Here is a 72089-nt window from a genome sequence, read left to right as displayed (position 1 = left end):
TTAAGGTGGCAGTAATTAAACCATTACTTAAAAAGCCATCACTTGACCCAGCTATCTTAGCTAATTATAGGCCAATCTCCAACCTTCCTTTTCTCTCAAAAATTCTTGAAAGGGTAGTTGTAAAACAGCTAACTGATCATCTGCAGAGGAATGGTCTATTTGAAGAGTTTCAGTCAGGTTTTAGAATTCATCATAGTACAGAAACAGCATTAGTGAAGGTTACAAATGATCTTCTTATGGCCTCGGACAGTGGACTCATCTCTGTGCTTGTTCTGTTAGACCTCAGTGCTGCTTTTGATACTGTTGACCATAAAATTTTATTACAGAGATTAGAGCATGCCATAGGTATTAAAGGCACTGTGCTGCGGTGGTTTGAATCATATTTGTCTAATAGATTACAATTTGTTCATGTAAATGGGGAATCTTCTTCACAGACTAAAGTTAATTATGGAGTTCCACAAGGTTCTGTGCTAGGACCAATTTTATTCACTTTATACATGCTTCCCTTAGGTAGTATTATTAGACGGTATTGCTTAAATTTTCATTGTTATGCAGATGATACCCAGCTTTATCTATCCATGAAGCCAGAGGACACACACCAATTAGCTAAACTGCAGGATTGTCTTACAGACATAAAGACATGGATGACCTCTAATTTCCTGCTTTTAAACTCAGATAAAACTGAAGTTATTGTACTTGGCCCCACAAATCTTAGAAACATGGTGTCTAACCAGATCCTTACTTTGGATGGCATTACCCTGACCTCTAGTAATACTGTGAGAAATCTTGGAGTCATTTTTGATCAGGATATGTCATTCAAAGCGCATATTAAACAAATATGTAGGACTGCTTTTTTGCATTTACGCAATATCTCTAAAATCAGAAAGGTCTTGTCTCAGGGTGATGCTGAAAAACTAATTCATGCATTTATTTCCTCTAGGCTGGACTATTGTAATTCATTATTATCAGGTTGTCCTAAAAGTTCCCTAAAAAGCCTTCAGTTAATTCAAAATGCTGCAGCTAGAGTACTGACAGGGACTAGAAGGAGAGAGCATATCTCACCCATATTGGCCTCTCTTCATTGGCTTCCTGTTAATTCTAGAATAGAATTTAAAATTCTTCTTCTTACTTATAAGGTTTTGAATAATCAGGTCCCATCTTATCTTAGGGACCTCGTAGTACCATATCACCCCAATAGAGCGCTTCGCTCTCAGACTGCAGGCTTACTTGTAGTTCCTAGGGTTTGTAAGAGTAGAATGGGAGGCAGAGCCTTCAGCTTTCAGGCTCCTCTCCTGTGGAACCAGCTCCCAATTCAGATCAGGGAGACAGACACCCTCTCTACTTTTAAGATTAGGCTTAAAACTTTCCTTTTTGCTAAAGCTTATAGTTAGGGCTGGATCAGGTGACCCTGAACCATCCCTTAGTTATGCAGCTATAGACGTAGACTGCTGGGGGGTTCCCATGATGCACTGTTTCTTTCTCTTTTTGCTCTGTATGCACCACTCTGCATTTAATCATTAGTGATCGATCTCTGCTCCCCTCCACAGCATGTCTTTTTCCTGGTTCTCTCCCTCAGCCCCAACCAGTCCCAGCAGAAGACTGCCCCTCCCTGAGCCTGGTTCTGCTGGAGGTTTCTTCCTGTTAAAAGGGAGTTTTTCCTTCCCACTGTAGCCAAGTGCTTGCTCACAGGGGGTCGTTTTGACCGTTGGGGTTTTACATAATTATTGTATGGTCTTGCCTTACAATATAAAGCGCCTTGGGGCAACTGTTTGTTGTGATTTGGCGCTATATAAAAAAGATTGATTGATTGACTTATGAGGTGGTAGGCCATAAATACAAGATGGTAGGCCATAATTATGAGATGGTATGCCATAACAATGAGGGTATGAGTTGAGTGTTCGTAATTAGGAGGTGGTAGGCCGTAATTATGAGATGGTATGCCATAACAATGAGGGTATGAGTTGAGAGGTCATAATTATGAGGTGGTAGACCATAAATACAAGATGGTAGGCCATAATCATGAGATGGTATGCCATAACAATGAGGGTATGAGTTGAGAGGTCATAATTATGAGGTGGTAGGCCATAATTAGAAGATAGTAGGCCATAATTATGAGATGGTATGCCATAACAATGAGGGTATGAGTTGGGAGGTCATAATTATGAGGTGGTAGGCCATAAATACAAGATGGTAGGCCATAAGTATGAGATGGTATGCCATAACAATGAGGTTATGAGTTGGGAGGTCGTAATTATGAGGTGGTAAGCCATAAATTCAAGATGGTAGGCCATAATTATGAGATGGTATGCCATAACAATGAGGTTATGAGTTGGGAGGTCGTAATTATGAGGTGGTAAGCCATAAATTCAAGATGGTAGGCCATAATTATGAAATGGTAGGCCATAACTATGAGGGTACGAGTTGGGAGGTCGTAATTATGAGGTGGTAGGCCATAAATACAAGATGGTAGGCCATAATTATGAGATGGTACGCCATAACATGAGGTTATGAGTTGGAAGGTCGTAATTACCAGGTGGTAGGCCATAAATTCAAGATGGTAGGCCATAATTATGAAATGGTATGCCATAACAATGAGGGTACGAGTTATGAGAATTATGAGGTGGCAGGTTATAATGGTGAGGTTACATGGTGATAAGTCAAAATTATACAATGGTAGCTCATAATTATGAAATGGTACCTTTATAATTAATAATTCTTTATAATTATGAGATGGTAGGTCATAATTACAACATAGTAGGTTATACTTACCAGGTAGTAGGTCATAATCAAGGTTATGAGTTGGTAGATAATAATTTCCAGATGGTAGCTCATAAATATGCAGTGGTAGGTCATAATTGTGACATATTATGACATAATTTAGACGTATATAAGAATTCTGACTTAATATATTCCAGCTCTGTTGTTCTAATGCCACTGCAGCCTAGTGACTCAGTGGTTTGCGCTCTTACCTCGCACCAAGATCTGGGGTTTGATTCCTCAGGGCACTCCGGTTTCCTTCCACCATCACAAACATACATGTTAGAGTCTGCTCCTTTCTCTGCCCTTGACTCAGGCAGTGTCACTCCATCTGTAGCTGGTCCCCTGGCACCAGACTGTGGTTGCCCACTGCTCCTAGTGGGTGGACTGTGTGGGAAACTGTAATTTGGATTGCTTAAATGCAGATGACACATTTCATTGTATGTTTCCATGTATGTACAATGACAGTACTTTGCCCCGTCTCTGTTCTTTACCCAGGCTAACAGGCTATGGGATCCATCATTGTTTTGCTCGCAGCATGATGGACCCTGAAGCCCAGGGAACGACCATGTTCCATAACTTCTATGCAGACTATTACACCATGGCAGGCATAGCCGTGGCGTCCTGTTTGGCGTTATGTCCAACTGTGGCCCTGATGGGCCGACGCGGTGGTCTTCTCATGTTTATGATCATCACTGCCCTGGCATCACTGCTGCAGTTGGGGCTGCTGAACTGTGAGTATTTAATTAGAAGTACAAGTCCACCCTTACATGTACATAATTATTCCATTCATACTTGACCGGTACAGATTTTTAAGGTTGACTGGATTCTCAGTGCTGCTAATCAGTTTTGGATTTGCTAATATGCTGTTGCAGTGTTTAGTCTGGAAATGGGCTGAAACAGGACTGTAACCATGTGGCACAACTTCTTGAATTTTGTTCAAAAGTCTACATCTTGTCTGTGGGTAATGTCGGTGTTCAGCGGGTCATGGCGGCTATATGCATCAGTTCTTCACATGCTGATTCCATTCAACACTTGAACTCAACACGATTTTGTGTGTTGAGTTCGGGGCACATTTTGAAGCACAACAGCAACTTCTTGATCCATCTTTGTCCATCTTGAACAAACTTGGTATATATAGTTATGGCCATCGTCGGCAACAGGTTTTTGATCTTTTTAAAAATTTCATCGCAATTCTCGAAATCGTTGATGGTACCTGGTAACTTTGAGGAATTCCTATTCTTAGTGGCTTCAATCATGTTTGAACCTCTTGAAACAAGGTATTTGTAGTGACGACAGCTTGAAACTTGTTTCATCATGCTCTGTCTGGGTAAAAATTGGAAGCCGAAGCAGCATTTGTTGTGGTTTTTGTTCAGAATTGAACCGCTCGCTCATATCTGGCCGAGGACGCAGTTCCTTTCTTTAGTTTTCAGGCGAGCACCCTGGTCTGCACATTATAAACCAGCCTGTTAGGAGGCAAGCTGGATTAAGTCATTTAATCCCATTTTTACACTTTTTTTTGGAACGTGGGTGAGCGTAGTAGAATGGCACCCTGTGGAATAGTGGTGGAATAGTGGTGTAATAATGGTATAATAGCCGGCGTGTACATCCCTGTTAATTGGTTAATCGTGACGGGTGAAACAAACCACCGATATGAATAGGAAATTAATGTCTACGCAACATGACTTCATCGCTTCGCAGACCACTAGGTGGATCTAAAAACAGTTTGAACCCATCTGCGGTCCATTTTTAACATTATGACTCAATGGACCTACTCTACTACTTCCGCATTTTTAAACTCATAAATGTTCAAAGGTCAGTGCGACATTCGCGGACACAAGAAAATCTCTAATCACTTGTTAAATCCTTGTTTTTCCTTCCACACACTGCTGCACGTCCACAGTATGTTGCTTCTGGCTGATGCACCACCACTTCTTCTCTGCTGCACAACAGGCTTGAATCGTAACAAAGAAGAAAACTGAGTAGTTCAAACATCAAAAACAAAACAAAAACCCCTGAAGAGTTTCAGCACATTGAAATGGATACAATGATAACATGCTAAAACCAGCTGGCTTCTTCTACAGAGAACTTTTTGCTGCTGTGTGCGATGCTGCCTCCAGTGGTGAACAAAAGGCAAGCAGAGGCAGTGCCAATGTGCAGCACCACAGTAGTATACACTAGGGATGGGGCGACAAGTCGTAATAGTCGACTATGACTAGCTAACATCTAACAAGTCATCTAATCTTTATTAGTCGGCTAGTCGAAAGTGATTTATGAAGTTCATTTAACCCTTAAAAGGATTGACCTGCTGGAGCTGTCACCACTCCCTTCAGTCAGCTCAAATGGGTCGTCGGTGCCTAGTAAATGTAGGTATTGTCTTCATGCTAATACTATATTTTGTATTTGTGATTTTGTGCATATATTTGTTGAAAAAAATGTCACATTTGAGTTCCACCATGAAGATTCTGAATTGGCTTAATTCATTCATGGTCAAATTTATTCGTCGGCTAGTCGATGACTAGTGGTACCCGACTACTTAAGTTATGATTTTCGTTAGTCGTCCAAACCCTACTTTACACTTAGTCGTTTCCGCTGAAATAGTCACACATGATTACAACCTGCTGGTGACGTCAGTGAGAGCTCTCCGGCTGATCCACACGGTCCACAAGTGACTGAATGTTTAACCTGAGTCAACAGAGCAAAGGCGATACTTCTGTTTCAAGTTTGCCTTTGGAACCCTTTGTGATGTAACACCATGTCCGCAAGCTTTTAATCTGCATACTCGCATGGTTAACTTTTTAATCTTTAACTCTGGAGTCCATTTAATGGCTGAGTGCATGTGACTGTTGCATTACTGTGTGTTTTTAATGTTTTCATCTCTAATTCTCCTCTAGTGCTGGGGAAGTATAGCGTCCAGCTGAATATAGGTAGGTTAATCTTTTTGGATTTCGAGAAATGTTAGTCAATGAATGGTCGTGTTGCTGAAGAGTGCATCGCTTGCAATTCAAATTATTTTATTTATACAGTACCACATCACAACAACGCTGCCTCAAGGCACTTCACACGAGCAAGGTCTAACCTTACCAACCCCTAGAGCAAGCACACAGGTGACAGTTGTAAGGAAAAACTCACTGTGACGATACTGAGGAAGAAACCTCAAGCAGACCAGACTCAGAGGGGTGACCCACTGCTTAGGCCATTCTAACAGCTTCAAAGTTTTAGCAAAGTTTTACCAAGATGAAGAAACAGAAAAACCAGAATAGCATAAAAAGAAAGTGCATTATTGAGGTGAGCACACAGTTATTGGTGCCACAGGCAGAGCGCTGTGACATAAGTCCAGCGCCCTGGGGTGCAGGGCCAGCATCCATCTATCATGTCATCAGTGGGCCACAGCACAAACTGTCCTTATGGAAGAGTACATTCCAAAAGCAGAGTGCAGTATGCTGCGTCAGTTTCAGTCAGGGCATCTCATGGTCTGTCCAGCGCCCTGTGGTGCACAGCCGTCAGCCTTGCACAATATCATCAGTGCCTCAGACAGAGAGAAAAAGAGCAGAATTAATCAGCCAGAAAAAACTGCACTTAAGGTATGAGTTCACCAGCAGTAAATTGACAGGGATGCAGACAGGTGCATGATAAGAGAAGACTCTGTGGCTTGCAGACTTTTTATTCACCCTAAGGACACAAAGTAGTCCTGCGATCTGAGAATGCAGAGCCAGGGCCGGTACGTAGGGCTTAATCAAGTCAGATACGCAGGGAAGTGCTAGCCCATGAATAATTTAATAGGTTAATAACAGAACTTTAAAATCCGACCTCACAGGGACAGGAAGCCAGTGAAGGGAAGCCAAAGTCTGTGTAATGTTGTCAAACTTTCTGCTTCTTGCCAAAACTCTAGCAGCAGCATTTTGAACCAGTTAGAGACCCCTAATGCTGAACTGTGGTAAACCAGTAGCCCCGTCTACAAGAGACAAATGCATGGATCAGAGTCTTTGCATCAGCCATAGACAGGATGGGTTGAATCTTCGCTATGTTTTGAAGGTGAAAGAAAGCAGTCCTTGTGATATCTGTAATGTGTAGGTCAAAGAACAGCTTGGGATGAAAGATCACCCCGAGATTCCTCACTTTGTCAGTGTATCACACACACAAGCCTAGGTTAAGCTTTAGCTGTTCAAACTGATGTCGATGTCTCACTGGACCTAGAACCTTCATTTTGGTCTTGTCCGAGTTTAAAAATAAGAAATTGCTGGGCATCCAGATTCTCACTGACGCAAGGCAATCCTCTAAGGACTTTATGTGTATGAAGTTACCATCAGTTATCAGCATGCACAACTGAGTGTCATCAGCGTAACAATGAAAAGTAATCCCATAGTACTGCAGTATGTGCCCAAGGGGAGCTATATAAAGGGTGAAAAGCAGGGGGCCTAAGACGGACCCTTGTCTGACTGCATATTTCATGTCAACAAGGTTAGAGGTAATGTTGCTGTATAAGACACAATGAGAACGACTAGTTAGGTAAGATGTCAACCATGCCCAGTAATCCCAAAATGATTCTCCAGCCGATCAAGAACACGAGGATCCACCGTATCAAACGCACCACTAACAGCAACAGAACCATAATGGTGTCTGAATCCATTGGAAGCAGAAGATCATTTACCACTTTAGTAAGAGCTGTCTCTGTAGAATATGTTCTAAATGCAGACTTCAGTGGCTCAAAGAGATTATTCTCAGTGAGGTGGTCCACGAGCTGCTGTGAAACCACTTTTTTCAAGAATTTTAGAATAAAATGATAAGTTTGATATCGGCCTTTAATTTTTCTGTAGACCAGGGTCAAGTTCAGCCACGTTTCACATAAACCGATCTCGGCGGTGTTCCATAATTAGATCATTTATCAACAGTGATAATGAGACTCAAACTAAAGACCTCATTGGGGTTGACGTTTTGACTATTGGTATTTGGGGGTGGACCCACAGTAATAATGGATAGACCCAAACGTTTTTATTTTAAATTATTGTAGTTTTTTTTTTATTTAATTTAGTGAATTAATTATTTGTTGTTGTTGTAATTTAATCTCGTTAACAAACCAGAAAACAGATGCAGGTGAAAACAGAACAAGTTTTAAATGATCCAGCACCAAATGTGATACAGTTTTACTTTTGTAAATAACTTCGACCTCCAAAAAGCATCAAAGAAAAAACAATTCTCCAGCTCTTATTGGTGACACTTTGTAGTTTCATGCACAGCAGCGTGCACAGATCACTCAGTCCAAATGTGACATGCACTGTTTGTTTCTTGATTTGTTTGCAGAGCGCTCAGACACCCTGAACAGGAACTTCTCCATTGCCTTCTCCATCATCGGCATGTTCTCCTCCCATGCAGTCAGCAACCTGAGCATCTTCTTCTGTGCTGAGATCACACCCACCGTGATCAGGTAGACCCACCGACACACTTGTTCTGTGTCCGGCACCCTCATCGTGTTCTGAGGAGGAGGAGTAAAACCAAGCAGGATTTTTCCCGCATAATTTGCAGTTGTGAAGTGTCAGAAATAAAAAAAAAAAAAAAAAAAAAAAGCCTGTCAGTTCAATGTCACATGTAATCTACTTCTTAAACAAATGATCCAGCCCCTTTGAGAATATGTGACACAGCTCTAGATGTTCATTATCTGGGGTTATGTAAGAGATTTTGCTCTGAAGACAGACTGAATGGCGCCATCTGATGGCTACCATTAGATATGACAGGAGTGGAATTGTCTCTGCACCACTCTCGATATCTCAGTGTTCATGGTTGCACCACTCTCTGCTTCACTTAATTTAGTGATAGTAATCATTATTTGTTCGGGTCAATTACACATGTCTATATATAAATATGTAATGAAGTGTCTACCTTTCACGTCTCCCTGTAGGGGGGGCGGCGTGGGTCTGGTCCTGGCCAGTGCTGGCTTCGGCATGCTGACTGCACCCATTATGGAGCTGCACAACCAGAAGGGCTATTTCCTTCATCACATCATCTTTGCCTGCTGCACTCTCATCTGCATCATTTGCATTCTTCTGCTGCCCGAGTCGCGCTATCAACCCCTCCCCGAAACCTTGGCAGACGGCGAAGCTTATTCTCGCCAGCCTTTTCTCCCGCCGAAGAAACCCGGAGAGCAACGCCTCCTCCTGGCCCAATCTGAGAGCAGCCGGGATTACACAAGGGTGCACGACACGCCACTTCACGAGGCTGCTGCTACCGTAGTGTCCACCATGTGTTCCACAGCGTCTTCAGCTGCGGATTTGACCGCTCAGTCAGTAGCGGATGTATGTGCTGCCGTATCTGTGGAGGCACATTCTGAAACTGCTGATCTTAAAGACGCCAATGACCAGTCGGTTTTGTCCTTATCCACTCCCCCAATCACAGCTCTGGATAAAGGTGACGTCGTACATTCCAGCAAAGACCACCTGCTGTCTTCCACTCCTCTACGTAAAGCTCCAAGTGTCACAGACCCACTTTTAGCCAGTGATGAAGACTCTCCAGCACTTGAAGTTGTCAAGCCACCTGTGGATTCCACCATTCCCGCGACGTGTGGCGATGGTTCTTCCCCTACTGAAGCGTCGCCCGCTGCTCCTGAATGTCCCCGTTCAGCTTCACTGGACTCTTCTGCTCGCAATCCACCATCGCTTCTACCCACCTCCCAATCAGTCTGCGCAATTCCCACCCCCATGCCCAAAGCTCCAGTGGAATCCCTGAAACTGCCCCCAGCACTACAGAATTCCAACAGTTCTGCTCCACCTTTACCGGATGCTGACTTCACCCCTTTAGCAGATGCTTCTTCTCCACCAGAGGATGATGGTGCCCCTCCATTCCCTCCTTCTCCGGTTACTGGAACACAGCACAATGTCTCTGCTGCGCTTCCGTCCTCTGTTAGCACAAAATCTGACATTCACGAACAAATAGAATTAGTAGAACTCACACCTTCACCTAATGTTTATGCAGCTCCTCTTTCAATTAGAGACTCTTCTGTAGTGACGGACTCCCAGCCTCCCCAGTTAGACTCCACTGTTCCCTGTATTAATGATATTGGTCCTGCTTCTCCTCCACCCCCAATCCAAGAGACTTCACCTCCCCCTTCCCCCCCCGTTGACTCAGGCCATCTGTCCTCAGTGGACTCACCCATCCCCCCGGTCACCGATGGGGTCGATGTCCCTGCACCATCTCCCGCCGTTCTCCCTGTCACAGACATTGTGCACTCTCCAACTCTAGAATCTACCACTGAGACTGTCGAGGACACGGACCAGGCTGCACCGGATCCAGCTGCACCACTTGATATAGATGTAGTACCGACTGATCTCTCAGAATCTGGCTTTAGAGATGAGGCTCCCCCCTCTTTAATGGACCACACCGTCTCTTCCCCCATAGATTCTGGTGTCCTTCTCTGTGGGGACACCGCCAGCACAGAAACCAACGCTGTTGATGGAGCATCATCGTAATGAGCCAATGTTACAGCCAGGAAGAAGCTACGGGGGTCACGACCTGGACCAGGAAACTGTTAATTCCACGGGAACAATGGGAGCCTGGCCTGCTCTGACTTCAGACGTTAAGACTGTCGGTACCTGAAGCTGAGTCAACTTGTGTCAAAGTCATCAAAGTGCTGCTGTATGTTTCTCAGTGTAACCCCCCCTGCCCCCCCATCTCAGTCCCGCGCCCCTGTGCTACATTTAGCCGGTAAATAACAGCACAAGTGAGAGTGTGCAAGTGGCTGGCCTGTGAAAATGTGACATTATCTTGTTGATATTATCTTGTTGAATGTCACTGGAAATCACCAGCCTATGATCTACTTTCAAGTCAATGAATGGGAATCACTGTCTGCCATGTAAAAAAAAAAGACTCTAACTACGCAAATACTCACTGAAATATGTCATTGTGACGAGTGAGAAATGCGTTTAATCTGAAGCCAAACAACAACAAAAAAAAACCCAAAACAAAACGAGTTTTGCTCCAATGAGACGACCATCGGGCATAATTGTGTTGAATCGCCACCTTGCTGTTACAGATGAAATAAAGAATTTTTCCTTTTTAGTTTTATAAATAAATTTATTTGTTTGCTATTTGATGTCAACAATCAAAATTGGAGGATGTTCTAAATTTAAGACGAAGACATTGTGCCAACAATTTTGTGGAGAAGCCCGTACGGACTTTTAAACATGGACAGTTCCTGTAATGTGTCGTTGAAACATTTGTGTCGCCCCCTTCTGGCTGGTTGCCGTTCAGGTCATTAACACCACCTGGCTGTGCACGCCAATAGGGAATGGGCCAAATTTCATCTCACTATTTATGTTTTTTTTTTTTAAGTTATTAACTCATTTTCAAATGGGTGTTGGCCAGTGTGACAGCTAAGTGCTAATTATTTTGTTTGCCAACCAGATAATTCTAACACAAAAACTGAGAAAAAAAAGTACTTGCAGCATCTATGTTTGTTTGTGAGTTCTTATGGCACTCTTTTTTTTCCCCTCCCCCTCTTTTTTAAGTTTAGGGTGCTCCGGCAAAGCAGGGTTTAATTAAAGATAAAAAGAAAATGGATTGTGTGACGCAGCTAGCTAATATGCTAGCTTTCTGTGCAGCTCAACAATCTTGCATCTACCACTCAGAATCTGGTTCAAAATATTGTCACTTGAGCAATATGGCAACACTTGTCCTCCTGGTTGGTTTTATTTTTGCACAATAAGCATGAATGCGGGCATGAAGTCCATCTTTATGGACGTTCTGTGTCCCTAAAAGTTTTAACCTCACTGGGGAACTAGTGCTGCCCCCTGCTGTTGATCTGTGTGTGGATTAAAGTGAATTCCATTTCAGATATGCTTGTGCTACTATTCTTGTGGTAAAAAAAAAAAATAAAAATAAAACAATAAGTGATCATTTCTAAAATCGGTGAAAGAATGAATTTGCTGTCACCATTTGATAAGTGTTAGCATTGACAGATGAGCTCACGATTGCTAATTTGCTTTCTTCGGACCCATGTTGTGTCAGAAGAAAATTTTTTTTTCACTTGATTGACCGAAATTTATAGTATACTTGTAACTGCTTATTTTTTAAAGGCGATGTTATAAGTAAATACCAAATTTAAGCTCTGTTCAGGTTGATATTGTATAATTTTTGCATCATTTCCCATGTGGTGCCTGTATTCTGCAAAGCTTTAATTCAGTTCTACAGTATTTGTGGCACCTTAGTGTAGCGGCACATTAGGCTTTGTTCACATTACAGGCTAAATGGCACAATTCAGATTTTTTTTTTCCACGTGTGATATGACTTTAAAAAAAAAAAAAAAAAACTTATCAAATGAGACTTTGGTTGCATTTAAATGTGTTTTTTCACTTGATACCTATCTGGCCTCTGGTAATATGAGCTGGGTGACAAGGACCAGATTGGATTTCTTTTTTCTCCACATTGTGCCTGTCGCTGCCCAGCAGCAGTCAGTCAGTTAAAGAAGTTGTAGTTTTATTTGGATATAAAGTTCTATGTAAAAGGTTTGTGTACCCCTAAGCGAATTTTTATGGCGTAAAAAGCTTTCTTTATACAAAATTTGTTAAATATAATGTTTCATCTAAAAACAAAAACAAATCTCTACAAGATGACAGAGGTATTCAATAAATTTTACTTTCTTTCTATCCATCCACAACCTTTTGCAAAAGCCTAGCTGGCTGTAAAAGTGATGGTTTAGATATATTAAATTGACATTGTGTATGTGTATGCAATGCCCACTATTTTCTGTTTTATATTTTTGTTTAATTTTGATGAAAATCCAAATGTTTTTTTGTTTTTTTATTTGACGCCATGAAATACAGTATTGTGCAGACATTTTACGTAATATAGTATTAAAAAATACATACAGTGCAACATGGGCATTGATTTACTTTATATATATATATATATATATATATATATATATATACACACACACAAATATCAAGGTTCTAGCCACGGCCCTGCCCGGTACTGCAAATTTCCACCCAGCTGTTGGGTTGAAATTGGCTGTGCTGCCCAGCACAAAATTTCTGCAAAATGAACTGAATTGTTTCTGAAAATGTACCAGTTCAATCATATTTCAAGCTTATAGAGTCATACTTTTGCCATTTTAAACCAATAATTAAAGATATAAGAAATATATTTCTCATTTTTTTCGGATCAAATCGCAAACAGCAGAGATCAGAGAGTCGGCGTGTTCTGTGGCCACACAGCTGTGAATGGGAGCAGCTGAAAACAGCATCTCTGCTCTGCTCTGAACTGACGAAAAAAAAAATCCCCACCATGAAAGTCCTCCAAAGGTCTTTCTGTATCCATATCTGAAGATACATTCACAAATGTCATTTAATTTATAGTTGAAAGGCTTCGTGTTTCCAAAAAGCTCCGAGTTAGAAAACAGCAGACGAGAGAGAGAAAGAAAGAGACAGACAGACAGAGATGCACAGCTGAAAGAGGAAAGTGAAAAACTGACTATGAAGTTTTTCATTTAAAAGAGCAGGTTTGACAATTAGCTGTTATATTGTTTAAAAAGAAAAAGTAATGCAGTCCCACTCAAATTGTTGAAAAAAAAAACTTGCCAGGATGACAGAAATCACTGGATTAAAAATTGTGTGTCATTTTTGAAGAAGAGAGTAAATGCTATGTCCATTAAATATGAATGTGTTTTTAACATTTTCTATGTTATTTAATTTATTAACTTAGACTTTGACAGAAACATGTCAAAAAAGAACTTTGATCTTATAAATATTACAACATAAATATAATTTTTTGTTTATTATTCTTGCCTTCAATGCGTCTAAAACCACCAAAAATTAGTTAAAATAAGGCTTGCCAAGAGTGTTTTAGTGGTATAAAACCCTATAGCTTCGGGGGGCCGCGGATCCAGCTATGAGCCGCGATCACATAATAGGCACTAAAATGGTCCTAGCTAGAACCCTGATATGTATGTATGTATGTATATATATATATATATATATATATATATATATATGCATGTGTGTGTGTGTGTGTGTGTGTGTGTTGCTTTTATTTAAAAAAAAAATGCACTGTGCAAAGATTTTAGGCATCTAACCCTGCCTAAAACTTTTTTATAATGCTGTTGATAAAGCAGGGGTACCCAAATTTAAAAGGGAACTCTTACTTTATTATCATCATTCCTAACTGCATGCAGATTGTGTTTCTATTGTCATGACAAAAAAATAAATAAATAAAAAATCAGATTTTGACAAAAGCTCCAAATGAAGTATTAAAGCCTGTAATGTGAAAGTAGCCATCGCGATAGAAGGGGACAAACCATGAAATTCATCATTAACATGTCTGAACACGTGCTATTTATTTTAAACTAAAACAATTGATGACAAAATTTGTATTTGCATGTCAAATGCAATGTGATTTGCTAATGTTCAGTGTGCCTTTCAAAACATGCAGAAACTGATACACGACTACATTAACCACAACAACTGGAATAGTTCATTTCTTAAAATGACAACCAAAAAAAGGCTTAAATTTCTTACATTACTTACATTGAAAGGCACTTCTCTTCCAAAGCCCACCGTCCATCTGTGGACAGCGTTATACTTGACTTGTGTAACTATAGTTACATACTTCATGCATTGGAGTTTGTAATACCATAAGATGTATTGATTACAGGTTGACCGCTGTTTACAACAATCTTCATAATAATATATAAAACTGTACTGTAAAATCTTAGAGCCATCTGAATGATGTGTCAATGTGTTTCAACTGTCTGTTAGTCTGTCTCATTACAAGTCACTTGTCCAGGGAGTATTGAAGTGGTCACAATTACGAGTGTTGTCATCCAAGTCACGGCCTTGGTAAAGACTCCACGTTTAGCATATTGGGTGCTTAAATCAAACGGCGCAACCTGCCGATGCAATAACTCCACCAAGGAAGTTGAACTTTCTCAGTTTGTTTGATTAATAGCAGTATTACTCATGAGTTTTAGCAAACTTTGTGGCAATGTGTCTTGTTCCAAGAGTAAGACCCGGTTTAATTTAGTGGTAATTTGTTTGCAGAAAACAGAGCAGGTAATGGACTGGCGGACGTGGTGGTGAAGGAGTTGAATGGGAAGGCAAAGCTGTCAGTTTATCAGTTGATTTATGCTCTAAACCTCTTGTATAGCTCAGTGGGATGAGTAGTTGGGGCACCAATATGTAGACCTGGGTTTGATCCTGGGTTACACTGTCTGTCTGTCTGGACAAAACATTTCATCTGTATCGTCTCAGTCCACCTAGATAAATAAATAAAGATAAATGGGTACCAGCCTTGGCTGGTGAAGTAACCACCATTGGACGGGCATCGTATCCAGGGGGGGTCATACTAGGGAATGTCCATGAATTTGACGCAGTCACTGCAGGGAGGATATTGTGGTTGCAAACAGTGAAAATAGTGACGAAGTGCAACCTGAGTGATAAGATAAAGAAAGAACTGCCACTCCAATATGTTAAAGGAGTCGGCTGAGGTGGTTTGGGCATTAGGATGGCCAATTTAGGAGGATTGTATCTTTGACTGGGAGGGGCCTGTAGCGAAGATCCAGAACATGTTGATAGGTGTATGTGTCCCATCTAGCCTGGTAACATTTGATGCCCTAAAAGGAGTTGGAAGACTGTGTAGGATAGTGGATCCCAATCATTGTCCTCAGTGACCCCTGTAACCTACACAGTTTTCATATCTCTGTGCTCTTCCAAGAGCTGATTAATTCATTCAGGTGTTCTCGGCCAATCAAGAGCCAAAACACACCTCGATGAGCGAACCAGCTTTGGGCAGAGCAGGGAGAGTTGATAAAATGTGCAGGTTAGGGGGTTCCTGAAGACCAGGGTTGGGAACCAATGATGTAGGAAATGGTGGAAGGTTGGTGGATGGTTCCATTTGTGGATCCACATGGAGATATTTTGATCAGTTTTATGAATCGGTCAAAACCCAATGTAGATATCTTGATTCCGAAATGGTCAAGAATGAGTGACTTTCTACAAATGCAGTTTAGACCAGCCTGTTGTTTTGAGGTACAGAATTTGTTCAAATCCAGTAACTTCCATTGTCAATCTTTAGGGGTGACAGGGTAGTTTGCAGGGTACTAGTACTTAAGAACTGACTTTGGGAACCAAAGCTCTGAGCATCTGATCAGGATCCTTATTTCTGGAAGGTGTCTTGTCCTGTACAGCTCCAGATGAGTGGTGGGAAATATCTGAATGCAAATTCACATTGTTTCTGAAAGAACATGGACCTTTTTCTTTCCATTTTTCCGATGAATATTTGATGTCTAGCACATGGCATGCTGCTTTACCCTCAAAGCACAATATACTGCAATCATCTGGTGTCAGATGTCATCAAACCCGGATGATTTAAAGTTAAAACATTTTTAAATAAGGGACACTGAGTGGAGTTTTTGATGCAATACAGGAAACTATAGCTACACTTGATTTTTGTGTGAGATGAACAGATTATTAACTTTGTGCAACATGGTGTTGACGCTGGATTTCAAAGTAAATTTAGGGTACAAGACTGCAGCTGTTGGTACGACAAACCTTGTAGTCATCATTTCTCTGAGATTGCCAGTATGCGTACTGCGGAATTTAATTATGCATCATTGGCGCTCTCCGAGAACAACGGCACAATACAACCAGCATCTTTTTGTCTATCTTTTGCTTCCAGTTGATCTTAAACTCCCTTCTGCACCGATGGGCAGTTGGTGGCATTCAGTCATATTTACATTGGGTTTAATGATTTATAAAGGAACCCAAAGTGAACAGCGAAGGCATAGACTTGCACAACAACTCGTGGGAAAGTAAAATGCAGTGACGAACAGTCCACGTGGTGGTCAAGCACTTTGTTATTCCTTTGTAAATAATAAGCGTGTGGAAACACCTTTGACTCAATGAAGGAACACAGATAAAGGCAAAATGATTTGCTGAATAATTTTAAGACAAAATCAAAAAGTCCCCAGTGTACAAAGTTCAGGTTTTCCTTCTCTCAAAAGTGAAACTTGGAATCTCTTGACAGGAGATTTGAATGAATGTAAAAACCATGGATTGTACCATTTTTATATATAATTTTAATTATGTGGTTTAATTATGTTTTTGTTTTAATATGCACTGCACTTGTACATAAGCCATACCTGTTGTTTCAAATAAACCACTATTTATTGATCAACCATGGGTGTCAGTGAGTCATTTATCATGTTATGTGGACTGAAAATGAATCAGAATATGCAGGTGTTCATGTTAATGTTCATACTGTGCATCCAGAAAATATTCACAGCGCTTCGTTTTGTCCACTTTTTTTGTTTCAGCTTTATTCCAAACGGATGAATTTTTTTTTCCTCACATTTCTACAACAGTTTACATACAACCCCAATTCCAATGAAGTTGGGACGTTGTGTAAAATGTAAATAAAAACAGAATACAATGATTTGCAAATCCTCTTCAACCTATATTCAATTGAATACACCACAAAGACAAGATATTTAATGTTCAAACTGAAAAACTTTATTGTGTTTGTGCAAATATTTGCTCATTTTGAAATAGATGCCTGCAACACATTTCAAAAAAGTTGGGACAGTGGTATGTTTACCACTGTGTTACATCACCTTTCCTTCTAACAACACTCAGTAAGTGTTTGGGAACTGAGGACACTCATGATTGGGTATAAAAGGAGCATCCCCAAAAGTCCCAGCCATTCACAAAGATGGGGTGAGGATCACCACTTTGTGAACAACTGCATTAAAAAATAGTCCAACAGTGTAAGAACAATGTTTCTCAACGTGCAATTGCAAGGAATTTAGGGATTCCATCATCTACAGTCCATAATATAATCAGAAAATTCAGACAATCTGGAGAACTTTCTACTTGTACATGTAAGCGGCAAGGCTGAAGACCAACATTGAATGCCCGGGACCTTCAGTCCCTCAGGCGGCACTGCATTATAAACTGACATTGTGTAATGGATCTGGAACACTTCAGAAAACCATTGTCAGTTAACACAGTTCGTCGCTACATCTACAAGTGTAAGTTAAAACTCTATCGTGCAAAGTGAAAGCCATACATCAACAACATCCAGAAACGCCGCCGCCTTCTCTGGGCCCGAGCTCAGTTGAAATGGACAGACGCAAAGTGGAAAAGTGTGCTGTGGTCTGATGAGTCCACATTTTGAAAATCATGGATGTCGTGTCCTCTGGACAAAAGAGGAAAAAGTCCATCCAGATTGTTACCAGTGCTAAGTTAAAAAGCCAGCATCTGTGATGGTATGGGGGTGTGTTAGTGCCCATGGCATGAGCAACTTACATATCTGTGATGGCACCATCAATGCTGAAAGGTACATCCAGGTTTTGGAGCAACACATGCTGCCATCCAAGCAACGTCTTTTTCAGGCACATCCCTGCTTATTTCAGCAAGACAATGCCAAGCCAAATTCTGCACGTGTTACAACAGCGTGACTTCGTAGTAAAAGAGTGCGGGTACTAGACTGGCCTGCCGGCAGTCCAGACCTGTCACCCATTGAAAATGTGTGGCGCATTATGAAGCGCAAAATACGACAACGGAGACCCCGGACTGTTGAACAACTGAAGTCGTACATCAAGCAAGAATGGGAAAGAATTCCGCCTACAAAGCTTCAACAATTAGTGTCCTCAGTTCCCAAACGCTTATTGAGTGTTGTTAGAAGGAAAGGTGATGTAACACAGTGGTAAACATACCACTGTCCCAGCTTTTTTGAAACGTGTTGCAGGCATCCATTTCAAATGAGCAAATATTTGAACAAAAACAAAGTTTATCAGTTTAAATATTAAATATTTTGTGTTTGTGGTGTATTCAATTGAATATAAGTTGAAGAGGATTTGCAAATCATTGTATTCTGTTTTTATTTACATTTTACACAACGTCCCAGTTTCATTGGAATTGGGGTTGTAATTACAATGTAAAAAATTGTTTGGGGGGATTTTTGCAAATTTATTAAAAAATGAAAAAAAAAATCACATGTACATAAGTATTCACAGCCTTTCCCATGAAGCTAAAAATTAAGATCAGGTTCATCCTGTTCCCAGTGATCATCGTTGAGATGTTTCTACAGCTTAATTTAAGTCCACCTGGGGTAATCAGGCCTGTATGGTAGAGTGGCCAGATGGAAGCCACTCCTTAGTAAAAGCCACATGGCAGCCCACCTGGAGTTTGACAAAAGGCACCTGAAGGACTCTCAGACCGTGAGACACAAAACTCTCTGGTCTGATGAGACGAAGATTGAACTCTTTGGCGTGAATGCCAGGCGTCATGTTTGGAGGAAACCAGGCACCATCCCTACAGTGAAGCATGGTGGTGGCAGCATCATGCTGTGGGGATGTTTTTCAGTGGCAGGAACTGGGAGACTAGTCAGGATTGAGGGAAAGATGAATGCAGCAATGTACAGAGACATCCTGGATGAAAACCTGCTCCGGAGCACTCTTGGCCTCAGACTGGGGCGATGGTTCATCTTTCAGCAGGGGAATGACCCTAATAAGCACACAGCCTAGATATCAAAGGAGTGTCTTCAGGACAACTCTGTGAATGTCCTTGAGTGGTCTAGCCAGAGCCCAGACCTGAATCTGCTGAACATCTCTGGAGAGATCTGATTCGGCAGTTCGAATCCATCTCCCAACCACTCAAAAATCTGCATACTGCTGTTGTGTCCTTGGGCAAGACACTTAACTCACCTTGCCTGTGTATGAATGATGTGGTGGTTGGAGGGGCCGTAGGTACAGAATGGCAGCCATGCTTCCATCAGTTTGCCCCAGGGCAGCTGTGGCTACGCTAGTAGCTTACCACCACCAATGTGTGTGTGTATGTGCAAATGAATGAGTAATGCAACTTGTAAAGTGCTTTGGGTGTCTTGAAAAGCACTCTGTAAATCCAAGTCATTATTATTATTTCCACTACACATAGATATTTGAGCCTGGAAGACTCCACTGAATTCTGAAGGTGATTCGGATGCGGCTTGGTGGATGTCTAAAATCTCTGATTGCTCTTGTTTTTATCTCATCTTTGAAGTCACATAGTTTCACGTTCAGTTAGGTTCAAGGTTCACACATCTGTGTCTCCTTGCCCACCCCATTTGTAAATATTCTGGAGCCGCCCCTGATCTTTATTATCTACAAGTCTGGGAGCATGCGCTGGTGCTGTGCTTCGCTGCATCCACGACACCACAGAACCGCCTTAGGTTCTGAATGATAACCACCCAGGCAGGCAATTGGACCATTCCCACATCTCTAAAATAACCATCTATCAGCAACAGCGAGGTGAAATGTGGGCGTCCCCTCGGCCTTCTCCATTTACTGGAGTCCTCAACACTCTGCTGGATCATGCAAAGAGAAATGAGCCTCATGTCCAAAATGTCAAAGCTGATGTTCCCTCACAATCAAAGTAATACTCCTCATCTTAGTTACTCCCACGTAATTGCTGTTTTTTAAAATGTATTTGTTTTATGTATTACTGTGTGTGTATATGTTGAAATAAGTGGAGATTCTTTTGCAGATGCAGTCTGTTGATCCTTCTGCACACGGCTCAGTTCTGACCGATTCCATGCAGACAAACGCACGCAGACCTGCAGCCTGCAGTATTTCAAGACTTTTTTTTTTTAACCTTTCTCCAGACAAAAAGACCAAGCTTTCTCCTGGGACAGGGTGATGTCAGGCAACAGGGTGAGGGGGGAGGAGGAGGAGGAGCAGCAGCAGGAGGAGGGGGTGATGCATGCAGCATCCTCCGGTCCACTGCATCAAACCGGGGCTCTGCCATTGGCTGAGAGGGATGCTGGGATGCGTCATCTGACCAAGCAACCGCGTTTATCTCTCGCATCGGTTTGACACTCGCCCTAGAAATGATGCAAGTGCTGATTCTGAGAAACGCAAGAGACTGAAGACCGGACGCACCCGCAGCGCACCATGAGGGAAATCGTTCACATCCAGGCTGGACAATGTGGGAATCAGATCGGGGCAAAGGTAAAAAAACTGTGGTGGTGCTGATGATGTTTTTCTGGAAGGATGAATACTTTGAAATGAACTGTTTTCCAAAGTGTCTCAGGCATGCACGATTGAGTAAAAAGGAATTTAAGACATCTCTTAAATAAATGATGGGGTTTGTTAATGGTATAATCATGTGGGGGTGCGGTTCGTTTGCTCCCGCTGCTCCCGGCGTGTCATTTTAACACCCAGCAGATGCTCATTAAAATGAAACCTGATGGCTGATCTGCAGCTGATCGTCTTCCTGCTTTAGTTCTGGGAGGTGATCAGTGACGAGCACGGCATCGACCCCACCGGCAGCTATGAAGGTGACAGCGACCTGCAGCTGGAGAGGATAAGTGTCTACTACAACGAGGCATCGGGTAAACGCCGACCTGTGCACCGCGCTTATCTGCATTTTTGCATCACGCGGCTTTGCTTTCGTTGCACATTTTCCAGCATGATGCAGGCTGAAAGTCACATCTCAATCATTTAGCTGCAATGTGTGAAGTAGGTCTAAGCATCAGTTCAGAAAGAAATTAGGACAAGAGTCCTGCTAAATCCATCTCCCCCTCCCCTCTGTCTCTCTCTCTCTCTCTTGTAGGGGGCAAAGGTATCTGCTGACCTCTGTGGTTTCCTCTCACTGTCTGATTTTAGTGGTGTGGCATGCTGAAGGTCATTTCACATGCATCTTTTGTCATTCCTCACACCCACTTCGCCAAGGGGCAGCACACACGTCTGATTCAGGCAAAAATAGTGCCGACTGCCTGAGACGGCCTATTTAACATATTCACCTCCTCTCTGTCTGCTCCTCTCCTGTTTCGTAGCACAACCCATTATTATTGATCCTTTATTTCCATCAGCGTCACCGACTGGGTCACTGCTGCATGAGGCGCTAAATGTTGCAGGAGGGTGGGTGAAGGGGGGGCGGGCGCTGTAGCCTTCATTTAGCAGCACAGCAGATAATTTGTCTAGGAGACTAAAACAGTCAGCATCTTAAAGGTCAATAGTCAGCTCTTAAAGTTCTGTTTTTTCCAGCTCATGTTGCACAAAATTTGGGTGACGATGATCATGAAGTGATCGTGTCTCTGCACTCAATTGTAATTACACACATCATGAGCTGGAAAAAGTGCACCATATAGAGCTTCAAGATCGCGTCCACACATAGTGTCTCACGTGATGGGGGTCAACCTTCAAGATCGATCTTGGAATGCAATTTTACAAGTCTAGCCTCCGTCGCCCCCCCACCTGCCCTGTACTGTAGATCGATACAGCATCTTAGGTATTTAGTTGAAGCTCATTTGATCTGTGCAACCTGAAGGCTATTAGGTGTGTTGCACTTAAGGTGAAGCACGCACGCTGGACTCAACACATGATGATTAGACGTTTAGTCTTTCTCCAGTGCTGCAGAATATCACTACGTCACATGACGTTAAAGCCATAGCGGGAGCAAGGCGCCTGCAGTCAGGCCCTGCAAGCGCTGGAAAGGACCAACTGGAAGCGAGTTCCATGAAGACTGTCCTGATTCGTTTAAGAATTCACTGACACACATGAAGTGTTAGAAGAAGTCCTGTATCAGCCCTGAGGCGCATTAGTGTCAGTACTGTTCTCCAGATTGTGTAGCACGATACACATGAGCTACTTCATCATAAACTGCTTTCACAACCAAATCTGGTACCCGTTTACAGCTGGGTGGACCGGCACAGTGCAGTAAGAACGCTGCTGCGCAAAATGCAAATCCTGCAGGATTAATTGCTGTTGTACGAAAAGAAGTAGAAGTAGAATGCGAGTCACACAGAGTGTAGACCGACTCTCTGGGCGTGTCACGCAGAGTGTAGACCGACTCTCTGGGCGTGTCACGCAGAGTGTAGACCGACTCTCTGGGCATGTCACACAGAGTGTAGACCGACTCTCTGGGTGTGTCACGCAGAGTGTAGACCGACTCTCTTGGTGTGTCACGCAGAGTGTAGACCGACTCTCTGGGTGTGTCACGCAGTGTGTAGACCGACTCTCTGGGCGTGTCACACAGAGTGTAGACCGACTCTCTGGGCGTGTCACACAGAGTGTAGACTGACTCTCTGGGTGTGTCACGTAGAGTGTAGACCGACTCTCTGGGCGTGTCACACAGAGTGTAGACTGACTCTCTGGGTGTGTCACGCAGAGTGTAGACCGACTCTCTGGGTGTGTCACGCAGAGTGTAGACGAGTCTCTGGGCGTGTCACCCAGAGTGTAGACCGACTCTCTGGGTGTGTCGCGCAGAGTGTAGACTGACTTTCTGGGTGTGTCACGCAGAGCATAGACTGACTCTCTGGGTGTGTCACGCAGAGTGTAGACTGACTCTCTGGGTGTGTCACGCAGAGCATAGACCGACTCTATGCCACGCAGAGTGTAGACCGACTCTCTGGGCGTGTCACACAGAGTGTAGACTGACTCTCTGGGTGTGTCGCGCAGAGTGTAGACTGACTCTCTGGGTGTGTCACGCAGAGTGTAGACTGACTCTCTGGGTGTGTCACGCAGAGCATAGACCGACTCTATGCCACGCAGAGTGTAGACCGACTCTCTGGGCGTGTCACACAGAGTGTAGACTGACTCTCTGGGTGTGTCATGCAGAGCAAAGACCGACTCTATGCCACGCAGAGTGTAGACTGACTCTCTTGGTGTGTCACGCAGAGTGTAGACAGATTCTCCAGGCGTGTCACGCAGAGCAAAGACCGACTCTCCAGGCGTGTCACGCTGAGTATAGGCTGACTCTGTGTCACGCAGAGCATAGACCGACTCTCTGGGCGTGTCACACAGAGTGTCGACTGACTCTCTGGGTGTGTCGCGCAGAGTGTAGACTGACTCTCTGGGTGTGTCACGCAGAGCGTAGACTGACTCTATGCCACGCAGAGTGTAGACCGACTCTCTGGGTGTGTCACACAGAGTGTAGACTGACTCTCTGGGTGTGTCACGCAGAGTGTAGACAGATTCTCCAGGCGTGTCACGCAGAGCGCAGACCGACTCTCCAGGCGTGTCACGCTGAGTGTAGGCTGACTCTGTGTCATGCAGAGCATAGACCGACTCTCTGGGCGTGTCACACAGAGCGTAGACCGACTCTCCAGGCGTGTCACGCTGAGTGTAGGCTGACTCTGTGTCACGCAGAGCATAGACCGACTCTCTGGGTGTGTCACGCAGAGAGTAGACCGACTCTCTGGGCGTGTCACGCAGAGAGTAGACCGACTCTCTGGGCGTGTCACGCAGAGCATAGACCGACTCTCTGTGTGTGTCACGCAGAGCGTAGACCGACTCTCTGGGTGTGTCACGCAGAGAGTAGACCGACTCTCTGGGCGTGTCACACAGAGAGTAGACCGACTCTCTGGGCGTGTCACGCAGAGCATAGACCGACTCTCTGTGTGTGTCACGCAGAGCGTAGACCGACTCTCTGGGTGTGTCACGCAGAGAGTAGACCGACTCTCTGGGCGTGTCACGCTGAGTGTAGGCTGACTCTGTGTCACGCAGAGCGTAGACCGACTCTCTGGACGTGGCACACAGGAATCCTCATTTGAATTTCCTAGCATGCTGCTAACAGGCATCACATAATGTAATGCTAAGGGCCTAACACTAGCATGAGCAAATTGTTTTAAGCCACAATTTTGGTTGCAGTAGGAGCAGTTCTATTTGCACATACTTTGGGGTATTTTAATGTGAAATCTGAACTATACAACACATTTTTGCACATGACCCCCTTAAGTCACAGAGGGCACCAGGCCATCATCAAAGTGACAGAAAATGAGGCACATGTGGGCAGATTTCAGAACTTAGCACTTTGAAAATGCTTTTCTTCCAGAATAAGCAGTATAGGCAGAGTGATGTCAATAAAACACCCAGCAGGATGAACGAGGCTCCTTTAAATGATATCACACCTCTGAATGAACAACTTAAAATGCAGAACTTTTGAAAATCATAGAGATTTTTCTGTGCTTGCATCATGTACACTGAGGCTGTTTATCTTCCTCCACCCATGATCTCACCCTTCTCCTGTTTTCCATTCAAAGGCAGCAAATTTGTCCCCCGTGCCATTTTGGTGGACCTGGAACCAGGAACTATGGACTCGGTTCGCTCCGGCCCATTTGGACAGTTATTTCGGCCCGACAACTTTGTCTTTGGTGAGTGCCCGTTCCACGATAAAATCCATCACTCATCCTGAGCTGACTGTATGCACAGTGTGTGTGTGTGTGTGTGTGTGTGTGTGTGTGTGTGTGTGTGTGTGTGTGTGTGTGTGTGTGTGTGTGTGTGTGTGTATGTCGGCATCTGCTCTCATGTCCCGTGAGGTCCGTGCACCTGTAAGTGTGACGCATCATCCATGTGCAGTTGTGGTGCACACAGTGGTGAATCAGCAGAACGTCGTCTACGAGGAGAAGCTGCTGCAGTGCTGAACAGCACCGAGGCTGCAGAGGAGCACTGACTCAGCTTTACCTCATTACACACTAAGAAAAGAACTTCGTGACGACATACGACCCTGAGAAAAAGTTTGATACACTCCAGAATTTAAATACAAATATGCTTTCCTTCCCAAGGTTGCAGCCGTAGCCAGATAGGGGTCCATGAAGGATTATACAGGGGTCAACATTTAAAAATACTTCAATCATATTGAGACATATGCCATGCAATCTATCTATGATGGACTGTTGTGGAGTTATGGGGTAAAAACTGAAATACAGTGACAAACATTAGTTTCAGTTTGTGCAGGGGTCAAAAGTTACAGTTATTCCAATTTTGGTGGAATGTGATGCAAATTATTGGTTGAGCTAATAAGATTAATAAACTGAATAGTTTTGCCTGTGTTGGATGTTCGGTCTCCAAAGTAAAGGTCAAACAGGGTCGACGTCCATTGGATTCTATGACGCGTTATTCTATAATGTGACAACTAAGGGTCCTATCTCAGTCACCTGTGACAGCTTGCGAGGGAATTTGCTTGATTTTGAATCATTTATTGGGTGTCACAATTCCCTTGCTTGAGTCACAGGGTGTCACATGTGTTCACGCCTCAGGGAACTTTGGGGAATTTTCAGGAATGCTGCCTATGGAATGAATGCCTGCGTGGACTTCTCATCAAATGCTGCATCTTTGGTTATGTTATGTTCTGTTTTGTAAAACTTTGCAAAAACCTTGTAACTGATAGAATGGTCTAAGAAGTGGGTCACCCCTCTGAGTCTGGTCTGCTTGAGTTTTCTTCCTCAATATTATCAGAGGGAGTTTTTCCTTACCGCAATCGCCTGTGTGCTTGCTCTGGGGCAGGGGTTGGCAATCATGTGCCGTGAAGGGCCAAGACACTGCAGGTTTCCCTTTCTACCAGTCACCTTAGTAGGTGATTTCATTGATGATCAGGTGTTTATGTTCAGCGGAGAAGCTCATCGGCAAACCCACCTGCTGAGGTGATTGGGTGCAGGGAGGGCCTGCACTGTTTGGGCCGTCATTGCCCACCCCTGCTGTCCGGGTTAGTAAGCTTAGACCTCCTTGTGTGAAGTGCCTTGAAGCAGCTTTATTGTGATTTGGCACTATATAAACTAATTAAATTGAAATTGAATTCTACAGCATCTTTTCACATAACAGTAGGATAATAACAGGGTAATGCCATGAGCACATTCTTTGCACATCGAAATGTTAGTCTTTTTCCTTGTTTTCAGCACCTTAATAAATTTTTCAGCACCTACTTCTGTGTTGCAGCAGCTGCTTTCCTTTTCTACAAGCCAGTCCTACCTCATTGAACCAGATTTTTTTTGCTTCACAGAAGCGCGGAGAACTCTCCTTTTTTCTTTTAACTGAAATTGAATTGTACAGCGTCTTTTCACATAATAGTAGGATAATAACAGGATAATGCCATGAGCACTTTCTTTGCATACATGTCATTTCATCCATAAGACAGAAGTTTGCATGCAGAGATTTTTGCCACGGGTCTGTGCAATATTTGGGCTGAGCTTACGTGTCATTAATACCAATTCAGTGAGAATTTGTTGCTCATTCACGTGTTTGCTTGCAAATTTGCATCTCCAACTACTCCTCTAGAGTTACAGCCCAGTAAGATCGTACCCTAAGCATTACAGACGGTGCAAAAACTTGGCGCTAACTTTGCAGTAGGATATTAGCATCAGCTGACTGCCTTCATTGTCAGCAACAGGATTTTTAGTGTGCTTTAAAAAAATACATATGTGTGTTGGCTGAGGACCCAGTGAATCACTATGGATTTATCACTCACTTGTTTTGAAATGTCATTAGCATCACATAACGTGTTGCTAATGGGCCTCACATAATGTAATGCTAAGGGGCTAACACTAGCATGAGAAGCTGCTAGCATCACATAACGCGATGTTAACGGGCATCGCATAATACTGTGCTCATGGGGTAATGTTAGCGTGAGCTGAGTGCCTCCATTGTGAGCAATGAGAGTTATAATGTGCTTAAACATACTGAAAGTTTCCTTAGGAAAATCTTTCTGCATATCTTCAGGTAATTTTACATGTTGCCCAAAAGAAAATGACAAAAACTGTGTGGTTTGTGAGTTGTTTTTTTTTTTTTTTTGCCAGACAGACTTACATAAAACAGACACCCAGATTTGGGCCTTAGAGAATTATGGTTTCTACTACGATAAGCAACAGGTTGATCACCATCATATCTGAAGGTTTTGCCAAGAACTCCAGTAGATTGTAAAATAGAATTACAATTTATAAACTCTCTGCGTACTATGTCGGATTAGACTGTGCTCCTGTTCTCTGATTTTTTTTTTCCCCCTCTAAATTTTACATGTGTTCTGTAGGTCAAAGTGGAGCAGGGAATAACTGGGCTAAAGGTCACTACACTGAGGGAGCAGAGCTGGTGGACTCCGTACTGGATGTGGTGAGGAAGGAATCCGAGAACTGCGACTGTCTCCAGGGTTTCCAGCTCACCCACTCACTGGGAGGAGGCACAGGCTCTGGAATGGGCACACTGCTCATCAGCAAGATCCGCGAGGAGTACCCCGACCGTATCATGAATACCTTCAGCGTCATGCCTTCGCCAAAGGTGTCTGACACGGTAGTGGAGCCGTACAACGCCACCCTGTCTGTGCACCAGCTGGTCGAAAACACAGATGAGACCTTTAGCATTGACAACGAGGCCCTCTACGATATCTGCTTCCGCACTCTGAAGCTTACCACGCCCACCTACGGTGACCTCAACCACCTGGTGTCAGCCACCATGAGCGGGGTGACCACGTGTCTCCGCTTCCCTGGCCAACTCAACGCCGATCTCCGTAAACTGGCCGTCAACATGGTGCCCTTCCCCCGCTTGCACTTCTTCATGCCAGGCTTCGCGCCCCTGACGAGCAGGGGCAGTCAGCAGTATCGTGCTCTCTCCGTGCCAGAGCTCACGCAGCAAATGTTCGATGCCAAGAATATGATGGCGGCCTGTGACCCACGCCATGGGCGGTACCTTACCGTGGCGGCCATCTTCCGTGGCCGCATGTCGATGAAGGAAGTGGATGAGCAGATGCTGAGCGTCCAGAACAAGAACAGCAGCTACTTTGTCGAGTGGATTCCAAACAATGTCAAAACCGCCGTTTGTGACATTCCTCCCCGTGGCCTGAAGATGTCGGCCACATTCATTGGCAACAGCACGGCCATCCAGGAGCTGTTCAGGAGGATCTCGGAGCAGTTCACCGCCATGTTCCGCCGCAAAGCCTTCCTCCACTGGTACACCGGAGAGGGAATGGACGAGATGGAGTTCACCGAAGCCGAGAGCAACATGAATGACCTGGTGTCGGAGTACCAGCAGTATCAGGACGCCACGGCAGATGAGATGGGAGAGTATGAAGAAGATGAAATAGAGGACGAAGACGAAGTCCGCCACGACGTTCGACACTGATTGCACGGCACTCAAACAGCATTGTGGAGGAATCACTTAAAGAGTTTTTTGTTGCAAAGGGTAGAGTGATCATTAAATATCTGATAGAGCTGAAACTGTTCTGCTGCAATGTGAAAATCACAATGATTAGTCAAATAGTAGTGCATTTGGATTATTCCCACCAAGATCGTGAGTTGCGCTCCAGTCTAAAAATATGTAAGTAATGTAGTCATGCTTTGAGAAACTTTTTGTAAATTTTACTTTGGAATTCAATTCATTCACTGTCTCAAGTCTGGAATAAAAGATCCATCTCTGTAAAGAATGTGTCCTGCTTATTTAGAAAACAAACAAAAAAAATCAAGGTGCTGAATATGTCGTTCTACAAGTTGAATCAGACGTAAGATGGAGTTGCACCAGCCGGAGTTTGTCTAGACTGGAATAGAAGCTTTTACATTTTAGGGTAGAGCTGCAAAAAGGGGCAGAACTGGCAAATACAAACATTTGTAATCAATTTGCTCAAAGGTTTATAAAAATACAATTTTGGTGAACCTGTTGGGCCTATGCACAAGTCATATCTCAGGTCTGGAGACGTGTTTACGAGGGAATTCGTTTGATTTTGCATGATGTTTACTGAGTGCAGTGTTGTAGTGTAACGAAGTAGAAATACTTTGTTACTGTACTTAAGTAGAATTTTGACGTATCTGTACTTTACTTCGTTATTACATTTCTGGCGACTTTTACTTCACTACATTTCCTCATTAAAATGTATACTTTTACTCCGATACATTTCCCTTAAACGTCTTTGTTACTCGTTACTACAATATAAAAGTTGACAAAATTGATTGGGTGATGCCTGTTTGCAGCTAACCAAAAAGTTATCTTTGATAACCACTAATCCGATAACTGAAAAGTGATTTCTTATGATGCTAAATCGATAAACTGCTGAAAAAATGTATCTTTATTACAGATAACCGATAACTATTAGCATTGATTCCGAAGTGGCCACATCTGGTTACACTGTGGGCTTCTGATAAACCAGTTTCACTTTAAGCGCAGCAGCGGCTGCTGGGTAAATTCAAGGATCACAAACACAAAAAGAACTCATGAAAAATTAATGAATAAAAAAATGAAACCCCAAACACTGTCATCATTTCAAAAGCAGTAAAACACAGTATTAGAAGTCACAGTTTATCTCGGTATTAGATACACCATCATTTACGAGCTAAAGGCTGCTGCTTTTTTCACACGCTTTGAACCCTGCAGCTTAAATAACCGAAATACATTCATTAATGCATTGATTAGCAGAGTAAAAGACACGTAGTAAATATAAATTCTTACCTGTTAGTTTCATTGGGATTCATCTGAAGAAATAATCAACATAAAGTGTCCTTTAAAAAAAAAAAAAAAAAAGACGTTAACACTTTGGACATAACATCTAAAGTGAACCTGAAATACACTACCCACAGTGCTCCTTGCATTGACCGTACAATCACGTTTTGTGCTTAATGATGATGTCATCAGCAAGCGACAGGCAGCCAGTCTGCCACAAACACACAACAGACTGAGTAAAATGTTTGATTTTAGGGTTTACAAACGTTTTTACCATTAAACTTTGCTCACTTTACCAGCAGAAAATGTTAGCGGACTAAAAGTTATCAGAACTAAATTTATCGGAAGATAATTGCTCCGGGTCACTCGGGAGGAGCTCGGAGTCGAGCCGCTGCTCCTCCACGTCGAAAGGAGTCAGTTGAGGTGGCTCGGGCATCTTTTCCGGATGCTCCCTGGACGCCTTGCTGGAGAGGTGTTCCGGCCACGTCCCATTGGGAGGAGGCCCCGGGGAAGACCCAGGACACGCTGGAAGGATTACATCTCTTGGCTGGCTTAGGAACGCCTTGGGGTTCCCCCGGAGGAGTTGGGGGAGGTGTGTGTGGATTGGGAGGTCTGGGCAGCTTTGCTTGAGCTGCTGCCCCCGTGACCTGACTCCGGATAAAACGGAAGAAAAAAATGGATGGATAATTGCTCCGATGATGGTTTTAAAACTTATCTGAAAAGCTAATCCACCTGCAAAAATATTAGCTTCGATAATTATCGGTTATCAGATTAGCTGAACTGTGCCCACCACTGTATGTTTGCAGAGGTGAAAGTAAGCCGGAGTGCAGATGTATGCTGGGAAAAGATACAGTCCTCTTCCTTTTTTTTTTTTTTTTTTTTTTTTACTTTTCCTTAAATTTGGCACAACTCTGTAGCTATAAATAATTCTGCTTCACAAGAGCCTGGCTAGTGTGTAAAAGTGTGTGTGGGTCTTCCAGGAAAACCACTGCATCTTCAGAAAAAGTATGGCAACTTTATTTACAGCTATTTCTATCCAACTATTGCTTACTCATTCGGTCACCAACGCCAACTGCTCTGCCACAGGCGGATCCAGACTTTTGTAGGGGCTGAGGCCCCCTCCTGGTTTCTCCAGACACCACGCTGGCTTTCGTTTTTTTTTCACTCTCCACTCGTTTTGGACTTTTACTTAAAGTACATTTTATATGAGAAATTTACTTTTGATACTCAAGTACAGTAAATGTCAGATACTTTAAGACTTTGACTCAAGTAATACGTATTTTTCAAGGAGACTTTAGCTTTTATCAAAGTAATTTTATGCTAAGGTCCTTGTACTTTCACTCAAGTATCACTTTGAGGTACTTTATACAAGACTGGCTGGGCATCGCAATTCCCTTGCTTGAGTCGCAGGGTGTCGCTTACGGTCGCACCTGAGGGAACTTTGGGGGATTTTCTACAGCACTTTGTTTGCAAACTTGTCACCATTTCAGCCATATGTATTTGCACATTTTCACTAGGAGTCCATGCAAAGGCTCCTTTAAATTCTCAAACTGCAGCTCCACGAACACAGAGGCAGAGTAAACAATAAACAATTAACTGTGCAGAAAACTGGTTTTGGGTGTGATGGGGTGACAACCACTGCATAATGCAGCTGTTCTGCAGACACGCATCACACTGACATGCATCCAAGAGAATGTGCAGGAACCCAGAGAAAACAAATTAATCTGTATTTGACTGTCAAAGAAAGAAATGAGAATTAAAAAACCTGTCGTTCCCAGTCCGTCTGCATGCCATCATAATGACAGGACCAAACATGCTGAGAAGAAATCACTGACACGTGTTTCTTCGAATGGGAGAGAAAATAATTGATGTACTTTCAAGCCAATGAGTTTGAAATATGTTGCATGTTTGACCACGCCCAGGTGACCTTTGTCCCATCAGGGATTTAGTCTGCAAACACTGAGGTGGAAATATGCTTTGATGTGCCAAAAACATTTAACCCAAAGATAAAGAGCAATGCTTAAGTCTTCTGTGCACCGGTGAAGCAGCAAAACAAGATATTATATCTGGTGTGCGTGTCTGTCTGGACAAGATAACTCAAAAACAGTTGGATAGATTTCCTTCAAACTTGGTATGAATATTACTTGGATAGATATCTAGAGTTGATTAAATTTTAGAGCAGTTTGGTCAAAGGTCAAGGAAAACATGGTCTGTGAAAGACCTTTTTTGTGTATCTCAACAACAAAGAAGCCTAGATGGATGATCTAAAGCATATATTAATCCCAGCAAACCCCCTAGCCCCCTAATGTTCCATCTAGTGATTTTTATTTCAGGCATATTGGCGATTTATTGTCATAAGTGAAGTGCCTCTCTGTTCTGCAAGTAGGCAAAGTGGATAAACAAAGGCACTGCTGGGGAAAGCTCCTTTAGCATATGTGAAGAGAGAAAAAAAAAAGAGGAAAAAAACCTGCATGTCGTGCCAGATGCACGACACCTATTTTACCAAAGTGTTAGCATTTAATAGAAATCAATCTTTTTTTCTTTTTTTTTTTTTACAATAAGTACAACAAAATTATTGCACAAAATGTTTGACAATATTGCACATAACTCTGAACAACTGAATAACTAACTCTGTTGGTTATGTGTTCATCCTGCAGAAGAGGGAGGAGTTATACAGTCGGATTGCCACATTTAGGAAAGACCTCCTGTGGCGTTCTGTGGTGCATCTCGGTGGTCTACAACTGAAGGTGCTCTGACACGACATCAGTGAGGCTGCAGGGGGTCAGAGATGTCCAGGATGCTGAGCAGTTTCCTCGGCATCCTCCTCTCTGACACCTCCAGTACAGACTCCAGCTCAACCTCCAGGACAGAGCTAGCTCTCCTGATGAGCATGTTGAGTCGTTATTATATTGTGGTGTGTAGGACATGCAGGGTATTCATCAGAGGGCTGATGCCTTTCATTTTCCTTTGTGATCAAGGGGAAAAGTGCAAAATACAAACACTCATCAGAAATAAACTGCTTTATCTCTCTCTCCCTTTCTGTGTGTGTGACTACAACATAACTAAGTAAAATAAATAAATATGGTGCAAAATCATGAAGATAAGACACTGAAGACAAAGAGACAAATTCATATTTGAGAATTAATTTTTTTTTGGTTTGCAGACTGTAACTGTAATATTCATCAGCCTGCAAGAATTTGCATCATTATGACGTCAACACTCGAAACAACATGTGGTTGCATCACATTCATGAGTGTTTTTATGTTTTCATGAATAGTTTTTTTTTTTTTATCTAATGTCTCCACAGGTGTTTCCTGACACGTGAGAAAGTGGTGGAGCGGGTTTATGGATTTCTATACCTGTTTGTCACAAAAAACATTCTCGTAGAAGTTGTAGTACTTGATAAATACAATAAACACTATGTTCCAAAGAGTAAAATACATTATTACTGTTTGACAAAGGCATAACCTGCACTGCAAATAAGAATAATGCAACAGGAACCTGATGTTCTACACGAAGCTCAAAGGGATCTGTTCTAGTCAGCTTTAAAAAGAAAGGTGACCTTTACACACAGACATTCCACTCAGTATCTGACTGTTTGACCTCAGGCGTTTCGGTGAAAGAAATGCAGTATGTGCTACTAGGCGCACAAATGTTCACAGTTTTGAATCTGGGAAAAATTTACTGGGTGTGTTTGAATTCGTGGTTTCGTGACTTTGTCCAAATCTATTTCAAACCACAGTGTTTGCTGTGTTAAAGTGTAAAAGAAAGAGCGCGTGAGAGAGAGAGATAACGAGAACCCATTTGGGTTCATTAGAGTTCAAAACTTTGAATATTCTCACTGAATATTTTTTTTTTTTTTAAAAGAAGATGCACTTCAAGGTGTATTTGAAGATTAGACTCTGAGTCTAGGTCCAGGATCTTATCAACATCCAATTAATAATAAAATAATAATAAATTTAGCATTTTCAAAACAAAAATTACAATGTGCTGTACAATTTAAGCAACAATGTGTAGGATTTAGGGGTGTTTATTAGCAAAAATTGAATATAGCATTCAGAGCCATCTGATCATTGGTGTAACAGCAACAATGATTCAGTGTTTGTTCATAAATTTAAAATGAAGCCTTATGGGAGTGGACCCCCTCATGGTGGCCGCCATGTTGCACCAGTCTAGTGGCTACTAGTGCAAGCTAACAGGTTCAAGAACCCTCATTTTTTATGTGAAATGGGGAATCATACATATCACAAAAGAAAGCACTGAAACATGAGGCCTTGTCACCAAAGAAACAAAAACATGACATAATGCAATCTGCATCCTCACCACCAGATGGCACTAAATCATGCATGCTGTGGTTTTAAACAAAGTTAAAACTAGTTGAACAAATTAAAAACAAAAGCCACAAATTCAAATTATAAACATCATGCCAACCTTACCCTTTCTACTCTGGGAGCCAGAATAAAGCAAAATCTGGGGGTATTTTCAGACTCTTGATATGTCCACAGTCTGAAATTTAAAGGTAAGTGATTTCTAACACCAGCATCAGAATTGTGTTTTTGCACCAATTTCATGTCAGAATTGTTCACCATCTCTATTGCTTCTATTTTAAAGGTTATTGATGCTATACCTAGACAAATTACACACCAAATTAAAGACAGATCTCCATAGAACACAAATTTGACCTGATGTTAATGGTATACATAACCTAAACAGTCCATAGGCCAAGCAGTTTTTCAGTACCACTTAAGGGGACTAAACTACACAAAACATGTAAGACGGCCATCCCACGGTGGTAGCTGTAGCCAGGTAGGGGATCAATGAAGAATTACACAGAGGTCCCAAAAAAAAAAAAATGCTCCAATCACATTGAAAAGTAAACCACATTATTTGTCTGATCATAATGATTCCAAAAAGGTATAATTTGGACTATCTATGACCAAATGCTATGGAGTTATGGGGGTAAAATTATGACAGTTTGTACAAGGGTCAGACATTAAAGTTGCTCTAATTTTGGTAAAAAGAGATTCAAATTATTGGTAAATGGGGCTTTTAAAAGGAATAGTTTGCCCAATCTATGCTTAGTTATCAATTTATGGAGTAACATATAACAAATGTCATAGAATCCAGTCGACCTTGTTTGACCTTTACTGTGGAGACCAAGCTTTCAACATGGTCAAAACTTGTGTGTGTGCCTATAAATAACTAATAATGTGTCCAATTAAATGTAAATAACATATCATCGTTCCATCATGAATATGTGCTGTTGTTCCAACATACTGAGAATACGTACAGCGTTACCATAGGGCATGATGTTAATGCAATCCATTTTATGGACTTGTTAATGATGTACATAATTCTGTTCTGCACTCTTGACAAAACCCTGCAGTGCTTCTCCTGGCTATAAAATGCAGCATTGAGATGACTGAGAACTGTTGCATTCTTTACATGCACTGTTGAGACTTGCTACACTGTGCTGCATGTTGCTGCATAATAAGCTATTGTCAGATCCAACACATTTATGCAATAGTTGTTTTCTGCATTTTATTTTTTTTATTATGATTCAATTCACTTCAGTTTCAATTTATTTACATAGCACCAGATCACAACAAAGTCACCTCAAGGTGCTTCACAAGGGTACGTCTAACCTTGGTAAGGAAGTGGTAAAGAAAATCTCACTGTAGCACTTTTTGAGGAAGAAACCTCAAGCAGACCAGACTCAGAGGGGTGACCACTGCTTAGGCCATTCTAACAGTAACAGAGAATTTGTTTTTTAAAAAAATACAATGCAGAAAAAAGAACAACAAAAAACCCACAAAAGTCCAAAACTGCTCTAAATAAAAATGCATTAATTGAACAATGATTGAAGGTGTAATATTTTTACAAATTTAAAAATTTTAAGTATTCCACTTTAATAGGTCATGTATTTATTCAAAACCCACATATGGTCACACATACACATACAGGTCAATAATACACAGTATGTACAAAGATGCCAGTTAAAGATTTAGGAAGAAAATGTGTTTTGGCTCATTTATAATGATCCAAAACGGCAATGTGAAATAATACCTCAACACCGCCAAATATAATCAGTGCACTGTAAGCAAATTCATTATTAAACTCAACATATATACACATACCCAAAAGTGATAATTTTTTATACACACACACAGAAATTAGAACTAGGAAATAAAAAAGTTGATTTGTTGTTAAATTACTGATCAATTTTCCTGGAAAAAAATATGAACATCATTGTACTGTAAATATTTTGCTACTTTGAATTATTTATGGAGTCAACATTTTGCTTTATTATAAAAACACAACCGAGAAAGCTGCAGGACCTACACCAATAAAAGTGAAAAACACAATGCACACAAGCATTTTTTTTTTCTGCTTTGGTTTTATAATTGATAACAGCTATAAATTCTTACTAACTAATGTATTTTGACTGTGCTTACAAAGAGTGCTTTTCACATTCTTACGTATCAACAACGTGAACCCTGCAGTTTCAATGGGATCCGTGGCTAGCTATTAACTAGCATACAATTAGGTACAGTAAAACCAAAACCAACAACTTCCTGCTAGATTTTTGCTCTCCTGCTTAAAGCTTTGTGATTATAAACAGCAACCCAGGCAAATTAGTTAGCGTTGCACATTATCAAGTTTAAACCCCACAACCACAAATACATCATATTAGCTATAAATCTTTTCTAGCTTTTCCAATGTCACACTATCATGATAAGTAGCTCTTAATGACACAAGTTTTATCTGTGTGGGGTAGTGGAATGCTATGCTATGGCTACTGTGCTGAAACTACAGAGCGAATTATTGCACATAAATATATAAGTTCATATGTGTAACTTAATTTATTTTACAAAACAATAAGATAGCAGCTAGTTGAACATGTTATCAGAGTACAGGACTCTCTCTGACAAGTTCAACAGCCTTATTTTTAAGATAGCTACATGCTAGCTATCTAAGCTAACATGGAAAACCCGCTGGAGAGACAGGGCTAGTAGTGGTAATAACGCTTACATGAAGGAAAGGTTGTCCTGTCCATGTTGTCTTACAAGTGACTATAAAATATATCAATCTATTTTTGGAATAATTTATGCTGTCTGTAGGACAGAATGTTGTAAAATTGCATTATGGAACATGCTAGTTAATATGATAGCTGCTATGATGTGATGTGGCATTGAGGCAAACCTCACATGGAAGTTCACCCACTGTGTTGTGTCTTTAAAGACAATGCAACACATCACGATGCAGGGGTGCGGGCACGTAAAGTCAGTGCAATTCTCTGTCGTATTTGTTCTTTTGCTGAGTATTACAGCAAAAATGCAGTGAACAAAAGTAACTGACTGTGTTGTGATTTGTGTTCCTGACAGTCCCTTAAAGCTGAATGGCCTTTCAAATTTTTAAGATGCAAGTCAGAAAAATAATTTTCTTTGGCACCACTATAATTCTATTTATTAGCTGCCTTTAAATAGGGGATTCATAATACTATATTACCAATATGATCAAAATTCACGTTGTCCAAAAAAAATTGAATAAATAGTTACCCTGAAGGTGAAAATAATAGTAAAACAACAACAAACAGATGGCCTTGAACTATTTAGGGTTGTGACCTATACAGTCTATGATAGAGACATCATAGATCACGCGAGGGCTTTCCAGCATCTGTTGCGCAAGTCAGTGGTGGAAAATGCTCCAAAACAGTGTATTTCTGTATAAATCTAACATGTTTCTCATATATTTTGTAAAAGTTAGCAAAAAATAAACACTTCTAAATCTAAAAACAGTTTTTGCAACCAGGTAACAGCTCTGAAGTGATTTACAAGACATTTTATGGATGTTAGCATGCACACCACTTGCAACATGCAAGGTCAAAGGTAATTTTAGGCCATTTCAATTCCTCATACATGCGCAAATGCACGTCTTGCTATAGACAGTGTTAAAAGGAAAATAAAATATTCATTATGGAATTCCCCCCAAAAACCTGGGTATAGCTGTAATTTTGCAAGACGTTTCAAAAATAAACCAACATGATAACATTGGATTTCAGTAGAAACTAAATTTTGTCAGTTTTGTGAAATTTGAATGGCCGTCCAGATTTTAAACTTTGGTGATTTCAGGGTATTCATATTCCTGAAGTATCTTGCAATATTAGCCTTAAAAAATGTGAATCCACGTAGAGAGAAACACAAGCCGGAGTTGTTCCGCTGATTTTGCATGCATGCATGCTCCAAAGTGCTGCACCGTAATAACAAATCATAAGATGAATGAAGTTAGAAATTGAATTTGCTTCTAAATTCTGTGGTCAAATGCAGATCCAACCACATTTGCCACTGAAACAAAACAAAACTTATAGGGCTAATACATCTCAACAGGACTTATAGATCAACAACTGAAGAATTCAGGTGAATGACTTTATTTTAAAGTGAATTAATGGAATCACAATCAGAATATTTTATTAATCCCGGAGGAAAATTGCATGTTGTGTTGTTGCATTTATGCAAAAGTGCAAGAACCTCAAGCTTTACTTCCCCAAAGCACAGAATGATTACAGTGAATAGTATATTTAACAGTGCCTTTCCAAACTCACTTTCAACTCTTGTTATCTGCTCCTACATAATGTTTGTCGTACTTTTCCCCATCTCCCTAACATGCTTTGAATGAGTGCACTGGAATTCTGTCTGACACTGGAAAGGATATGATCTGAGAGATTAGATGTGCATGTTGCAGACAGCGGTAGCTTCCTGAGCTTATGTTTGCATACTGGTTTTTCCTGTTTCTCTGTGATGATTAGGTCACGTTAGAGACCGTTTCTATTTTATATGGTTGATAGGTAAATATGTCTGACTTGTTTATCTCCTTAGTTTGCTTCAGCTGTGTGAAAAGCTGCAGGTATCCACCCAGAAAAACTAGACAGCCAGATTTGAAGTTGTCAGATGGCTGGGGTGTGACAGGAAAGGTTTTTGTGGGCAATGGCATCGTAAACAAGAGTCATCAGGAGATTATGTATCCCCCCAATGGGTCCCACAAATCAGTAATACAAAGTGTCGGGGTTCACCCAAGTCCACCCTAATGCTAAATATGAATGAAATTGGTCAACAGGTTCTTGAGATATCATATTGTGCTAACAAGGGTGGCAATGACAATATCTTGAACATCTGGCTGTGACCTTGAAATTGACCTCAAGGTCACCGTAATCTACTGGTGTTGGGGGATCACCCAAGTACACCCTTATGCTAAATATGAATGAAATTGGTCAACTGGTTCTTGAGATATTGCGCTAAGTGAAAACGGACAGGCGGACATGCTGATTGCTATAAACCCCGATATTTCATACCAGGGGAATAAAAATGATGTTCCAGACATTAGTAAACCAATAAATCAAACATTACTTTCCGGTATTGTTGACAACACTTTTTTTTTTTTTTTTTTTGCTTTTTTTTACTTGAAGCGCAGATTTAATTTACCATAATTCATTTACTAAATACTATATGTGCATCCCATAACGAAAGCAAAATCTGACGACTGTCTTGCTGCAGTCACGTTGGTAGTTTACAGGTCTGGTGCCACGCTTTGCCACATCCACAATACCACAAAACCACCTGGGGTCCTGGATGACAACCACCAGGACAGACAAGTGGCCCATCCCCATCTGAAGAACGGAACCATCTGTTTACATGGAGGTTCCCATGGACTTCTCCAGCGACTGGGGTTCTCAACACTGAGGCAACTGCATGCTGGATCATGCAGACAAATGTGCCACATTGCCAAAAATGTCATAGTAATGCAACTGGTATTCCTCATACTGGCATTCCAGCAGTACCTAAGGATCCTCCGGCAAAACCTGGTACCAAAGACATCTGGTCATCACTTTAGATCTCAAATCTCACAGCCATACCAGTAAGACAGGAACTACCAGGATCCTAAAGTTCCAGACCTCCATTCTACTGCAAAGGTATTGGCATCGCCAAATACCTCTGTCCAGCAACCTCCACTCCATAAACTCTTCCCACGTGGCTCAAAGGCCAACGACTCAAAGACAGGAATGTCAATGCTGAGATAACTAAATGTCGCTACAAGTTCAACACATTGACCACATAGTGTACTTCTGATGGCTTATCTAGGAAGTCATTGAAAGCCTTGATCTAAGTCTTGACCCACGGCAACCACAAACCCAGATACTCCAATTTCTCACTCCACTTCTCAAGTGTTGTAATCAGAGTGTCCATTGATTCTGCAAAGATGACGGCAGCGTCCACGAAGTCAAGGTTAATAAACTGTTCCTCACCAACAGACGCTAAGCTGTTGGTGTGTAGCAGATGGCAAATTGACATTCATAAAATTCCGTTGCGGCTGGCTGGGAGCGTGGCAGCCATACACCGCGACTTTTCTACATGTTTAAAATGTTCACCTTTTCCACTAGCTGCAGCGACAAACACAAAGCAGGTGTTGATTTCCCATTAAAGGTAATGGAAGATGGACAGCGATTGATGTAATATTTTAGTGCAGAGACAAAACAAACATCACCGGCAAAACTTCAGCATTAAAATGACCCAAAACCTTGAGTTTTTAATCAACAATCACAGCCAGTGTGTCCTGTTTTAATATAAAAATGTAGAAAACTGTACCACAGCTTTCAATTATGTTCAATTACTCTCCGTCTCATTAACACAAGAAAATTAATCAAAATCTATAAACCTATAATGTGCGGTACGATGGGTTTTTACTTGCCACCAGCATGTGACTGCAGCATTACAGTCACGATACAAGACAACATAAGAGTTCACACTCACAGCAAATGATTTATGCTCTTATACTGGAGTCGGTGGTTCTCTCAGTGACTGACACCTTCTTACGTTGCACCATCACTCTCTGGCCACTTGGCACCATGGGTTTGGATGCTATGGCAAAGTCTTCATCAGACCCCAGCAAGGAACTCTGAGATGCCATGAGTACATCTTGACTTCTGACATCTAATCCCTGCTCTGTTGAACCCTGTCCTATCTGGACGAATCCCTGTGGTGAGTGTGTGCCATGTGATCCAACAGAAGACCTCGACAAACGTCCTAATGATGCTGCCTGCACCGCCCCTCCACCCGCTCCTACTTGCCTGTCAACAAGTAACACGCCCTGAGAACCCTGTAGCCCCCCGATAACTGTCGACCCCTGTCCTACCTGGACAAATCCCTGCCCTAGCTGAGCACTATGCCCTCCACCTGCAGACCCATTCTCCACCAACAGCACTTTTTTGGTCTTTGACATGGTTCCTTTTAAAACACTTGGGGCTGCCTGTGCTGCCACTCCACCCATTCCAACTTGCCTATCTACAAGTACCACCTCCTGAGAACCTTGGAGGCCTCCAACTTGTACCAGGCCTTGACTGACTCCAACCTGACCCAGTGGCTGCTGTGTTCCTCCTGCCACATAGACCACCTGAGGCTTGGCATCAACTACGTACATGGGAGTAGCAGCATAGTACATAGCTGGCTGCTGTACGAGCAGTGTCGGATTGGGAATCACCACATTGTCCTGGATGTGCACGTTAGGGGCAGCTGTTGACTGTGCTCTCTCAGTGAGGTGCTCCGTCTGGATGATGGTGGAGGATCCAGAAGCTACATTGGTGGTTTTAATGTTGGCACTGGCCTGGTCACTGAGTGTTTCTGTGTGTGTGTGGATGTGTGTGTGGGTGGAGGGCCGGACAGGAGACACTGGTGTGGGTGCAAGGACAGACAAATCTACAGCCACAGATTCAGTCACCAAGGACTTTCCCTGGCAAATTTCTGCCAATGTTTTGAACTGAGGTCCAATGTCATTGAGGAAAGCAAGGTCATCATTGTTTTCGAGAAGGCTGCAGCAACCCACTGAGCCCGCTGGGGATCCGCGACCCTCATAGTCATAGACCAGCATAGCGTCCTTCTCCTGGGACTGCAGTGCAGCATGGTTGGCTTTCTGAAAAATACAAAGAACCACAATATGAGTCTAACTTCAACATAGTTGACATTTCTACTAATTGAGAATGACTGGATCGATGAAGTAGGTGGGTTTTTATGACCCTCCAAATTACACAATTTGAAGTAACAAAATGAAAATATGTTTAATGGAAACACATGCATTTGAAAAACTCTCAAATTTCACCAAAAAAAAAAAAAGAAGAAGAAGAAAAAAAAAACGTTTTTAAGCTAATGAGGTAATTTTTTTCCCCAAGTGAACCCAAAAAGCATTACAGTAAAACTCGACTAAATCATCATCGTAGAAACCGGATATTCACACTCACCGGACTAAAGCAAAAGTCCCAGTGTTTTTGTATGGCTTTCCATGTAACAAACACCACACATAACGGATTTTGTATAACCAATTTTCACTCACATCCGACAAAATGTCCTGTCCGAACACAGTGTATTTTCATTAAAATCCCTTGCATATACCGGACAGAGCAGTCTGGACGTGCCCAGTAACAGAAGTACGAAATAAAGTTCAGCACAGACACTCGCAGATTCGAGGAAAGTGGGTACTGTGTTTCTGCGATTAAAAGACCGGCCATTTATTTTTTTTAACTGTGCACAGACCCGGTGCCTAAACAAGGCAGGGCGTAATTCAACACCGGTGATATTAACAAAATGCTGCTTGCTGCCTACACTGTAATATAAGGTTAAGTTTCACACATATCCCTGGGTGTGACGAACCAAACCGCTTTAGATCACAGCCCTCTGCATGGTTTCAAACCCGCGCACCTGCTAAATCTGAGGCTGCAAATGGCTGTGATTTATCACTTTTCTGGTTTCACTCCTTCCTCTCCCGTCATATTTTAAAAGTTTTTGCAGCGCGCCTACTGATTTCATTTCAATCGTCGGAGAACTTTAACAGATTAATGCGCACGTCAACATCATTGCATGGCCACTGAATTACAGATTAACCTTTTTAATGCACATAATGTCCGGCGCTTATTTAAGGCAGGCGTTAATTTTTTTCCAATGAAGTTTTGACCCGGTCATTAAATGAGGCAAGTTCCGATTCATGATTCAGGTTCAGTGCCTCGTGACTGTAACTAATTCCTTACATACAGATTTTGTCCATTTTATACATGTAACAGATTTCAATTACAACGGACAAAATTCGCTGGTCCACCTGAATCCATTATATGCGAGTTTTACTGTATTTCTCAAAAACTGCAAGGAAGTGCTTTTTCTGCTATTAAATGTCACATGATGTGCAGAACAAGTCACGTGACATTTTAAAATACATGGCACAGTATGTGGAAATAAAGTAAGCGATTCTTCACCGTAATAAGAGACATTACGGCAACATGAGATTGGAAAAAACAAAAAACAATGCCATGACTTTTACAATGACAGTTCTTTCGAGAGCCTTGCTAGAATGATGGTTATCGTGAGATGAAAAAACCCAGCAGGGGCATACGCTTGGCTTTTGTGCAAATCTGTAATAGAAACCCATTTTGCCTATGTAAACCCATTTTGCCTATGTAATATGGTATAGACATGTCTGCTGTCTTGCTGGATGCTTCATGGATGCTGGACTGATGGTGGACTTGAAGCAGGTGTGGTTGTTAGTGAGATAGACAGACTGCTTCTACACCCAAGTGTAGTAAGCCAGCGATGTAAACCGTGACTTTCTGATGGTTTCATAGTGGTTACGTTCTAAAGCTCAACACTGTCACAACTACACACAACCCTGCAGAAAGGATTTTGTTTGAATGTATCTCTGTCTCTCTCTGTCACACTTGAAATAAGCTAGTTTGTCTGTTTTGTTCATTTTCAACGCCTAGGTCTGGTGGCCACCGAGGGCGGCGCTGCTTACTTTTATCCGATTTCTGGTCTTGGTTTGTCATCTTACTGTACTTACTCTATGTCCACTATCCACACCTTCTGGAACAGTAACACTCAACTTGGCTCTGACTTTGATTTCAAACAATATTCTTTGACACTCACACTTGTGTAGTATTCCCCCAGGAACTCTTCGGATAGGGCCATCCCCTCATATACGTCGGCTCTGTAAGTGGAGAGGTGGTGTTCTCCTCCTGATATCAGCCCGGTAGCCATGTCCATGTGTCCGCTGCTGTGTTGGTACTGACCATGCTGGTGTATGTTTTCTGTCGTCAATGTAGAGAAACCGCCTCCTAGCGCTGCTCCTCCGGCAGCTAGTTCTCCGGCAGTTATTCCTCCGTAGTAGCAATGCCTTCCAAAGGTATTGAAGTTTGCAGCCCCTTTTGCCCCATGGTCAACTTCGACTGGAGCAGTCATGAGGGGAACTTCCTGAGAGAGAAAAGTAATAACATTCCATCAGAAATGCAGCACGACTTCCCATTTAATGGCCAGATTAAATCATACCTACCTTATCTTCACCTTGCCCCTCAGTGTGATACGCGATCAGCTGCTGTTTCGTATCAAATGGAATGGTTTTAAAATCTCCCGTACTGGCGCCTCCACACAGACAGAACAGCAGCAGAAGCGGCACCACTGAAAAGTTTCAAACACAGTTTCAAATGGGTTCTTAAACAGTGAATGAAGCTCACTTGCCACAGTGGGTTGTCCACAGTGTTGGGAGCAGGCGCAGCTAACCTAAACATTAGCCTTGATAGCCGCTACTCCCCTAATTGAAAGGTAAACTGTGATATCGCTAAACCAATAAGGCCTTTAGCTGAAGCTACTGATAACCACTAACTGTTAAAATATGAATTTAGCTTTAGCTTAGTATTTGGGCTATAAAATGAAACAAACAAAAAAAAAGCCTAAAGAGCTGAAATTTGTTAGCAAAACCATAAGCATTCCCAAAAAGGTTTAGCATGTCAAGATCAGATGATTATCAAGATGTGTCTAAATAATTTAAACAGTAGTTTCAGCACACTTATTCACAGTACAAAAGTATTAACTGAATTAACTGAATAAGAAATTTTAATTAACAATAAATACACCTGGAAAAATTATTTTCATTTTCGACGTCAGTCATCCGGGCATCTAACCTCTAGGGGTGGGTTTTCTCAGTGAAAACATCACCAAACTCAATACAAAATACATGTAATTTAGACTTGTCAATAAAGTCAATTTAATGTACAAAGGTTCATTTCAGGTCAGCTTTGTGTATAAATCTCACCATTCCAGGCAATGATAGCTGTCAGCTAGCTGATAGAAACAAGTTAGAGACAAAAGCAAACCAGCTGACTTCACTAGAACAGAAAGAACAGCCTGAGCGTGTTTTCACCAAGCGGCCAGTCGCAGAAGTACGAATTCTAGCCTTTGGATTAACTAATTCCCCAAAGTGATGTGGCGCCGACCTCGAGAATAATCTAGTTAATGCATTGACTTGACCTCCTGTTCCTCAGTCTCAATGATTTTAGATTTTACAAACATTTTTGACTGTCAAATTTTATTTTATAAAAAGGTTAGCTCACTTAAAGTTGGTGTAGCTAAATTTAGTGGAAGCTAATTTTCAAAAGTTAGCTGAAAAGCTAATCCGCAAATCTTAGCTAATTAGCTGCTAGCTGATTAGCTGGTTATTCATTAATCAAAGAGTCAGCTGGTTAGTCTGAATGGTTCTTGAGTGAGAAAAGGACATTTTATGGATCTCTCTGGTGGGTCAATGCAAATTTTTAAATTACAAAAGTGTCGCTCATCACTCATCAGTAATTTGCCTCTATCAATCCTGGGGATTTACTATTGCAATGCACATAATTCTTCCAAGCGCTGTAGGTGTTTCCAACCAGTACTTTCAGTTAATCTTGCCAACGACATAGAAATTTTGATTATCTTGCCAAGGAAAACCAACCAACCAACTTTATTTATTAAGCACTTTAAAACAACCATAGGGGACCAAAGTGCTGTACAGACGAATTTAAAAAATCACCACAGAAGACATAATTTACATAAAGCATAAAATTGTAATCAAAAACAAAAAGGAAAAGTAATGCCACCAAATGAATAACTATAATGGCAGACATTAAGAGTACTGGCATGTATTTGACTTACACAGCAGAAGCAGGAGTCCCAGCAGCGGGAGCAGGATCCCTCCAGCTCCCAAACTTGTAGTCTTGGTGCGACGGCCCACACAGGTTTTCGTGTCATCGGTGCACGTGCACACAGTTATGTCCACCATTTGGACATCAGCACATGACTTTCCCTGTTGATCGCTGACCTCCACTGCCACTGAATAGATGCCTGGCCACAATTTGGCATGGTCTCGAAGAATGGCTGTTGTGTCTGAAGAGATATGAAGTGCAGATGCTTATATTATACCTCTCTTTGGTAAGCTAACATAGTTCACCAGCTATCTTATAAACAAACTAAATATGGTAAATACGGTAAATGGACTCCTGTTGGATTGCTCTTTGCACCCCATGGGCATTGGGGTGCTCTTAGAAAGAACTTGTTTATATGTCTTTCCCTTTAAATGGAAAGGACTCGTACCCTCTTTGAAGAGAGTGGGAACAAGACCACTGAAGAACAGATCATAGCTATATCCTACTATTCATACTAGCTTACTATCTAGTACACAAAAAAACAGTATGTCACAATCTCTTGGGTACCCATACAATGAGAAGGCATTAAATAGTAGTTAAATGTTAGCCAGATGAACTACTACCTGCATAGTGTGCAAACAGACTACACTACGCCGTCCCATGAGGCAGTTGGAACATAGTAACTGAGAAAGAAGAACAACTTTTGGAAAATTCAAATAAGATAGCAGACATGTCTGAAAACAGTAGGGGCCATGGCATTGTACATATATACATCAGGAACCATTTTAAAAATGTGGGTATGTGCATGTGTGTCATCTATAAACATCCAGGTCAAAGGATAGTTAAGATAGCAGTGGCATAGTACATCCAAATAGTGTCCCTGCTACTCGCTTGGTTACTTTTGAGTTTGAACAACAGTAATGGTTGAATAATAGGATCCTAACCCACGTTGCACATATATCCTGTCCAGGGTGTACCCTGCCTCTCACCCTATGACTGCTGGGATGTGCTCCACCCCCTGCCCCCCCCCCAGTGACCCTTGATTGGAATAAGCGGGTATAGACAATGAATGTAGCTGTACCAGTAAACTGCCTCGTTCATTCAAACCTTCTCGTACCATTATACTGCTCCACTGTCCATTTGCCCTTGCTGCGCTCCTGATTTACAGTAAATTCAAATGGTGCTGAATTGGGGAAATCATCTTGGTCAACAGCTGTGACATAGATTACGTTATCCTTGAGACACATGGTATGAGTTGTGGTGGTCAGCTCTGGACAGTGATCATTGAAGTCCTCCACCTGTATGGCTATGGTCCCTGTGGCAGTTTTGGATGGAGAGTCTGAAAGCCAACAGAAACACAAATTAAAAGATGCTATGAACCACATACATCCATACAGTAGTGATGCGCGGGTCAACCCGTAACCTGCGGGGACCCATGGGTGGGACAGCGGGTAAGCTTGGTCAGAAAATATTGTGGGCTTGGGTCAAAAAGTAACAAAGTTAACTTCCAGATACATTACAGGCTGTCTACATGGCATAGAACAGACTAAAATGTGGTAAGTTCCATCTTGTCTTCCCCTCTACCTCTCACACACATGCGTGCCAGACGGTGTGCTCTGCGCTGCTTGATATTGTCTGCATTAATTCAATTCAATTTCAATTTAATTCAATCAATTCAATCAATTTTTTTATACAGCGCCAAATCACAACAAACAGTTGCCCCAAGGCGCTTTATATTGTAAGGCAAGGCCATACAATAATTATGTAAAACCCCAACGGTCAAAACGACCCCCTGTGAGCAAGCATTTGGCTACAGTGGGAAGGAAAAACTCCCTTTTAACAGGAAGAAACCTCCAGCAGAACCAGGCTCAGGGAGGGGCAGTCTTCTGCTGGGACTGGTTGGGGCTGAGGGAGAGAACCAGGAAAAAGACATGCTGTGGAGGGGAGCAGAGATCGATCACTAATGATTAAATGCAGAGTGGTGCATACAGAGCAAAAAGAGAAAGAAACAGTGCATCATGGGAACCCCCCAGCAGTCTACGTCTATAGCAGCATAACTAAGGGATGGTTCAGGGTCACCTGATCCAGCCCTAACTATAAGCTTTAGCAAAAAGGAAAGTTTTAAGCCTAATCTTAAAAGTAGAGAGGGTGTCTGTCTCCCTGATCTGAATTGGGAGCTGGTTCCACAGGAGAGGAGCCTGAAAGCTGAAGGCTCTGCCTCCCATTCTACTCTTACAAACCCTAGGAACTACAAGTAAGCCTGCAGTCTGAGAGCGAAGCGCTCTATTGGGGTGATATGGTACTACGAGGTCCCTAAGATAAGATGGGACCTGATTATTCAAAACCTTATAAGTAAGAAGAAGAATTTTAAATTCTATTCTAGAATTAACAGGAAGCCAATGAAGAGAGGCCAATATGGGTGAGATATGCTCTCTCCTTCTAGTCCCCATCAGTACTCTAGCTGCAGCATTTTGAATTAACTGAAGGCTTTTTAGGGAACTTTTAGGACAACCTGATAATAATGAATTACAATAGTCCAGCCTAGAGGAAATAAATGCATGAATTAGTTTTTCAGCATCACTCTGAGACAAGACCTTTCTGATTTTAGAGATATTACGTAAATGCAAAAAAGCAGTCCTACATATTTGTTTAATATGCGCTTTGAATGACATATCCTGATCAAAAATGACTCCAAGATTTCTCACAGTATTACTAGAGGTCAGGGTAATGCCATCCACAGTAAGGATCTGGTTAGACACCATGTTTCTAAGATTTGTGGGGCCAAGTACAATAACTTCAGTTTTATCTGAGTTTAAAAGCAGGAAATTAGAGGTCATCCATGTCTTTATGTCTGTAAGACAATCCTGCAGTTTAGCTAATTGGTGTGTGTCCTCTGGCTTCATGGACAGATAAAGCTGGGTATCATCTGCGTAACAATGAAAATTTAAGCAATACCGTCTAATAATACTGCCTAAGGGAGGCATGTATAAAGTGAATAAAATTGGTCCTAGCACAGAACCTTGTGGAACTCCATAATTAACTTTAGTCTGTGAAGAAGATTCCCCATTTACATGAACAAATTGTAATCTATTAGACAAATATGATTCAAACCACCGCAGCGCAGTGCCTTTAATACCTATGGCATGCTCTAATCTCTGTAATAAAATTTTATGGTCAACAGTATCAAAAGCAGCACTGAGGTCTAACAGAACAAGCACAGAGATGAGTCCACTGTCCGAGGCCATAAGAAGATCATTTGTAACCTTCACTAATGCTGTTTCTGTACTATGATGAATTCTAAAACCTGACTGAAACTCTTCAAATAGACCATTCCTCTGCAGATGATCAGTTAGCTGTTTTACAACTACCCTTTCAAGAATTTTTGAGAGAAAAGGAAGGTTGGAGATTGGCCTATAATTAGCTAAGATAGCTGGGTCAAGTGATGGCTTTTTAAGTAATGGTTTAATTACTGCCACCTTAAAAGCCTGTGGTACATAGCCAACTAACAAAGATAGATTGATCATATTTAAGATCGAAGCATTAAATAATGGTAGGGCTTCCTTGAGCAGCCTGGTAGGAATGGGGTCTAATAAACATGTTGATGGTTTGGATGAAGTAACTAATGAAAATAACTCAGACAGAACAATCGGAGAGAAAGAATCTAACCAAATACCGGCATCACTGAAAGCAGCCAAAGATAACGATACGTCTTTGGGATGGTTATGAGTAATTTTTTCTCTAATAGTTAAAATTTTGTTAGCAAAGAAAGTCATGAAGTCATTACTAGTTAAAGTTAATGGAATACTCAGCTCAATAGAGCTCTGACTCTTTGTCAGCCTGGCTACAGTGCTGAAAAGAAACCTGGGGTTGTTCTTATTTTCTTCAATTAGTGATGAGTAGAAAGATGTCCTAGCTTTACGGAGGGCTTTTTTATAGAGCAACAGACTCTTTTTCCAGGCTAAGTGAAGATCTTCTAAGTTAGTGAGACGCCATTTCCTCTCCAACTTACGGGTTATCTGCTTTAAGCTACGAGTTTGTGAGTTATACCACGGAGTCAGGCACTTCTGATTTAAAGCTCTCTTTTTTAGAGGAGCTACAGCATCCAAAGTTGTCTTCAATGAGGATGTAAAACTATTGACGAGATACTCTATCTCACTTACAGAGTTTAGGTAGCTACTCTGCACTGTGTTGGTATATGGCATTAGAGAACATAAAGAAGGAATCATATCCTTAAACCTAGTTACAGCGCTTTCTGAAAGACTTCTAGTGTAATGAAACTTATTCCCCACTGCTGGGTAGTCCATCAGAGTAAATGTAAATGTTATTAAGAAATGATCAGACAGAAGGGAGTTTTCAGGGAATACTGTTAAGTCTTCTATTTCCATACCATAAGTCAGAACAAGATCTAAGATATGATTAAAGTGGTGGGTGGACTCATTTACTTTTTGAGCAAAGCCAATAGAGTCTAATAATAGATTAAATGCAGTGTTGAGGCTGTCATTCTCAGCATCTGTGTGGATGTTAAAATCGCCCACTATAATTATCTTATCTGAGCTAAGCACTAAGTCAGACAAAAGGTCTGAAAATTCACAGAGAAACTCACAGTAACGACCAGGTGGACGATAGATAATAACAAATAAAACTGGTTTTTGGGACTTCCAATTTGGATGGACAAGACTAAGAGTCAAGCTTTCAAATGAATTAAAGCTCTGTCTGGGTTTTTGATTAATTAATAAGCTGGAATGGAAGATTGCTGCTAATCCTCCGCCCCGGCCCGTGCTACGAGCATTCTGACAGTGTGACTCGGGGGTGTTGACTCATTTAAACTAACATATTCATCTTGCTGTAACCAGGTTTCTGTAAGGCAGAATAAATCAATATGTTGATCAATTATTATATCATTTACCAACAGGGACTTAGAAGAGAGAGACCTAATGTTTAATAGACCACATTTAACTGTTTTAGTCTGTGGTGCAGTTGAAGGTGCTATATTATTTTTTCTTTTTGAATTTTTATGCTTAAATAGATTTTTGCTGGTTATTGGTAGTCTGGGAGCAGGCACCGTCTCTACAGGGATGGGGTAATGAGGGGATGGCAGGGGGAGAGAAGCTGCAGAGGTGTGTAAGACTACAACTCTGCTTCCTGGTCCCAACCCTGGATAGTCACGGTTTGGAGGATTTAAGAAAATTGGCCAGATTTCTAGAAATGAGAGCTGCTCCATCCAAAGTGGGATGGATGCCGTCTCTCCTAACAAGACCAGGTTTTCCCCAGAAGCTTTGCCAATTATCTATGAAGCCCACCTCATTTTTTGGACACCACTCAGACAGCCAGCAATTCAAGGAGAACATGCGGCTAAACATGTCACTCCCGGTCTGATTGGGGAGGGGCCCAGAGAAAACTACAGAGTCCGACATTGTTTTTGCAAAGTTACACACCGATTTAATGTTAATTTTAGTGACCTCCGATTGGTGTAACCGGGTGTCATTACTGCCGACGGGAATTACAATCTTACCAAATTTACGCTTAGCCTTAGCCAGCAGTTTCAAATTTCCTTCAATGTCGCCTGCTCTGGCCCCTGGAAGACAATTGACTATGGTTGCTGGTGTCGCTAACTTCACATTTCGCAAAACAGAGTCGCCAATAACCAGAGTTTGGTCCTCGGCGGGTGTGTCGCTGAGTGGGGAAAAACGGTTAGAGATGTGAACGGGTTGGCGGTGTACACGGGGCTTCTGTTTAGGGCTACGCTTCCTCCTCACAGTCACCCAGTCAGCCTGCTTTCCCGGCTGCTCGGGATCTGCCAGGGGGTAACTAACGGCGGCTAAGCTACCTTGGTCCGCACCGACTACAGGGGCCTGGCTAGCTGTAGAATTTTCCACGGTGCGGAGCCAAGTCTCCAATTCGCCCAGCCTGGCCTCCAAAGCTACGAATAAGCTACACTTATTACAAGTACCGTTACTGCTAAAGGAGGCCGAGGAATAACTAAACATTTCACAACCAGAGCAGAAAAGTGTGGGAGAGACAGGAGAAGCCGCCATGCTAAAGAGTAGCTAAGAGCTAGTAGCTACGCTAAGCTAGCGGATTCCTAAAAACACGCAAAGTGAATAATGTGTAAATAATTTAGAGGTGATTCAGCAGAAGGAGTGCTTTAGTTCAGGCACGTAAAGATTACACTGGGAAACAAATCGTAATCTAGATAACTAGATCAATCTAACTGCGCAGATTAAACAGCTAACAGATACAGAAAAACACCGCTGTGCTCCGGAACAGGAAGTGATACAATAGCGCAGTGAGAGCCCAACTTATAAAGTGCCAAATCACAACAAAAGTCTCCTCACACAAAACAGGTCAATAGAAAATTTAAAATAAATAAAAATTAAAAAATTCAAATACATAATTAAAAACAGAAGTAACAGAATAAAACAGATTAAAAAAAACTATTCATAAGAAAGAGAATAAAAACAGGTTTTAAGTCTTGACTTAAAAATCTCCACGGACTCCGACTGCCCCATGGTCGCAGGAAGACCGTTCCACAGAGTGGGTGCATGATACGAAAAAGCTCTTTGACCCGCTGACTTCTTCTTCACCCTGGGAACACAAAGTAGTCCCGCATCCTGCGACCGCAAAGCCCGGGCCGGCACGTAGGGTTTCACCAGATCGGCCAGATTAGACAGCACCATACGTTAAGCAGCGTAACTTACATCTCAGAAATCTCTCTGCACCCAATTATAATTGTTAAATATTATTACAATATGTCGATAGGCTGGCAGTAATCTGCTTTAGCAAAAAAAAAAAAAAAAAAAAAATAGGTGTGAAAAGTCATGATTTTGTGTGCTTGCATATGTGTGTGTGTGTGTGTGTGTTTGAGAGAGAGAGAAAGCGAGTGAGTGTGTGTGTGTGTTCATGTAACATATTCCACTTTAGTGGTATGGATTCCATCACAACATGGACCCATTAGCTTTTTTTTGTTTGCTTGGCTTCTCCTCGTGCAGGTCAGGTCGGGTTTGGGTCATTAATCAGTGTGTATATTTGCAGGTCAGGTGGTGTGGATGGGCTCTCGTGACAGGTCCGGTGGGTGCACCTGTTAAAAACACTGCTTACCATTGGTAGTGCAGATAATTTCAGCAAAGTACGTTCCATTCTTCAAGAATTTGGACTCTCGATCAGGCAGTTTGTTCAGTCTGATGTCTCCTGTCTTTTCGTCGATAATCAACCAGTTGTCTGCATCACGAATTTTAACATACCTGAAAGAAAGCAAACACAGGTGAGGACAACTTAAATTTCAGATGCTGTGATACAAATGGAGCTGCCACGGCAACATGCACGGTGTGACCGTACCTGACATTCGTGGCAGTTTTCAGAGTGTCACTGTCAGTGGCGGCGTAATTTGCGATGATTTTATTGATGGCAACTGAAGTGCGATCCTCGGACAGAGACACCACTTTGACGGCGGGGTGGAAGTGAGGTCCTTCCTTCTGGTTGACCACGTTGATTGTAATGGGGTAAGATTTTGTGGTTATGTTGCCTCCACCTGTCGTTGTGGAGCCAAAGTTGTACGCTGCCCTGTTTGAGACGGCCACTTCTAAATTGAGCACTTTTAGTGCCTCATAGTCCAGCGGCTGCAGAGTTAGTGGTGACACAGAATACACAGTTCACAAACATCCCGTTTTTTCAATCCAACTCATGTCAACACACTGAAGCCTCGGAGCACATGACTTAACTCTGATGATTGCTTCATTTGTGAAAAATTATTTTATGAATAAAAGAGAACCAGGCAGTCGTGAAAGGAGTCACATACATCCAACATCCACTCACAGTTGCCAGCCTGTAAGTGGTACAATGATATCTAACAATATTTGGCCTGCTAGGTGTATTCATTCCTAGTATTACTGCTACGGTAGCCATGAAGGCCCAACAAGAGCCCTGAACACAAGACATCAAACGGGGCACTGGTGAAACAAAAAGTCCTCAGCGGTGGATGAGGCAGAGGAGGTGATGGCAAATACTCAACAGCTGTGAAGGCAGAAGAAGGCTACAGCAGGTCCTAAGACCTCGAACGTCTGGGATTTCCCAGCCATCGGACCAGGTTGAGGATCTATCAAGGACCATGTTTGTTGCCACATTAAATGAACCCAAGGTTTCTCTAGATCGACCCTAGATGTAGATTTTCTCCATGTCCACCATCTCATCTGGGAATCAATCAAGAGGCGATCTCCCACGCCACCGAGGGATTGTCATGACTGGTTTATGTCAAACTGTACCAAGTTAGTGCAAATCCCTGTGGTTACTAGAGATACGGCACATGAATATCTTCTTCTTTTTAACACTTTATTTAACATGCAGTATAGCAAAAAGGTGAGGTCAGGTCTGTGCTGGTGCCACATGTTGCTGTATCCACCAAACTACAGAACCACCGAGGGTCCTGGATGGCAACTACCCAGGAAAACAACGGGTCCATTCCAACCTAAAAAAACAAACCATCTATCTGTCCCCTTAGGCTTTGCAGGTGGTGTTGTCCTCAGGCACTTTTGTGGTGGCTCAAGTGCACCATTTGGCCAAAACAACCATACGTACAATGCATTTGACACAAAGTCATTCCAGTGATAACAGGCCAAGTTGCAAAGAAATCGTTGTTCATTTAGGTCACTGGTTAGCATCTAATTCTTCGAACCACACAGTAAGACAGGAAGCACTGCCAAACACCTCAAAAGTCAGAACTTTGGACGACTTGCAGTGTATGTAATATATAATGTGTACTACACTACATCTGTAAATTTTTACAGATGCAATTTCCACATTTTGTTATGTTACACCCTTATTCCAGAATAAATTCATTTTCCCCCTCAAAATTCAACTCACAACACCCCATAATGACATCATGATTTTTTTTTGCAAATTTATTAAAAATAAAAAAACTAAGAAAGCATGTGTACATACATATTCCAATCCTCTTTACAGCACTTCTCAAGCTCCATCAGGTTGGATGGGGAGCGTCGGTGCACAGCCATTTTCAGACCATTCTACACCTACGACCTCTCCAACCACCACATCATTCATACACAGGCAAGGTGGGTTAAGTGTCTTGCCAAAGGACACAATGGCAGTATGCAGATTTTAGAGTGGTTGGGAGACAGATTCGAACTGCCGAATCAGATCTCTCCAGAGATGTTCAATCAGATTCAGGTCTGGGCTCTGACTGGGCCACTCAAGGACATTCAAAGAGTTGTCCTGAAGCCACTCCTTTGATATCTTGGCTGTGTGCTTTGGGTCATTGTCCTACTGAAAGATGAACCGTCACCCCAGTCTGAGGTCAAAAACACTCTGGAGCAGGTTTTCATCCAGGATGTCTCTGTACATTGTTGTATTCATCTTTCCCTCAATCCTGACTAGTCTCCCAGTTCCTGCTGCTGAAAAACATCCCCATAGTATGATCCTGCTACCACCATGCTTCCCTGTAGGGATGGTGCCTGTTTTTTTTTTCCCAAACAGGACACCTGGAATTTACACCAAAGAGTTCAATCTTTGTCTCATCAGATCAGAGAATTTTGTTTCTCCTGGTCTGAGAGTCCTTCAGGTGCCTTTTGTCAAACTCCAGGTGGGCTGCCAGGTGCCTTTTACTAAGGAGTGCCTTCCATCTGGCCACTCTACCATACAGGCCCGATTGGTGGATTGCTGCAGAGATGGTTGTCCTTCTGGAAGGTTCTCCTCTCTCCACAGAGGAATGCTGGACCTCTGACAGAGTGACTGTCGGGTTCTTGGTCACCTCCCTGACTAAGGCCCTTCTCCTCCAATCGCTCAGTGTAGACGGGTGACCAGCTCTAGGAAGAGTCCTGTTGCATCTGAACTTCTACCATTTACAGATGATGGAGGCCACTGTGCTCATTTGGCCCTTCAAAGCAGCAGAAATGTTTCTGTACTCTTCCCCAGATTTGGGCCTTGAGACAATTCTGTCTCAGAGGTCTACAGACAATTCCTTTGACTTCATGCTTGGTTTGTGTTCTGACATGCACTGTCAACTGTGGGACCTTATATGCAGACAGGTGTGTGTCTTTCTAAATCATGTCAAATCAACTGAATTGACCCCAGGTGGGCTCCAATTAAGCTGTAGAAACATCTCAAGGATGATCAGTGGAAATAGAATGCACCTGAGCTCAATTTTAAACTTCATGGCAAAGGCTGTAAGTACTTATTTACATGTGATTTCTTAGTTCTTTATTTTTAATAAATTTGCAAAGATTTCAAAAAAAGCTTTTTTCATGTTGTCATTATGGGGTGTTGTGATTTGAGTTATATGTAGTGTAATATGTAATATGTAATACTTCCTTCCTTCCTTGTTTCCTGTGCACAATGTCCAAATGCTTCCAATAATTACATTAACATTGCCCTTGCAATTTTAACATAATGAAGGTTGTAAAAAGTGAAATTAATGTCTATTCTGCTACTGGATTTGATTCATAGTTGTGACAGTGTTGCCAAAGACAAAAAATTATTTTACCTTGCGAATTATGATGATCCCCTCGTTAGTCTTGTTGTCAGTAACAATGCTGAAGTATCCCGCCTCATTCCCTGAAGCAAAGCTGTACTCAGCCCACCAGTTGTCAGTGTACTTCAGGTCCATGTCCCTGGATTGGATCCTCATCACCTCCAGATTAATGGTGTTCTCCTCCACACTGCCTTCATACTGTTAAAAAAAACACCAGCTGTTTTAAGTCACCGGATTCCCTCATTATTTTATAAGAAGTTAAATGGGCTGGTTGATGGAATTGTGTCAAACGTACCGATTCTTTTTCCAGGGTGGGAATATTGTCATTTATGTCCAAAAGTTTGATCTCAACTTCTCCTGTTCCTGTGTGTCCTCCTGGTTGCCCATTTAAGTCAGACGCTTTTATCATCACCTTGTATGTATCTTGTGTCTATCATGTGACAACAGAGTTACAAACCACTGATTAATATAAATGCATCTGTGATAAAACTTTCTAATAAATATTGTGCTCAAGTATGATTTGTGTTAGTCATTTTATAACCCTTAAAAGATGTCCTTTGATAGTGACAGTGATTCAACTTGTGTGATTTTAGTTTTATGTTGCTTCTCCTTCAAATGGACGCATCTTAAGACTCATATTTTTCTTTACTGGCCTTATAATAAATGTAATTTCTACATTTTATATTTGTGCTCTTATTGAATATATTTTAGTTTCTTAAATTCAAGGTGGAGGTGAGATTGCATGACAGATAGTTTCTGAGCACTGTCGTGTTTGCAGTGGTGATGGACTGGTAGACAGATGACATCAGACATTAGTGTCCATGAAATATGACGTTTGCAGATGACATTATGATCTGCAGTGAGAGCTGGAAGCAGGTTGAGGAAAGTCTGGAAATGTTGGGGTATGCTCTGGAGAGAAGGGGAATGAAAGCCAGTCAGAGCAAGATGGAGAACATGTCCATGAATATGAGAAGGACGGCAGCAGAATGGTGTGGCTTCAAGGATTAGAACATGGATGCTTGTAGGGTCAACTGTGTAAGAAAAGGAGTGTGAACATGTCATGCTTACTGTTCAGTTCTAACCTGGATTCTTGCGTAGTTACGGTAATCCTACTATACTAGAACAGCTCCATCAGAACTTCAAAGAGATTAAAATTTCTCACATGCACAAATAAAACTGATGTACTATTTCTTTAAAACCAAAGAATGAATAGTTTATATGATAAGATTTACTGTGTGTTTTTGATTTTACTATTGCATCACACGATGCCAAAGTTTTTCATTTCCCTTTTGTAATGAACGGTTAAGAGTAAAACCATCAGTGTAGGGGAGTAACTAGTTTCAAATTAATTGTAATCCATAAACAGTTAATGGAGAAAAATGTAATGAAGTTACAGTTACAAATTCAAATATTGCTAATTATAAAGGGATTAGATTTGGATACAATAATAAAAAACTGAATGTGTAAACTATTCATCGGGCCTATGTTGTTTTACATTTTGCTGTGCTGAATGGTATAATTGTGAACAATGTGCTTCAACAAAAGCTGCTGAGACAAATTTGATTAGTCTTTATTTTGAATTTGCATTGCCACAACCTAAGCAACCTGTGTCTCAGCATTGCCAGTTTAGTGACTATTTTTGCTATATTTAGCAACTTTTTGACATTCCCTAGTGACTAGAAATCCTATCAAGTGAACAGCAACAAATCTGGTGACTTTTATGAAACACAAGCCGGTCAATGTTGTAGCAATGGGATTTTTTGGAATGTTAATTTCACAGAGGGAGATGCAGGGGATGAGCAGATGTTCTCTGCAAATAACCATGCAATTGAATTCAAGTTATAGTGAATAATTTTATAAAAGTTTGACTATAATCATTGTTGTGTGGTTGCCAGGTTGAAATGAATAATTTTTAAATTTTTTTCAGCTTTATTGTCCAGTTGAAAATATTTGTTTGAAAGTAATCAAAAATTACCATTACCATTTTCCGGAGTATAGGTTGTTATAAAAGTTATTGTTGTTAAAGCTCTGTCAAATATATTTACTATTATAATTGTCTTAGTAGGTGATTGAACAATGCCATTGAAGAGGAAGAGGAAGAGCACAGATAAGAATGATGAGGCGAGACAATGTTTCATCAGTGCATGACTGATGACTGGAATGGACATTAAGAGTGACTGTTTTATGCTATCAAATGATTTCATTGAATGGACTTTGGAACACTTTAGGATTGTATATAAGTGCCATGAAAACTGAATATACTTGTATTTGTCTTCAGACCTACACTCTGTATCTACCTTTAAAACTTTAAATAAAACATTTTACAACCCCAATTCAAATGACGTTGGGACGTTGTGTACAATGTAAATAAAAACAGAATACAATGATTTGCAAATCCTCTTCATCCTATATTGAATTAAATACACCACAAAGACAAGATATTTAATGTTCAAACTGATAAATTTCATGTTTTTTGTGCAAATATTTACTCATTTTGAAATGGATGCCTGCAACACGTTTCAAAAAAGCTGGGACAGTGGTATGTTTAAATATCTTGTCTTTGTTGTGTATTCAATTGAATATAGGTTGAAGAGGATTTGAAACTCATTGTATTCTGTTTTTATTTACATTTCACACAATGTCCCAACTTCATTGGAATTGGGGTTGTAGAAAGTGAAACTTGTTTCCTCTGGTGTCTCATTTGTTGTCTGAGAGTTTTTAGTTATTTTTTCCTAACATAGGTTATGGCTTGTTAAGAGTTTGAGAGGCCCTGTGACTTATATACCAAAATATCGCACATTCGTTGTAAATAAGAATGTCTATAATGACTATTTATAGAGGACTTTCCCAGAAATTAAAGCACTAAATAAAATAATCTCTAATAATAAAAGAGTAAACCCCAATAGCAAAAAAGCACAATACAACAATGCACAAACCCCCCAAATTAAAAATAGCTGATAATGCAGAAAAAGGTGCGACATACAGTGGGGAAAATAAGTATTTGACCCCCTGTCAGTTTTGCAGGTTTTCCCACCTACAAAGAATGTAGAGGTCTGTAATTTTTACCGTAGGTACACTTCAACTGTGAGACACAGAATCTAAAAAAAAAATCCAGACAAATCACATTGTATGATTTTTAAATAATTAATTTGCATTTTATTGCATAAAATAAGTACTTGAGCCACTACCAACCAGCAAGAATTCTGGCTCTCACAGTCCTGTTAATTTTTCTTTAAGAAGCCCTCTTATTCTGCACTCTTTACCTGTATTAATTGCACTTGTTTGAACTTGTTACTTGTATAAAAGACACCTGTTCACACACTCAATCAATCACACTCCAACCTGTCCACCATAGCCAAGACCAAAGAGCTGTCTAAGGACACCAGGGACAAAACTGTAGACCTGCACAAGGCTGGGATGGACTACAGGACAACAGGCAAGCAACTTGGTAGAAGACAACAACTGTTATGATTATTTATTAGAAAGTGGAAGAAACACAAGATGACTGTCAGTCTCCCTCGGTCTGGGATTTCATGCAAGATCTCACTTTGTGGGGTAAGGATGATTCTGAGAAAGCTCAGAACTACACAGGAGGACCTGGTTAAGGACCTGAAGAGAGCTGTGACCACAGTCACAAAGATTACATTAGTAACACATGATGCTGTCATGGTTTAAAATCCTGCAGGGCAGCAAGGTCCCCTTGCTCAAGCCAGCACATGTCCAGGCCTGTTTGAAGTTCACCAGTGACCATTTGGATGATCCAGAGGAGGCACGGGAGAAGGTCATGTGGTCAGATGAGACCAGAGTAGAGATTTTTGAAATAATTCCACTTACCATGTTTAGAGGATGAGAACAACCCCAAGAAAACCATCCCAACCATGAAGCATGGGGGTGGAAACATCATACTCTGGGGGTGCTCTTCTGCAAAGGGGACAGGACGACTGCACCATATTGAAGGGAGGATGGATGGGGTCATGTATTACGAGATTTTGGCAAACAACAACCTCCTTCCCTCAGTGAGAGCATTGAAGATGGGTCATGGCTGGGTCTTCCAGCATGACAATGACCCCAAACACACAGCCAGGGCAACTAAGGAGGGGCTCCGTAAGAAGCATTTCAAGGTCCTGGAGTGGCCTGGCCAGTCTCCAGACCTGAACTCAATAGAAAAACTTTGGAGGGAGCTGAAACTCCAAACCTGAAAGATTTGGAGAAGATCTGTATGGAGGACTGGACCAAAATTCCTGCTGCAGTGTGTGCAAACTTGGTCAAGAACTACAGGAAATGTATGACCTCTGTAATGGCAGACAAATGTTTCTGTACCAGTTGTTAAGCTCTGTTTTTCTAGGGGGTCAAATACTTATTTTATGCAATAAAATCCAAATTAATTATTTAAAAATCATACAATGTGATTTTCTGGATTTTTTTTTAGATTCTGTTTCTCACAGTTGAAGTGTACCTACGATAAAAATTACAGACCTCTCCATTCTTTGTAGGTGGGAAACCCTGTAAAACTGACAGGGGGTCAAATATTTATTTTCCCCACTGTATACTCTGGAAAATATGACTTTTAAGTACTTACATTACTTACTTTTAAAAAGAGTAATTAGTAATCTGTAACCTATTACATTTAAAAAGTAACCTTCCCAACACTGAAAACCGTACATGCAACTTCAGTGTTTCTTGGTAATTTGCTGTGATAAGGGGTGTTAAGGTTCCTCACCTCTCTATCTAGAGTGTTCCGTTGAACCATGATGTCTCCAGTGTCGGGGTCAATGAAGAACATCCCAGCCGATGAACCCTGTTCCACAATACTGTACCGGATCTGAGAATTAGGGTGGTTGGGTTGATCAGCATCGGTAGCTCTCACTCTCATGATAGCAGTGCCTGAAAATCACCACAGCGTGTGAAATAATAAATCAGTCAATCACTGAAGATTGAGAAGAAGATAAAACATAAGCCCCATCATCCATATTGAAATACCTGCCGCGCTGGCTTCTTTGACATATCCGATTTGTTGAATTTCAATCACTGGTGGGCAGTCGTTTTCATCTTCAACTGTGATTTTAAGATCAATATCTTTCTCGGCGAGACTCCCATTGGCAAAATGTGCCACACCAAGCAACTACAAAAACAAAGTATCAAAACGTTGTTGTTGGTTTTTTCCTACATTTTCTCAATGTGCAGGTTGAAGACTTTAATCATTTATGATGCACGTGCTTGTGCATGCTAAAACAAAATGATGCGTAGCAGAAAACACGAGGGAAGCACTTCATAAGAGGAAAGCAATGGCAGATTGTAGGAAAAGTCTTTCCCTCTGCTGTGCATCAATGATGTTTAGCACACACAAGCACAATGAGTACCTGTTATGTGCACCCCTGATTATACGTGTTCTTACATGGTAGAAGGGCATTGCCTCTCGGTCCAGGATGGCGAAGATTTTCACATAGCCTGTGTCACGGTTGACACCAAATATGCCAATAGGAGGCTGGTCAACACCAGGCCCCTTTAATGAATAGAAGATCTTTGTAAAATTCTCCTTATCTGAACGAATCTGCAAGCAAAGACAAGCACAGGAGTCTGTTATCTGAAAATCAGTGAACAAGGACTAGACCCGATGTGTTGATGTGTTATAGTTCTGAGCACATTAACTCATAAAATAAATGACACCTAAAGTGACAGCTTTTCAAAGATCCATGACACAAGGACCAAAGTGTGTCCAGACAGCACACCGAACACAGATGCCTTCAGCATGATGTCGTCTGTCTGATCTGACTCATGGCAAACCTGGACGCTGGCCAGTGTCTGGAGAGCTGCTGTTCTCATGCGTGCTGAGACAAACACGGCCTCACACTCAATAAAACTAGCTCAACTGCGGATCCAAGCTGTGCACTAGGTTTGATTGAGCAGGTGAGATCAGGTAGCGAGCGCCAGTGCCATTTGTCCCATAATCCCACACAACTAACGCCTCAGTTCTGGAATGACAGCCACCCAGAAAGACAACCAGTTCATTCCCACCTCCAAAGTCACCATTTATCTACTGCAGCCAAGTGAAACTTGGGCGTGTCCTTGGCTTTCTCCACCCGCTGGCGTACGTACTCAACACATGTTGGGTCCTGCCCTAAGAAACATGCCACATGGCCAAAATATCGAAGGTGTCATTCCCTCGCAGTGCTGCCCCCGCGACCCGACTCCGGATAAAGCGGAAGAAAATGGATGGATGGATGGATGATTATTTTAATTGCTCACATTAGGTTCAACAGAATGAGAGTGCCAACATAAGACTGTACCCGAGCAATGCTAGCTAATCCAGTGTAATCTTTGTTCTCTATCAGCTTCCTGGGAGCAGTGATCCAGTCTCGCTTTTGTCTGATGAGAACTTGTCCATTTGCTTCTGCGTCAACAGGAAGAAGCTGCAGATAAACAAAGACGGAATCACAGTTAATCTAGGATAATTACACAAGATTAGAGCAATTTATCATCACATTTGGTATTACTTTACACACAGACACACACACACACACATATATATATATATATATATATATATATATATATATATATATATATATATATATATATATATATATATATATATATATATATATATATATATATATATATGGGCACCGATAACCAAAAAATTAACTTCGATAACGGATAATCAGATAACTTAAAAGTTATCTTTGATAAAGATAAAACGATAAACCAACCAAAAATGTATCAGAAGTTACATCCCTGCCTGACTGGAAAATCACTAAGGGCCCTTGGGCAAGGCCTTTAATCCCCTATTGCTCCCGGTGTGTAGTGAGTAGCTTGTATGGCAGCACCCTGACATCGGGGTGAATGTGAGGCATAATTGTAAAGCACTTTGAGCGTCTGATGCAGATGGAAAAGCACTATATAAATGCAGTCCATTTACCATCTACATATAACCGATAACCGATAAATTCAAGTATTGTCTCTGGTACATTTGCAACTACTAATAAACTGAATTTGAGTTTTAACACCACGATCGCTTCTGGTAGCATCAAAAGCAACAAGAGACTCAAACAATGAACCCACACTTCTGTCTTTGAACATCTTGCCCCCTGTTGGAAGCTCTTATTTACTACACGGCTTCCAACACAGACGCAAGCTGAGAGCAGCCGCAAAACCCAGATCTTTACCAATCACAACACTCCGGTCAGGTGGAGGTCTTGGAAAATAAAGCAGTGCTGACTTATGGTTTTAATTAATAAATAACATTAATACCGATAGAATAACTTCATTAATGTCAATGCTGTCATTTGTACAAAGTTAAAATATACCATATATCTTTTAATGTTGAATAATGCACTAATTCTGAGGTTTTGTAACAAACACAGACAGATCACAAAGGATTCTGGGTAAAATGTGCCTCTGCTAAACACTGATTGGTTCAGTCATTCATTATGTAAACCAACACGTTAATGTGACGTGTGTCGTGTGTTTACAGATAAATGTGCTTTTGTAAAATATTCAATTTTTGTATTTGTACAAACATTTTTACAGAGCCCTGGAAGTGTCATCGCAAAATGTTTTGCATGTGGAGAGAATGTGCGCAAATTTTATTATATTGTACGCACGTTTTATGATGTTGTACGCACATTTTATTATACTGTGCACACGTTTTATTATATTTTAAAACGTGCACTCAATATTGTCTTGACACATAAATGTTGGCTTTACACTGTGCGAGTTTTGGCCCTTTTTCAGATGATTTTTCATTCGTGCCAGAATTTTTTGGACCGAGTTTCAGGTTAATCGCATGTCCTGCATAGTGTAGTGTACATGGAGTAACAAGCTGCGTTTAACATCTCATGACCACCTCCTGATCGTCGATCGTATGGTCAAATGAAAATCAAACGTGTTTGATATTATTCTGGTCGGCCGTCGTGAGGGTATCCTGCTGCTGAAGCGCTACAAGCATCCTCTCGCACTGTGCCTGTGCAAACACCACAGAGCTGTCTTGTAATGTTTTTTTGTTGTTTTGTTTTGTTTTTAAACTTTGATGTCTCCCATCGAGAGTTTTTGTAAATTAAGTTTGAAAAAAAAGCTTATGTTTTGCTTCTGGAAAGATGAGTCTGAAGTGTGGTTTTTGAACGTACAATGTGTGTGAGAACATAAATCGGGTGCTCTGAACTTTTACACTGTGCGGTTCTGTGGTACAGTTTGAGCTGGAACCGAGTACAGTGATTAAAAATATCATACAGTGTCTGCCCAGCTTCAGGACGAATACTGCCATGAACTGCCATGAACACTACTAGCCAGTAGATGGCAGTAGAGACCATGAAAACTTGCCAAAACAAAATTCCAAATAATCCATGTCTGCTACATTTAAGATGCGTGGAATTTAACAAACGCAAACACAATAACAACGTCTATAAACCCAGAGAATATATTCACGAGAGTTTTAGGCACTAGAGTTTAATGCTGTTGTCTGTGGAGCATGAACAGAGTGTCTGAAATGCATCTGTTCTGTCGTGAACGTACTGAGATTACCCTAGCCTACCCATAATGCACTGCTGGGCACAGCAGGTGCTCACTAAAACCTTAAAAATTAGCGCATTACTTTAAAACGAAAACATATATCTGATATTTTCACTTCACACGTGACAATAATTTTAAATAACTTGTCCGAAATTGGTTTGGTTAAAATTTGAACCATAAGTTAAAAATGTATGCCTCTGGATGACTTTGGTGATATTGCCAGCATATCAGTATGGTGTTAAAACAAATGAGTTTTTTTGTGACCAGTTCTCCTTTGCCTGCAGAGGATAGGGCAGTTTCTACAGCAGAAGCAGCAGTTTTCTGTTTGCAGAGGGTAGAACAATGCATTTGTTATGAAACTTTTAACAGGTAGGTGCTCAACTGATTTTAAAAATGTTTGTCGCTGTTCAGCTTTGTTTACTACGTTATCGGTCTAAAAGTTATCGGATAAAAATTTATCGGAAGATAATTAGTCTGATAATGGTTTTTAGAGTTATCTAAAAAGATAATCTGATAATGAAAACATTATCTTCGATAATTATCTGTTATTGTAACTGTGCCCACCACTGTATATATATATATATATATATATAGAGAGAGAGAGAGAGAGAGAGAGAGAGAGAGAGAGAGAGAGAGAGAGAGAGAGAGAGAGAGAGAGAGATGGTGCATACGGAAAGTATACATTGTGCTTCACATTTTCCACATTTTGTTATACTACAGCCTTATTCCAAAAATGGATGAAATTATTTTTTTCCCTCCAAATTCTACACACAATACCCCATATTGACAATGTGAAAAAAAGTCTTTTTTTTTTTTGCACTTTTGCAAATTTATTAAAAATAATAAATGGTAAATAGACTGCATTTATATAGCGCTTTTCCATCTCCTTCAGACACTCAAAGCACTTTGCCTCACATTCACCCCAATGTGAGGGTGCTGCCATACAAGGCGCTCACTACACACCAGAAGCAATACGGGATTAAAGACCTTGCCCAAGGGCCCTTAGTTATTTTCCAGTCAGGCTGGGATTTGAAACAAGGATCTTCTGGTCTCAAGCCCAATGCCTTAACCACTAGACCATCACCACAGACCTCTGAGACAGGATTGTCTCAAGGCACAAATCTGAGAAAGGATACAAAAACATTTCTGCTGCTTTGAAGGTCCCAATGAGCACAGTGGCCTCCATCATTTGTAAATGGAAGAAGTTCAGATCCACCAGGACTCTTCCTAGAGCTGGCTGCCTGTCTAAACTGAGCAATCGGGGGAGAAGGGCCTTAATCAGGGAGGTGACCAAGAACCAGATGGTCACTCTGTCAGAGCTCCAGCATTCATCTGTGGAGAGAGGAGAACCTTCCAGAAGGAGAACCATCTCTGCAGCAATCCACCCAGTCAGGCCTGTATGGTAGAGTGGCCAGACGGAAGCCACTCCTTAGTAAAAGCAACATAGCAGCCCAACTGGAGTTTGACAAAAGGCACCTGAAGGACTCTCAGACCAGGAGACACAAAATTCTCTGGTCTGATGAGACAAAGATTGAACTCTTTGGTGTGAATGCCAGACGTCATGTTTGGAGGAAACCAGGCACCATCCCTACAGTGAAGCATGGTGGTGGCAGCATCATGCTGTGGGGATGTTTTTCAGCAGCAGGAACTGGGAGACTAGTCAGGATTGAGGGAAAAATGAATGCAGCGTACAGAGACATCCTGGATGAAAACCTGCTCCAGAGCGCTCTTGACCTCAGACTGGGGTAACAGTTCATCTTTCAGTAGGACAGTGACCCTAAGAACACAGCCAAGATATCAAAGGAGTGGCTTCAGGACAACTCTGTGAATGTCCTTGAGTGGCCCAGTCAGAGCCCAGACCTGAATCTGATTGAACATCTCTGGAGAGATTTGGAAATGTCTGTGCACTGATGCTCCTAATCCAACCTGATGGAGCTTGAGAGTTGCTACAAAGAGGAATGAGCCAAACTGCCCAAAGATAGGTGCACCAAGCGTGTGGCATCATATTCAAGAAGACTTGAGGCTGTAATTGCTGCCAACGGTGCATCAACAAAGAACTGAGCAAAGGCTGTGAATACTTACGTACATTTGATTTCTTAGGGGTTTTTATTTTTAATAAATTTGCAAAAACAAAAACATTTGGGGTTACCACAACAGATCCGGTAAGGATCTGCAACCCTGTTCTTAATAATTGTCTCTATTTTTCTCTATTTCCATTTCTTTCTGTGTATTCCATTGAAGATTCTAATCAGTTATCCACTTACAAACCTAATTTCAAAAAGAAATATATAAAAATTAATTTCTTTATAGTTAGACTAAACAAATAAATAAATAAAATAACAAGTGTAACAACAGGTGAAAGATCAAATTTGAAATTTCCAAAATAGATTTTTTAAAAACCAAATCAATAAACAAAAATTACAATAATAATAGTAATAATGCATAAAGGTTTCTCTCTGTGTGTGTGTGTGTGTGTGTGTGTGTGTGTGTGTGTGTGTGTGTGTGTGTGTGTGTGTGTGTGTGTGTGTGCGTGTGTGTGTGCGCGCGTTTTAATATAGAAAAAAGTAACACCTTTTCATATTAATAAAATTTTGGTTACTTTGGAAGTTAACCCCCCAGTGGATCAACAGAAACTCAAATTACTAACATACAAATATTCATATCTCAATAATAATCAAATATGTCATTTTTGTTTCCATATGTCTGAAAGATTCTGCTGAGTTATCCACCTAATAATCTAATTTCAAGAAATAAATCAATAAAAATTAATTTCTTCACAGTTGGACTGTAAAAAAAAAAGAAAAAAAAAAGCATTTTTTAAAACAAATTGCAGGAGATCATCAACAAAAACAATTATTTTTGTGACCTCAAACAAAATACATAATACATTTAAATTCTTCATGTGTATTCATAAATATGAGACATCTACAGCTTTTCATTACTCCAAAAATAGACTAAAAAAACAACCATTAATGTTATTTTAATATACAGTATATTAAATAAATTATGTTTGCATGTTGAGTTTTTACAGATGTCAGACCAAAATATTAAAAGGAATTTCTTCAACTGGACACCAAGTAAACACTGAATTAAACTTCATGTGTGCATCTGTCAAGTAAATTACTCAGCCAGGTTCTCTGCTGAAAGTCTCACACACCTTGAGCACCTTGTGTATTAGTATCTTTTCGTGGTGGTTTTAGAATGATTTATTCCGGGCTACGATTCCAGGACACGCGGCCCTTCCCAGACATTCCTGCTTTGAGTCCAGGCAGGTTTCTGTTAGTTTAACACTTAAAGCAGCCAGTGTTGCCTCTCCAACACTAAAAATTCAGTTTTTGCCAATTAGTGACCAAATCAGGACTGTGGGCCCACACACCCCAATATGTGCCCCCTTCACAAAATAACTGACATTTTTATTTTATTTATTTTACTATTTATAACCCTACCCCTTCTCCTAACCTTCAAGTAAGTGTCTCCCTTCGCCTAGCCCTAACCATACCCCCCCTCCCCCACCCAGTGTCACCGCACATTTCGTGACCCCAACACGAAAAGTGCATTTTTGTGATGGGGTCACGAACTGTGGTGCCACCAACAAAAAAGGAAAGATCTGGAGGCTTCAGGTGCAAAAGCCAGGCTTCAAACCCACAGTTTTTTTTTACGTTGAGGACAACATACACCTGGCTGCTTATGTCAGTGTGTAAAAATATTTCAACATATACCATGTTCATATTTATAGAAATCTGCGCATTTTCCTTTAAATTCCCATTTTAAAGTGCATTTTTCTCCATTTACAAAATGGACTTACTGGGCTTTGCTTCTGAAGCTTTGATTTATTAAAGTATGTTATGAATTAAATTCATTTTCATTAATTAAAAATATATGAACACATGCCCACGCACATACACAAACACATTTCTTATTTCCATTATCACATGGATGATTGTGCCTAATTTTCTGGTCATTCCACAGCGTCAAAGTTTAAACTTCCAAGTATATCTACTTTTGATGTAATTATGACGTTTTAACCAGCTTCAAGGCGAATGTTAATGTGAGTTAACACACCTGATGACGTTCACGCTGTTTCTGTAAACTTTTACACCGGCACAAAGTCGTCGAGAGATTTAAGAGAAACGTGATGGTTTCACTTTGATTTCAGCGAAAATAGATAAATAAATAATGCGTGCTGGATCCGGATCAAGCCCCACTCCGGTTTAAAAGTTTAACCGACAGTGACGCGTTTACTTACCGTCAGGAAAAACGGCATCAGAACCAGAAGACAGAAACGATCCATCGGCTTACACGAAAAAAAAAAAAGAAAGAAAACCTCGTGTTGAAACGAAATCGGGCACTTTTTTCCTGTTTGTCGGCTTCGATCAGACTTTGACTCCTTTTAGAGGGCAGGGAGAAGTTTTGGTGCAATAGGCGGTTCCTCTGTGGATCAGGCTGATAACAGGCGGAGAAAGGAGGGTCGGTGTGATGTTTACAGCAGCCAGCCCATTGTCTTTCACACGGAGGAAGAACGAGCCTGCACTGAGAGGAAATCCCACAATTCTTATTTTAAAAAAGAAAGGGGGAAAAAAAGGAGCATGCAAGAATTTATGTTAATAATAATAAAAAAATGTTTGGAATTTTTATTTTCAAGTTTAAAATCATACACCAAACACTGTGAGCCCATATTTTTTTTTTTGCAGGATTTCATATTTTTGTACAGTTTTTGTAGTTAAACAAAATGCACAGCCCTCTGGGTACATCTGGCAGTCAGGTGTAGAAGTTCACATGTGGATCTGAAATTCCCCCTGCAGGAGCTGCAGCTCACCTCTGACTCTTTCTGCTGAAAACGCCCCTGCACATGGCTGTGCATGAGTGCACGAGTGTGTTTGCTACCAGAGAGAGAGAGAGAGAGAGAGAGAAAAAAAAAAAAAAAGAACAAAGGCCACGCTGGCACACCGAAGAGTTTCTGTTGCCAAGTGTTGCCAAGTTACAGTGTGTTAGTGGTCAAAGGTGTGAGAGAGGAGCTGGACTGCTGGAATCAGAAGAAGAACAAATACAGCCTTTGTCTGTCTGTGCACAGTCCCCCATGAAAGTTTAAGCTTTTATTTATACCTCTCAGTGACAATTTGAAAGCAAATCTCAACTTTATTATTTATTTATACAATTTCACGCATTATAAATCCATGATAGAAAAGCTGCAGGTCAGAAAAAGTGTTCTACAAAGGAGAATAAAAATTGAGGTCACCAGTCGATTACAGGCCTAAAAAATAGAGGTGGGCGGATCGATCCTAATATCGATAATATCGATACCAATGCTGGTATTGATATTGAACGATCCTCGTGTAAAAAGATTGATACTCAAGCTTTTTTTCCCCTCTCGCACACACAGATTAATCAAGGTCTACTCTATGTCTGTAAGAGCAGCGCTGCGCTGTGTCACTCAACACGGAGCAGCACACCCTTGTATTGTGGTTTGTCAGCCCTCTACCTCAGGAGATTTTGTTTTAAGTTGTGTTGAGTGATATTTTTTAAACAAAAATGTTGATTGTGATAATAAAGTATTTTGTTGTCATGTACAATGTTTGGCAAAATTCTATCCTAGGTCTTTTGGATCCTTTGGATCTATGAAGCTTAAATATGAAAAAGTATCGGTATTGGTATCGATATTGGCGATACTGGGCCTGTATTTACTTGGTATCGGATCAATACCAAAATTCCCGGTATCGCCCACCTCAACTAAAAAACACACCAACAGACAGCAGGGGCGGATCCGGGGGTGGGGGTTCAAAAAGAAAATAAATACAAAGTTTTAAAAAGAAAAAAAAGAAAACAAGAGTATTTTTTTTAAGTTTGATAACCTGTCCAGCTCTGTCTGTTTTTTTTCTTGATACCATCATGAAATGCATCACATTATCATGACATGGTGAAGTTCACTATTTTTTAACCTTAACCACCAAAACATAACCACCCCCACCCCCACTGCACCCCACCCCCGCGTAACCCAAATTTTGTGATGCCATCACAAATTTATTTCATGATACCGTCATGGAAATGTGATGCACTTTGTGATCACAAACTGATTAAATCACTTTTCGTGATCTCATCATGAACTAAAAGTGAATATTTTACTTTGCAAATTTGACTTGTTAGTGTTACATTTCACGAGGAAGGAGTTGCTTACCATCCGTCACTATGTTTTGCCCCAATATCTTTAACACTGTGATTTTCTTTGTATTGCTATTATTAGGTTTATTGTTGTTATATTTCTCTTCTTTATTATTTTCTCCTCATGACATCACAAGCATCTGACAGAGCCGTGGCTGCTTTCCTGTATTATTTGGCAAAAGTCAAACCTGGCTGCTCTTCATGACCACACAAGCACACCTTCTATTTTAGAATGTTATAAACCCGACAAAACACATCTCTAATAATCTGAGATAAACAAAAACATGATCAACAAGATGAGGCACTTAGGGCACTATCAGGGAGGCAGTCGAAATCCTGATATTTATTCCTATTCGATCCAATCTTTATGATGTCACAAGCCTTATTACACATCATAAAGTGTGTGTGTGTGTGTGTGTGTGTGTGTGTGTGTGTGTGTGTGTGTGTGTGTGTGTGTGTGTGTGTGTGTGTGTGTGTGTGTGTGTGTGTGTGTGATATGGAATATGCTGTGGGCTTGTGTGTGATTGTGATGTGTGGTTGGTAAGAAAGGGGCAGATTTGGATTGCAATTTAGGGATTACTGAATTTAGGAATTTATGGATTGAAATTAAAGCAATTAAAGATTTGATTTTGTATAACTTCGGCCCTCCTCTGTCAAGTGTCTGAGGTAGAATTAAGTGATAAATGAATAACAGTTCATTCATGTTAACACTTTCCAAGAGTGAGCAAGTGTGTGTGTGTGTGTGTTGCGAAATTATGCTGTCTGTGATGAGTGTCAAGTTTCATGTCTTTCCAGTTTGAGTGACCAAACCACTTATGAAGGATTCAGTTTCAGTCATACAGGCATTTGCTACTGATATATATATATATATATATATATATATATATATATATATATATATATATATATATATATATATAGATCGATAGATAGGCAGCACGGTGGATTAGTGGTTAGCACTGTTGCCTCACAGCGAGAAGGTCATGGTTCGATTCCCGCCTGTGGCCTTTCTGTGTGGAGTTTGCACATGTTCTCCCTGTGTTTGCATG

General features: G+C 41.3%; 3 protein-coding genes across 3 annotated transcripts in view; 2 read left to right on the top strand and 1 right to left on the bottom strand.

Annotated features, from left to right (window-relative positions):
- Positions 1-11645, top strand: part of LOC117521913 (solute carrier family 22 member 23-like) — a 97852-nt gene extending 86207 nt beyond the window's left edge. The window contains exons 7-10 of the mRNA XM_034183279.1: positions 3256-3491; positions 5652-5684; positions 8059-8182; positions 8654-11645. Of these exons, the coding sequence (XP_034039170.1) occupies positions 3256-3491; positions 5652-5684; positions 8059-8182; positions 8654-10217 (1957 nt within the window). The 3' untranslated portion in view covers positions 10218-11645. The remainder of the gene's footprint in view (positions 1-3255; positions 3492-5651; positions 5685-8058; positions 8183-8653) is intronic.
- An 8957-nt stretch (positions 11646-20602) lies between these two features.
- Positions 20603-28621, top strand: LOC117521915 (tubulin beta-2A chain-like). The gene is made up of 4 exons (XM_034183281.1): positions 20603-20728; positions 21003-21111; positions 24763-24873; positions 27522-28621. Exons 1-4 carry the CDS (start codon positions 20672-20674, stop codon positions 28604-28606), a joined length of 1362 nt encoding a protein of 453 aa, XP_034039172.1. The 5' UTR covers positions 20603-20671; the 3' UTR covers positions 28607-28621.
- Positions 28622-36865: 8244 nt separating this feature from the next.
- LOC117521911 (desmoglein-2-like) lies at positions 36866-69297 on the bottom strand. Its single transcript, XM_034183278.1, has 14 exons — positions 69131-69297; positions 62664-62786; positions 61772-61927; positions 61357-61498; positions 61097-61260; positions 56672-56806; positions 56389-56574; positions 53232-53512; positions 52995-53137; positions 47014-47235; positions 45907-46137; positions 44276-44400; positions 43873-44196; positions 36866-41875 (listed from the first exon to the last, which is right to left on the bottom strand). Exons 1-14 carry the CDS (start codon positions 69173-69175, stop codon positions 40730-40732), a joined length of 3423 nt encoding a protein of 1140 aa, XP_034039169.1. The 5' UTR covers positions 69176-69297; the 3' UTR covers positions 36866-40729.
- Between the last annotated feature and the right edge of the window lie 2792 nt (positions 69298-72089).

The sequence above is a fragment of the Thalassophryne amazonica genome, chromosome 12 (genome assembly GCF_902500255.1).
Source record: "Thalassophryne amazonica chromosome 12, fThaAma1.1, whole genome shotgun sequence".
Classification (NCBI taxonomy): domain Eukaryota; kingdom Metazoa; phylum Chordata; class Actinopteri; order Batrachoidiformes; family Batrachoididae; genus Thalassophryne; species Thalassophryne amazonica.
This window is presented reverse-complemented; position numbering and strand designations above follow the sequence as displayed.

What these genes read in the sequence shown, in the direction of transcription:
- LOC117521911 (XM_034183278.1), bottom strand. Translation starts at nt 69,175, where the DNA reads ATGGATCGTTTCTGTCTTCTGGTTCTGATGCCGTTTTTCCTGACG. An exon ending in CAAAGAAGCCAGCGCGGCAG is followed by an intron (nt 61,261 to 61,356) that starts GTATTTCAATAT and finishes GGTGATTTTCAG; the next exon opens with GCACTGCTATCATGAGAGTG. An exon ending in AATTATCTGCACTACCAATG is followed by an intron (nt 47,236 to 52,994) that starts GTAAGCAGTGTT and finishes GTTGGCTTTCAG; the next exon opens with ACTCTCCATCCAAAACTGCC.
- LOC117521915 (XM_034183281.1), top strand. Translation starts at nt 20,672, where the DNA reads ATGAGGGAAATCGTTCACATCCAGGCTGGACAATGTGGGAATCAGATC. An exon ending in CTACTACAACGAGGCATCGG is followed by an intron (nt 21,112 to 24,762) that starts GTAAACGCCGAC and finishes TTCCATTCAAAG; the next exon opens with GCAGCAAATTTGTCCCCCGT. An exon ending in GCCCGACAACTTTGTCTTTG is followed by an intron (nt 24,874 to 27,521) that starts GTGAGTGCCCGT and finishes TGTGTTCTGTAG; the next exon opens with GTCAAAGTGGAGCAGGGAAT.